The sequence below is a fragment of the Trachurus japonicus genome, chromosome 17, assembly GCF_045865225.1.
Source record: "Trachurus japonicus isolate A0001 chromosome 17, Traja_1.0".
NCBI lineage: Eukaryota > Metazoa > Chordata > Actinopteri > Carangiformes > Carangidae > Trachurus > Trachurus japonicus.
The window spans coordinates 14501048-14573136 of record NC_140923.1 but is presented as its reverse complement, the minus strand read 5'-3'; the positions used below and the strand labels follow the sequence as shown (position 1 = coordinate 14573136).

Genomic DNA, 72089 nt, shown 5'->3' with positions numbered 1-72089 from the left:
TTAAATAGCACAGCACTTTAAAGGACATTTCATGCGTCATTTAACACCAGTTTGGTTGAGGAGCTGTAAAATAAATTTTACCTTGCATGCCTTGCTTGACATTACAGATCCATTTCTTCATCCACCTGCATTTCACAAAGCAGCAATGAGATTAATCACTTAAATATTTCAACTTCAAAGTCAGGTCCAGCCAGGCATTTAAAAGCCTGGCACAGATGCTGAAATTTTACACTAATTACTTCCATGAGCCAATTTTCAGTCTGTGCAGAACTAATTCTTGTAAAGAATGAAAACATTAAATAATGAATTAATTTTTAGATTTCCAAAAATCCCAACATGCCTCTTGCTTGTTTCACACCAGCTCCCTTTCAATTATTTTGCCCTTAAAAGAAACGTTTCACTAATTAGTGTTTGTTGTCAGTTGTAGAGGCATGCCTTAAATTACACATCACATTCAAGTGAAAGCTGTATGACTGTTAAACAGAGGTTAAAATGACAAGCCTGCACACTGAGAAGGATTTGTGCTTGCACCTGCTCTGCACTACAAAAGAATAAATATACTGAATGTGCACCTGGTAAACAAGGGCACGTTATCCTTCACCACAGTAGCCAGCTGACAACCTTTCATCTGACATGTTCTGCCATCAGTGGATGATGGAAAAACCACACTGAGTTTGGTAACAATCAATGGAGTCGTCCTCTCACGTTGAGAAAACAATCTACCATGGTCCTAGTTTCATGGATATTCAGCAGGAAAACTAACAGTGCAATTAATTATATTGATCAGTGCCAGATTCAATGTAGGTGTCTAGTTTCCTGTTCCTGAGATGGCACAACCGGCTCACTGAAACAGCTTCCTGGGGCTCTTAATGGAACAGAGCCATTGTTGGACGGCTATAAGGATTTTTTTTTTTTGTCACAATAACAGCAGGTTTTATTGAAAACGTTAATGTAAGGAGATTATATAAGAAATATCAACATCACTGTGCTTTTAGCATCTCTCAATCAGTCACACACACACAGGCCTTAATTATTGTTTTCAACCTGCAGCACCTCACCTGTCTGTCCACCACCTCGTACCACTGACGTTCCCACTCATATTGATTGTCTGGTCCAGTCACCTGCTCCTCATCAGCTGTTAGTCTCAGTATTTAATGTTGAGACTGATTAAATAGAGCTCAGTTGCTGCCAGTCGCTTCTGCTGGCTCTTGTCTCAGATTTCACCCAAGTCCTATTTTGGACGTATTATGCAAACAATTTCCTGTGTTCTTTTTTCATGCACCAATTAGTGTTGTTTCTGCAAAGAAAAACGCAAAGAACTGGTGACGATTCAAAATGCAGTGAGATTCAAATGCCCAACGCTGTCAACACATCTCGCTGTTTTTCAAACAGTTGCTCCAGAGCTAATGTTGGATTAGCTTGATTGCTGCTGCTTTGGCTAGTTAGCAAGGGCGCATGACGTCTGTCCGACTACCCATTTCTCCGACTCCGACCATACATTTCTTTATTTTTGCGTCATCAGTCCGACCTCCCACTTCTCCGACTTAAGTAGCCCTAACCCTTAACCTTACCCTAAACCTAACCTCAACACTGTAGAATGGGTAGTCGGAGAAATGAGCCGTCGGACTTGTGGGCAGTCGGACTGACGTATGCTCCCCAGTTAGCAAGCCTGTATGGGTAGATGAGGCAGGGTTTCCCAGGCCCCTGTACAAGGTTAGGATACTGTACTGTATGTGGCTGACCTCTTAGACGGATGTGGGGCTTGGACTACAATGATCACTCAAGGTGGGGCAACCCTAGCCTCGTAAACCAGCCACTCCCGGAAATGCAATTCATTTTATTTCTGAGGGAGAGTCTGGCCTCATCCCCGTTGTAAGCGTTTGGCCTGAAACCCTCAGAAGGCCGAGCCAATCAGCGTCGCTGCTGTGATTGACACAGCACGTTGGCCAATCAGGGACCGACTGGTGCAAAGCCCCGTCACTACACCAACTTGCTGATTGGCTGAATGGGGTTGTCTGTCAACGCTACTACTCCCGCCCAGCTCCCGCCCACCCCTAACGCTTACAGGGGGAATGAGGCCAGACTCTCCCGAGAAATGAAATGAAATGCATTTCCGTGAGAGGCTGGTTTACGAGGCTAGGGCAACCCCAACCATAGCGGTAACCCTAACCTTGGCCTAACCCCTTACCTTGAATGTGAAATCGAGCAAACAGCACCTCTAAAAGTACAACACTTGGAAAACAAAACCTTATGGTTCACATTATTCACCCATATGTCTTACACAGCTGCTCTTTTTTAAACATCAGCAAAATCATCTCTTCTTCACCTTTTTTTCTACCAGCTGTATCTCTACCTAACAACCAGTGAAAACTGTCATTACCACATATGTTTAGCCTCATGATAAAGATGGAGCTGCCAGGTGGTGACCGAACTTGCGATATTTTTACATGTTAGTTGCTAAATTTGGTTAGCATAGCTGCTAATGAGAGCTTGGTTGTAAGCAGCTAAAACAGGAATTCAGGTGTGGTCCTATAGCACACCTCAAGCAATTCATAACACATGCAAACAACTGATTAAATGTTGTCTCACTGAATTACATCAAGAAAATGTTGAAATAATGTTAATGAGTTCATAGTGAACATCCAACAGTGACAGTTCAGAGATTTTGGATGGTTTATAGGCTGCCTTCCACCCACAACATGGTGATTGTTCCTGAATGTTTACAAAGCAGGTGACAAATAGGACTCACATCAACAACCTTGAACTTTATACACCTCCCTATTTTTCCTATATGTCTATATTTACTCGTATTTGCTGTAGAGAACTGTCAGCCAGAGGCTACACTTTCTAGGAACAGTGTATTTCCTGGTAACATTTCAAGGAGAATATAGAAAAACATGGCTATGTAAACAATGCAGTGACAAAAACAAACTCATAGAACAAAGGTCAAACTGGTGAAAGTTTCAACTTTACAAAGGAAACAAAGCCTCATTCATTCTTGACTATATAATAAAAAATTACCGGATCCAACAAAAACTTGGTGGTGGTGTTTTTGATATGTGGAAAAATATATATTTCTGAAAAAATACTGACAAATAAAATAAAAACAACAAAGTGTAATTTCCTGGCAGCAGTTTGAAAATGGAAAAATGATCCCATGCCCAGACAAGAGCAAATAATTCACATAAATCAAATAAACTTACAATACATAATGAAATAATTAAAGCCAAGGGTTGATAATCGCAATACTCATGAGGCCATCTTCAAAGTCTAACAATCACATGCAAACAACATGGATGAACTTATTTCATTAGCTAGTGTGGTTGATGCAACTGTGGACTGTCTGATGCATTGCTCATATTGTATCTTGTGTGCACCCAGCCTATTAATAATAATAGACTACTGTATATCATTAATTTGAGAGAGATTTGAGGGACTGATTGACAGGGACAGGACTAGAAAAATAATGGCATAATAATCTATAAATAACAAGAATGCTAAACTTTTCCTTTGTTTTAGTGCAAAGGAGTACATTATTAAGATGTTTACATTAAATGAACTAGGATTTTAAAAAACAAATTATGAACAGCTTGAAATTTCTTGAGACAAATGTGTGCAATTTCAACAATATTATGTCTCTTCTGTCTTCTATATAATTTTCACACTTGGTAAATTCATCCTGCAAATTCAAACCTATATTTTATTTTTGAGGAGAAATTGCATTCATGATTTAGCAGACATACGTATATAACCCTTTTTTATTTGTAAGAGCAACAAAGCGTCCCCATAACCATAGTAATTCACTCCCACACCTGTGTGTGTGCTCATGCCGTGAGACCAGAGGGAGAGACGCTGCTGCCAGAAGAGCTTCTGACTATGTTGAGCAGCATGTAGGCTCTGGGAATGAATTACAATCTAACAGATTTGTGGATACTTCCCATTCCCCCTGATCATCAGAAGAACTCTCAACTGCACGTGCTGCTGTGACCTTTTCAGCTATGAATTTGTTTGTCATGATGGACTCCAGGTGCTTGTCACGGTTGGGCCTCCAACCAACCAGGAATCTCAAGAGAAATGAGCTTAATTATCTTTATTTATTTAGCTACTTTAGTCTCCTGAGGCCCAATTCTTCTGTATACTTATGTAAACCAGTGAAACAACTGTTTAACTTCTTCCTCTTGCAATATACTGTACCAGCCCTGGGTGGAAATCAAACCTATATATAGCCTTTCAATCCAAAGTCAGTGCCACTTCCCACTGAGCTATCCAGCTGGGTGTGTTGAGCCCTCAAGTCCACCATACTATTAATGTACCTCACATCACACTTCCTGATCCAAGAAAAAAAAAATACTGATAACTTGTTGTGATTTGGGCAAGTACTTTTCATTATATAAACTCATCTTCTGCAGGTCTTGTTAACACAGGGAACATATTTGGCCGGAGAGAGATTTAAACTCCACGCCTGTCAATCCAAAGTCGATACTGTCACCCGCAGAGCTAAGAGCCAGCAGAATGTGTGAGACCTCGTCCACCATACTATTATCTTATATTACCCTTCTTCTTGACCTCAACAGTTGAGTCACTAACAGGCTGCTCAAATTTATAAATTGAGCATTCACCAATCTCCTCATCTCTTGCGTTCCAAATGTGTCACAACCAAGGCATCAGGGAGGCTTCGTAACATCCATCTCCCGCACAGGAGACAACCAAACTACAGGGAAGCTTTGTAGATTTGTCAGTGTGTGAGCGACACATACAGAATTTTTCACTAGGAGAATACATGATGATAAATGATTGTACAAAAGATAAACTATTTTTTTGTGAATTGATTTAAAAGGTTTGTGTAGTGGGGCGGGGGGCAAAAACCTTTGTGCCCATCTGCTTACTTTAACTCTTGTGAAGTTCTTGAATAAAAGACCCAATACACCAGGCCATGTGAAGGCAACTGTGCAGCGGTGCCGGTGAAATGAGGCTTTGTCTTTGTTTATTTGAAACTGATGAATGACAGTGTGTCATGTTATTAGGATTATTCTGAATGTGGTAAGGTGCGTAAGATAATACATGTATGACAATAAAAATGTTTGGAACTTGGCATTTTAAGTCAAGTTTATTTAGACAGCACAATCGTATATTCATACAATCTCTCCCAGACATCGAACTAGCATTATTATAAGGTGTATATAAGGACGCAGACTGAGGACTATGGTGTACTGTAGCCTACAACAGATTTCATGTCTAGTCGGAGTGAATATACAGGGTGGATGCTGTTATACTCCAGTTTAGTGCCAAGCTGCCTCTGTATTGCAAGCCTTGTTAACCTTGACACTTGTGAGTTAACACTTGGAAACATGCTCTAAATTTAAAATAGGCTTATTTGAGAGTTCAGAGATTACATTATACACATCTAAAACAACTGTGGTTGGAGCATATGAACACCTGCTGGCCCTGAATCACCTCCGATTTCATGTAATTGGTCTCAAGAATGGAAAAAGCCTTCCCTGAGAGTTGTTTTGCTGTTGAAGCTGCGCTGATGTTTTTGTACGAATGCACAAAAGACGTATAAATGTAGCCAATGATACTTATAATGCTGTTTTTTGTTTTCATTATTGTCTTGTTTACATTATCGTAAGACTACAGTGTGCTCAGTGACTAACAGATAAGACAACTTTAAGTTCTGTTTATGTTTTTTGTTGTTGTTGTTGTTGTTGTTTTGTTTTGTTTTGTTTTGTTTTGTTTTGTTTGATTGGTTGTTGTCGTCATTTTGTTTCCTTTGTTTTGTAGCTATGTTTTATAGCAAGAATGTTGCTCAGTGACAGATTACTTGGAAAATTGGATATTGAGTGAGGGGCAGGCAATATAAGATGTATCTTCTCCCTGCTCCCTTCCAACCAATGGAAGAAATGTTGTGATGATATTGTCAAATTGTGAAATTGCCTTGGTTGGAATAAAGAAAGAAAGAAAGAAAGAAAGAAAGAAAGAAAGAAAGAAAGAAAGACGTATAAGTAGCACAATTAAGATGGAAACTAGTAATGGCTGCTATTGCTTGAAATGACTGCCCTTTCACTCAGAAATTTAAAGAACCAAAGCGTAGCTTGGATGAATTAAATTGTTACTTGGGATAACTCTTAAGTCTTTGTTCATATTTTGTTCATTGTGTTTTTCCTTTTCATTTACCTTCACATTGCTAAGTCCTGCACTCTTTTCTCTATTTCATACTGTGTTGTTTAGTACTAGATTCCCCTGTAATCTTATAAATGCCCCAACCTCAACCTTTCTTTCCTTATTAATTACCTCAAGAGAAAAGAAAATCACAGTACACTTTAGAAATGGCATTAGACATGCTCTGATTTCTTAGAAAGATCTTGTATCCTTTATCACTTAGTAAAAGCATTCGCAAATGGAATCTTGAAACAACACTTTAAAGGCAGAGTCTAGAGGTTTGTTCGTTGCAGTTTGTGAACAAAACATTCAGACTGGGCCTCTCCTCTCGGGCTCAACTGTGCAGCCTCCTGCCCCTGAGCAGCAGCAGCAGTTGTCAGGACTGAAAAGAAAAGGAAATACAGTCCGAGTGAAGCGCTGAAGCGGCAGCTGATACCCAGCCATCATGACAACGGGAGCCTTGAGTGTTATGCTGCAACAAGTAGGAGGGCCGTTGTTGTGAGCTGGGAAACGAGTGCTAGCGGCAGAAGTTAGCATTGAGCTAGCGGGTGTTAGCAGTGGTGGATAGCATCCGCTGCTACCACTCGCTAGCATCCGGTACAGCTAGCAGGGCTAGCAGCCCTCCTAGTCATGCTGCACAGAGCTTCACATAAGCTCTGTTATTGGCTGAGGAGAAAACACGACTCTCCCCCCAGAACCATCCCCGTGCACAACAAAACAAATCAAAAGACCAAAATACAGGCAATGGGAGGGGGCTCTGCAGACACAGTCACCACCACAAAGGACTAGAAGCCCATAGGTGATGATTAAGTCTTGTGTTTATTTTTGAGCAAAAACCTCCAGATTCTACCTTTAATGTAGCCTATCATATCATATCATACATTACCTCAAGCAAGAACAAGCAAAAACTAGAGAGTTACTACCTTCAGCAAACACTTGGCGACAGTGCAAAAGGAAGACTGCAGGAACAACTCTCTAACAGGACTGGACTCAGGGTGGGCCGCCATCTGCTTCCATCAGTAGGGATGTGAAGAGAGAAATGAAAGAGAGTAGAAAGAGGGAGGAGTGAGAAGAGAGAGAGAGAGGAACAGCTGTATACTGTATATCATGGCATTCAAACACTATCAGAGTGGTTGTTGTGATGATTATAATAATACTGATACTTAGAGGTGTAGTAGGAGTCTTAACTGCAGCAGCGGTAGCAGCACAAATTATTAGCTACTAATAATGATGGTAGTAATTAAAGTTGAGTAGTTGTGACAGATCTGAGTCCATGTCTGAGGCCATGGGAACATATAGCCACTGCTTAAAGGGATACTTCACCCAAAATCAATAGGCTAATTCACCAATTTTCTACTCACTGTCATGCCAACAAAGGGTTGGGAAAACTTTCAGAGTCATCAAAACGCTTTTGGAGTTCCAGGGGGGGTCCGGCTAGCAACACACACTATGAAACATCCAAATACCTCCATACTGCTCGTCCGTACTGACCAAAGTGTCCTGAAGCCGCCACATGAAAAAGCACGTGTACGAGCTGTGATTGGCTGCTACTCCTGCCCCCTCAACCTGACTGGTGGAAAATCTCCAGGAGCGGTGGATTTTGGCAAAGAAGATCACAGGCTACTGTATAGGTGGAGCCAGAGAAGCTGGATTTTGTCCTAAATTACCCATTTCATGTCCTACTATAGTGACAGTTCCAGCAAATATGACAGAATAATTGTTATAATTGTCTTTTTTATTTTGTTCATGATTGCATTGTTTTTCTTCTAGCAGAGATTTTGCATATTTATATGTACCACCTGAGTGACATGTTGCTGAATCATTGTAGACTCTCAAATGAACTCAAACCTTCTTTATTCTGTTCGACTGTGTTTTAACTCATGAAGACTTCCAGTGAAAATTGTATGTATGTCAGTGGGCAACATATTGTCAAAGTCAAACAAGATTTTCCTAGACAGACTTCCACATTTGAATCCATATTCATGAGTCAGTCCTCTTATCATAATATTTAGCAATGTTTAAAGGAAATATGGCAAAGTCTTTTTACAGCATTGTGGCATCCGAACAACAGAAGGTGACTAGAAATGAGAATCGGTGCACTATTTGCTAGACTCTCAAAATCTTAATGGTGATTGACAGCCATAAACACCTACATACATAAAATGGAGTTCAAAGGGGTTCATTTGCATCCACAACAAGATGGTTTTTGACAATTTCCCAGCTGCTCACTGTAGGAAACTTCCTAGAGATAATGATCCTTCCTGACAGATTTGGTGCAATCAAACCTGTTTCTGCAGGATCTTTTCATTGCACATACTCCACCCTAACAAGGACATTTTCAAAGCTGGGAAGTGAGCAGGTGTATAACTAGCAGACAACTTGTGTGTGTCCAAGGGGTGGGACTGCCATGAGTTTGTCACTCACTGAAGAAGCTCCTGAAAGTGGCAGCACTGTGAAATGTTTGACTATACTGTATGTCACAAGTTACCCAGAGAAAGAAGTGTATTATGGTAAAGGATTGAAACATGTCCCATAGGTTTGAAAGACAGAAACAGACAGAGGCTGACAGATGGAATGAGAGGCACCAGTGATTCATAGCATGTCAAAGAGCCTTGTGATGTGGAAGGGAGGGGCGGGGGAGAACCTCAACCTCACCCCAAGAACAGTAGCATTGTTGTTCTCTTGATCATTATTCCAACCACATGTGGTCTGCATGTTGATGCGATTGTGGTGTTAATGTTTGAACTGTGCAACTTACGTCTCCATTTGGAAGAACAAAGGTTTGAGGCATAAAATCACACTAGATAGATTTGATTGTCAAGCAGATAACTGTAGGGGGGGGCAACTATGTTTGCTGAGTGCACGGTGAGGTTACTGTGGCATTGAGTTGCACTAATGAAATTTAAAAAAAAAATACAATGGACTGCTTCATATTTTAATTAATAACTTGTGGGGAAAAAGTAAGACAGCATTTAAACAAAAACCCAACCACTTTCAGTTGTCAGCTTTTGTCTGACAAAAGGGTGATGTATTTTTTCAAAACACATTGCATTTGTCGCTATACAGTACAGCCTAAAAATAGTCCTGCAGTGAAAAATGCAAGGAGCTGCACTAGTGTGGGAATATTGCTTCAGGCACTGTCAGACAATGAAATGCAATTTTAGGAAATTCAGTTTGAGTAACAATTTCAAGGCTTATCAGCCACAACAACATCCACTGGTTAATAACAACATAATATGGGATTCTTGAAGTCTTATATTTAATTTTATGTTGTTGTTGTTGTTGTTTTTTTATCATACAATCAACCACATGGTTAAAAAGTTACATAATAAAATATGGTTTTAATTTTTTTTAATCTACAAAGAATGATTTTGATTTCAACAATTATGCCTTGTCTGATTAGGTTGCTCTGAAAAAGGTTGAGCTGTTTTTCAACAGGGTTACCCAAACACCAGTATATATGCCTTTTTTGGATTACTTTCAGCTGCAGGCAAACTCACTTTTGTTTTGAGTGATCGCATATCACACATTCACGTTAAGTGCACTGCATGTCCATGACTGTACGCGCTCATGCATACATCATTGGCATTTTTAATAGTATGAGGGACAACTGTTTCAATGTATAGTGCACCTAATGAATGCACCTTTCAACACCTTGGATATCATGGATGCAGCGTGTTTGTTGGCAGGTATCGGAGGAAGGAAGGAAGGAAGGAACTGTTAGCATACTAACAGGTTCTGTCAGACAGAGCTTCCAGCACCATAGCTGTTATGATGCATGACTCACAGCCTAGACAAAACAACACATTGATAGATTGACACACATAAGGACCAATCAGTGTTCATTTCTATGGCACATACTTTATGCTTTTAAATTGGGTTAAGTAATAATGATTGAGACGGAACATAATAAATGTAAGCACTAAAAACAAATTATTATTTTAAATTATGACAGTTATTATGGCAGTAAATGTTCTGAAACCAGAACATTTTACTGTTTTGCAGATACCCAGTGTTTCCCAGTTCAAAACCTGGATAAACTGGGACATCCGGGCTGGTTTATACTGCTGCAGCATGACAGTTGATGGCAATGACTCAAAAATAAACTTCAGTATCATGTGTATTGTAAAGAAGGAACATGTTGTCTGGTCAGTTAACAATGTAGCACACTGCTGTGTTTTTTTTGTTGTTTTTTTTTTACACTACTTCAGCTACACAAGTACTTGTGAGTAGGATAATTTATATGTTGCCATGGCAAAAAGAAAAAAGATTATGCTCTGTCTTTGAACATGAAAGAATTATCCCACAGCCCAGTTCTGCAGAATAATGTATCATCAGAAAGACAGTGTTAGCCAACAAAGCACTTCAGAAGTGAAACTGATAACACCTCAGCCTGCACAGTGTAATATTGCTGTGTAATTACAGAATAAGTAGCCTCTTGCTCCAATCCAACTGAGTCTTCAGATCGCAATCCTTTTCCAAACACAGTCAGGCCAATCGACAGCACAATTGATTTCCTGATTAATGTCCTTGCCCACCTACTAGCATCGAGGCCTAGAGACATAATTTCCTTGTGAGAATGATCAATAGCTGCATCAACATAAATAAATGCTGGAAAAAAAGAGATTTTCTTTAGCTGCGGCACCGAAGCCAAAAACTTAAGTAATAGCTTTTTTCTACCTGTTTGCAGATGCCTAAAAATAAACATCAAGATCACAAATTGGTTTTCTTTCTTCATATTTTCATAGAACGAAGTTACCAAGTGCACACTGGGAAAAAAAAAAGTAAATGCATATAAATACGTAACAGTGATAAAGACAAAATAGATAACACAAACAATAACTCATTCAAGGGCTGTCAGATACATTAAGAGCTTCTCCTGCATAATGTTTTGTGTTAAATTAGGCAAGGTGAAATGATCTGAACAAGTCAATTCTGATAATTAATTGCACTAATGCAACAACATGATTACGACCAGGGAAACTAAGAAAAGAAACTAATTTAATCTGGGCAATCAAGTGCAACGAGCAAACAGAAGAAGTGCAAGCTCGTCCTCCTGAGTGTAACAACTGTACAGAGGAACATGGAGGTGGAGACGTCGCCTCAGTGCTGGACTGCTGACCTCTCACTAGCTTGCTTTTACATGATGAGCAGAGATAAAATATGTAGAAGGGAGTCGTCTAATTTTAGCTCCCAGCTCCTCTATCATCACTTTCAAAGTTTTGTGCTAAAAAAAAAACGGTCTCTTGGACTCATCATCATCTCCTGAGTATATTACAGGATAACGGCTGCAGTGGTGTAAGACAGATGTGTGGTTATAGACTTTGGCTTGAAAAGATTATATTTGAGGTCATAAAACATTATGAAGAACCATGAAAATAAAACATAAAACTATACTATTCTTTTCACACATCTTCCGGATCCGACTGAATTGAATTCACAAAAAAAACAGATGTGTTAATTTTCATAGAGAGGGCACATATAATGACACATACAGTACAGGGCAGATAATCCACATGCAATTTAAATCTATTTGGACTGAAACACTGTTGTTTCCTTCCCAAGGCACCATGGTTTTCTAAATCTCATTACATGCATCTAACGTAAACTTCCATGGTGGTTATCATTTATCGTCACACACTCTGGTGTCATAAGAACCAACCCTACACAAAACAAAACATACCAAAACAAAAAAAAGGATTCATTTGTAGTGTGCTCCAGAAGACCAGTATTGGTTCCAGCCACTGATGACTTTGAGAGGATAATTAAAGTGTGGGCTAAGTGTTGCTCGGGGATATTTTACATGCAGTGGAAGGGATGGGACAGCGAAGCGGCCATAGATATTGATTACTGCTGGGATTACAGCACCATGAGCATCGCTCTCAGTCCAACAATGTAATCATCAGCCCTCTACTTGTAATGCGCAGGTCGCCTCAGCCTCACCAGGGGAGGGAAGGAGAGAGACAGAGGGAGAGGTGCAAGTCGACAGAGAACAGATGGATAATGTTTCATCTGCCATTGTCCTTCAACTTATGATGAATTTAAGGTTGAAATTTGCACACGGGGGAGTTGCTTTTAAAGGAGCTGTGTTGCACAGTAATTACTTGGATATCAGTATCTAATGTGTATTTACTGTCGGAAAACATCCTTAAGAAATAATTGTTTTGTCTAACACCTGCTCTGCTAACTGAATTACATCCATTTGGCTGGAATAAGTCGGTACTCTTCCCTGGGTTTAAGCTGATTGTTTCTCCCTTGCTCAGTGACTGTCACCATGGCTGCTCTGGCACTAGATTGGATTCAGGGAATGCATTGATGTAAGTTGGCAGATACTTTAAAAAAAAAAAAAAAAAAAAGGCTCCTCTTCGAGAGTTTAATCATCAAACTGCATGACAGTGCTGATCCAGCAGTTCACCCCCACTCCCCACCCCAAACCCCTCCTCCCCCTCGCTTTTAGACAAATATTTTACACTGTTGTCTTACTCTCAAAACTATCAACTTCCTCAATCAGAGTTGCATTGCAGTCATCTCATACACTGTATATTTATACGCAGATATCTTTCAAACATTGATCTTAAAATGCGGTAAACTACAGAGTGTAACCTCCTACTTCTCCCTCTGCACCTCCGGCGCTGCATCAGTGGCTTTATTTTTCATTACTGTGATGCTTTTTTTTTTTTTTTGTGGAACTTGTTGTGTAGCAAGAGTCAGTGTGACGCTTCATCACAGACTAATTTTTCATGGCGAAAAGGAGATTGAACTAAAGAAAATAAGGCAAAAGCAGCATGAAAGACATTTATTATTGTTTAAATGTGAAGCTGGAAAATAGAAGTCTCATTAAATTGACTTACATAAATATGTACATTACATAAATGTAATGTGATCTATTGTTAATATAAAACCATTTTGAAGAAACTGCATTTACAAAGAAGGAACAATTAAACTCACTAAAACTTTAATGCTGAATTTGAGATTTTTAAGCATTTACCTCTTGAGATTTTGAGACAGATTTGTCGATACACACCTTTAAAACCCCCTAAATAAATATTTGACATTGCTGCAGATGCTGCACAGTCAGCTAAGTAATTGTTCTTTGTTTGAATGCACCTGCGCTTTGAAGAGGAAGCGCTCTGGAGGCGGTCAAGGGTACTTCTTGGAGTTCTTTGAGGCGCCGTAGCCCTGGGGCGTCCCTTGAAACAATTTCCCATCTGAGGCGGAGAAGCCATGACATCTGAAGTAAGCGGACCAGGTGACATCATGGTGTTCCTGTCTTCTCCTTGCAAGGTGTCACACTTGCCAACTGTCTTGCAAACTTTCCTGCAACTTCTTGACATGGATTCTTATATAAATGTGACTCCATTGGGTAAAGGGGGGTGGGGGGGGGGGGACTAACTAACTGAAACACTTCTTGGTATAAATTTTCACCTGTGGTTTTATCATTTCTGCTCATATTCTTCTGTTTGTGCATTTATTCCATAACCCACGCAGCAGTAAATCGTTATTGTGTACACCCACATGTATTATTAGAAATGACAGCCCTTTGTATTTCTTTACTGGGTAAAAGCAGTGGATGAAAACAGAGCACAGAGGGCAGGACTGGTGTTAAGGTTTGTATGTGTGAGGCATGCTGGGGAATATTTAGTTACTGAATGGATCTGTCAGTAGGGGGCACCTAACAGTTGGTTTATTATTGGCGAGGAGAGACAGCAGTTCATGCTGTCAATACTCAATCGAGTCATGCCTGGTGGTGGTGGTGAACTGGTGATGATGGTGGGGATCTGGACTTGATCCTGGATAATGACACCATGCAGACTCATATGAGGAAGAGTGGAGCTACTTTCCCTCGGGGGCAGTAGGAGCAAAGGTAGATAAGCGCTCCTCTGTGCAACTCCCATCTGACAGAGCAGGACGATCATGGCAAAGGGAATTGTGGGTGTTTGTTCGAAGACAAAATCCAGTGGAATATGATATTTGCGTGCATATATTCAAACTCACCTCTCATGTGGCTGTAAAATTAACATGCATATCGAGATGAGGAAATGCAAAAGTCGTGCCTCTCAACTCAAACAAAACATTTTGAGTGTGTGTGTGAATAAAAACCATAGCAAATAAAGGCTCCTCAAAGTCTAACACTATAGCTGAAGTACAGCTGCAGTGTAAGCACCAGTAATTGTACTGGGTCACCCCTTACAGATGCCAGTGAGATTACACCATTTGTTTAAATACAGCCTGGTCAAAAGGATAAACTCAAATCAAACGGAACTGAATTGCCACCTCACTTTCCACTTTTAGTTTGTGTGTTTGCACTGGCAGCAGAAAACAAGGACAACTGGCACAATATTGACAATCATCAAACACAGATGTTCAAACCCATGCAAAGGTATTGCTGCTTATTTGGTTGCGGTCCAATGTGCAGAATTAGATAAGAAAACTGGAAAAATGAGAGAAATTATTATCTGCTGTATGGTCGGGAGAAAAAGTGTGGGATTTCTGATTTTGCAAACTTCTTCGAGTGTCCTGCTTAAAAGTGATCACGGACCGGTGAAGGTGTAATCAACTCGGTGTTAACAAACAGGTTCATTTGCAAGTTCAGAATCAAATATCTTTCTTTAACACCCACAATGAACCTGTTGTTCTTGAAACAGAGAGCAAAATATCCACCCCAGTGCTTGATATGCATCACAGAAAACAAGAGAAAGCCGGAGTGTGGATTCTTTTGTTTAGGGAAAAGCGTATCTGCAGGGCTTTCTCTGAGGTGGCACTTGTCATTGAAGGAGTAGAGGGAGATAACCTGGGGGCCTGCAGATAAGTGAATCTAAAGACCTCAATAAAGCCTGAGCCAGGAGAGAAGGAAGAAGCAGGCAGGTATTAGTCCATCCATCATTTCCTTCACCCGATCGGAGACTACAAAAATATACCACTCTCATCTAATCTGCCTAGTTCTCTCTATCTTTGTCATCAGTGGCCCCAGATAACCAGCAGAGGCTAATCCCAGATCGTTGATGACTAGAGGTGGTGAGTGAAACTCTGGTGGCTTACTACTGGAGGGTCTTACTCTCCAGTGTTAAAGGAGGGAAGAGGGAAAAAAGAAAAATTGGTAGTTACAGATGAAACATAGCTATTCCTCATATGTTATATCATTCCAATTGTAAACACATATCAACTGACAATGCATGATGTGAAAAGAGAAGTATCTCACAAATCTGCATCTTGCTGAGATTTACATAGCGTTTTACAATAACATTACTGTTTGGGTTTACTCACTCTGCTCTCATGGCTTTGTTTTCAGCCCAGTAGGCTGCTGTTTTCAAAGGAAACCCCACTGTACACTACGAGCTGAGCACCAAGGGGGGGGAAAAGCACAGTTAGCAACTAGCTGAAGAAATTAGTAGAGCATTCAGCAGCTAAAGAGCTTGGAGAGTCTGTTTACAACCCCCAAGTGGTATACAGTAAATACACTAGTTATTGTGGGTTTAAATAAAGATATGTTGACATGGCAACATCACTTACTGGGTTTATTCTGTCATAAATCTCACAAAATATTATAAAGATTGTAAACGACTTTCTTTTCACTGTTTCGTACTGTCTGGTGGTCTGACATGCATCCATCCAATATGTCAGTGGCTCTGTCCCTTTAAGACAGTTTTTCCTTTTAAGTAAAAACCTCAGATCCAAACCTACTGTATGGTGGGTGGTTGAAAAGTGACGAAATGACAAAAAGAAGCAGTGGCGACAAAATACGAAACCCATGAATCATTCATTTGATGATGTTGTAGCTAAACACAACAAGTGCAACAAGCCTGACTTACATCAACATGCAAAAGCCAAGCGCCACCTCTTAATATTCAACTGTTGTGCTTCAAATTGGTGCTGGAAATATTGTAATTACAAATGGAGCACAAACAAATTAGTGAAAATTGTCTGGCATGCATTGTGATGACAGTGTTAAATAGTGGGTGACTTTTCTTTGATGTCAAAGTTGCAGAGATGACAGGAATGTTTACTACAAGTATATCTGGTCATTTTATTATGATGTTATTGTAAAATATTACAATGCAGATAAACAGAAATATTGTTGTGAGTAGTATTGCAAATAATACCAAGACAAAGTTCAAACTTATAAAGCTCTCTTAACAACTGCTTATTGTTTCCATATGTAGTTTTATTATGATGCGTTGCTGGCAGAAGCTGTGAAATCACCAATATAATGTATTGAGAGGATAAAAAAGATAAATAAATAAAGACATAAACTGTGTAGAACAATGTTGTTCCCTTTCTCCCCATTAGCATCTCTGATATTCATGAATAAATAAACCACTGTTATTTGGTCCATTTTGTTATTGAGAAGATTAAATGCAAAATTATTCCTTGATCAAATTTATTACTTGTACATGTTGATAACAGGGCTTTTTTTAAAAACAAAAAACAAAATTGCACATTTAATTTTTGATGGGATATTCAGAGTCAAACTCCATGTGTGTCTACATCCACTCCTCCCTCATCGGACATGAACAAATGCACTAATGCTATGGGATGCCATACTATTGAAAAATCCTCCCAGGTGTCCACGTTGCCACCTATCAAAGCATGAAGGGAAACGCTGCTGAGACGGCGCTGTGAGCGGATCGATAACGAGTCGACCTTTGTTACAACCTACACGACATTTAGCGTCTTACTTTAAGGTCATTGTAAGAGATCCCGCCCGTTCCTGCCCCATTTGATCTTTTATCGTGGTCTTCGATGAGGAGTATTAAAACAGGTCATTTGCTTTATCTCCCTCTCGGCCCCATCAGCAGGCAGATGATGTTGGCTTCACTAAAACTCAAGCCAGAGGTCATCATCAGTGAATTAATTGTGGAGTGCGAGAGACAGATTCCCGGACAACATATTGATCCAGGGGATGTTGAATATGCTAAACATTTGTCTGACAGAGGTGCTTTGAAAATCAGCGATGCTACCTCCCCAGAATACCAGGAGCCAATCTGTAGGCAGTGGCAGCGAGGGGACTGACTGAAATAAAGGATGCAGAATAGTCGTCATCGAGCATTTAATCATTTTGGTCGTTCGCTTTTGTCACCAGCAATTACCATGTTAAATAGGTCCATGATTAAAATTCTTAATACCTCTATTATTGATGTTTGCTTTTGTACTGAGCAGATTTCAGAGTTGTGCTTCCAGCTCAGACTTGTAATTCGATCACTCTGAGGACGCGTGTGTGCTCACATTCACCTGTTAGTGTGTAGTGTGTATATAGTCTGTTCAACCTAGAAATCCTATACTTATCTAGCCTTATTATTTTAAATTTAGAATTTAAGAGTCAAGTTACCTTTTTAGACATAAATTTCTTCTTATTAATTACCTTTACATTTGTGGCTCCCCTCTTTTGAACGATTTCTGCTTCTGGTGACATCTACTGGTGTTAATATTTAGGGGGAAATGTCCGAGAATAAAGAAGGGACTGGCTGGGAAGAGGTATAAATTATGCAATTTTGTAAAAGAAATATAATTTAAAACATAATCAAATAAGCTTTTGAGAGTGAATTTTTGTGGACAATCAGCCTTGGATTTCCACCATCAACAAACCCTGCAGGACACCTGGGCCACATTTGATGTCGAACTTCATCCCATTGATCTGAGTGTCCGTGAGCCTGCAGTCTGTCATTTGTCTGAAGTTGTCTGAGTGAAAATGTGCTTCATGTTCTCGCTGTGTGAAATAGAGTGACTGTAAAACCTATTTAATTACCTCCACTTCCATCCGAGGTCTGTCTCAGGACTTTTGTTCCACTGCAGAGTCAGACGCCCCCACACTGTGCGGCCTTCTGCGGCTGAGAAGACATGCTTTTGATAACCAATAATAGCAATGCTGTGGGAATCAGGAAATGTTGTTTTTCAGATCTTTCGGAATTTTAATTATTAACTCCCCACTGTTTGCTTCAATGTCAAATAGGAGTTGCTGATCAGTGGTGCACATTGTGGCGGAAAATTCCAGCAAATTTCCCTTTGCTCTCTCGTAATTGTAAACTTTCCACTGTCCTTTATTATGTTTTTCAACTCATAATTTGTTATCATTCGTGCATTTGTATGAAGTGGTGAAGCACTCGACACCCAGCGACTGCAATGACTGAAAACAAATGGTTGCTGCTGAAGTAGAAGTGAAGACATCCTTATGTTTTACCAATACAGGGTGTGTCGAGCTCCAAAAAGCCTGGATTCCTACAATTCCCTATCTCACATCTGTCAAGTTACACATCCCCAGTTTCTAACGCAGGCTTTCTCTCTGACATTTTTGCTGGCCAAGCCTAAACCGAGATCCTTGAGTGATGAGTAATTTGCTCTGGCTCGACTATAGACTGTATTGACAAAGCTTCTCCAGGTTAATAGAAACCATTATGCAGGGGATAAATGTTTTGACAGGGCTGTACCTCCTGTGGTAAATTGACTTGTAAAATCAGTGGAGTTCCATTTTTTGATACTCTATCAAGAAATGCTTATAATATCATTACTACAGTAAATATCCATATAAGACAAGTATGTGTTTTGTTATGGTGGACAGTAACGGAGTAAATTTACTTCAGTACTGTACCTAAGTAGCCTGACAAGCCAGACTATATCATTAAAATGTATAGTCTGGCAACGACCGGTAGACCTCGGCTCAATCCAGGGGGCGGGATGAAGGCTGTCTTTCAAACTGCCTCTGCACCAATAGGGTAGCGCTACGACCAATCAGAGCAAAGAGCAGGATGACGTTAGCCTGACAAGCCAATTAAAATGTATGTCGTCATCGCGTTAAGCCCGCCCAACGACTCTCTAAACAGATAGAGCGATGTGATTGGTGAACACAAACGGTGTTGGAGACTCAAAAAGTTCCTATGGCTCGTTTCTAGACCCACCTACGGAGCAAATATATTTGCTGCCGCTAGGGTGTGTCTAGATTTCTAGGCTAGTACCTAAGTACATATCCAGAGGATTTGTACTTTACTTGAGTATTAGATTTCTTTGGTACTTATTACTCTTACTTGAATACATTTCCAAGACAAATATTTTTACTTTTACTCTAGTTAATTTCTACGAAGGCTGAAAAGTACTCGTTACTTTCAGGTCTGCTCTTTTTAAAAAAAAATGTTTATACTATTGAGCACAAGCTGTGTTTGTCAAAGAAGGAAACCCTATAACCCCTAAAAGCAGCACATCAGTGAAGGTGGTTTCAAAGAGTTAATTCTGAGAAATAAGAGTTAAAAAAAGGTCCTTAAATTCATTTAGAAAAAAATATAGTAATTCATTGATGTGAAAAATAAGAAATTTACTCTTACTCTTACTCTTATTTTTACTTAAAGTAAATTTAAAAGCATGTGCTTTTGGATACTTAAGTACCTTTAAAAGCAAGTACTTTTTTACTCTTACTCGAGTAACATGTCGACTGAGCTACTTTTACTTGTAACGGAGTAAATTTTGACCAGTAATGTTTGTACTCTTACTCAAGTACTGGGGTCAAGTACTCTGTCCATCTCTGGTTATCTCACATTCAAATATGTAAGTGACCCTGACCCATCTTAAATGTGATTTTAGGTGACAAAACCATGCCCATTCAAATATTCACATGGAGGCCGTTAGTGTATGGGTTGTTGCACCAGACTGAAGTGTCCTGCTGCAGTCCGTCCTCTGCTGGTATCAACCCTCCATCAAACTTCTGCTAAGACGGCTCCCAATTTGCTGAAGTAATCACTGGGATTAGTAAGTGTGATGTAATTATTATATTTCAAATTGGAATCCCTTACACCACTGCCCAACCGCAAACTAATGAAGATAAAGCCCCTAATTGCTTTCACTTTGACTGTTACGTGACCTGGCTGGTGTCTGACCCTGCACCGACAAACAACCAGGTGGATAAGACTTCACAAAAGCCAATAACAAATTCCCAAATCAGCCCAGCTGCTGCTTGGAAGTTACAGACTGAACGGAGAACAAATATATAAGACTTCAATTCTCTTGCAGGGGGGATAACAGAACATTGGTGAGCACAGGTCAGATCTAATGAGAGAATAAACCTAGTGGCATTCGGCTCATTATGCTTTTCTTACAAACTGGGTCAGAATTTAAAGGTCCATTGGGGGAAAGAGTGCTAACCAGCCGGATCAGAGTGGCCAGAGCACTTTCTCTAATAGGCCTTAGAGAAGCCTCATTAGCCGCATACATTTGAACTGAGATCCGCAACACATAGCAAACTTCAAATTTTAAAATGCCCAACTTAGGATGCACACAAACAAGAAATGGATGCGAACGTGCGAGGAATTGCAATCATGCACATACACACTCAGAACTCGGCTCTGAAGAGACACACACACTCATATACACACTTATATTCAAGCCCTTACCCTCCTGCTGGCACAAAAATTCTCAAGCACACTAAGATATTAATGTTATGTTTCCAATTATGAAAAGGTATAATACAAGCAATTTCATAATAGAATATTAATACATATTGAAACTCTAATTTTCCGAGTGTCTGTGAACGTTTTTAAAATAAGTTGATTTGCTTTTTTCCCCATTGAATCATGATTGCTAGATTGCAGTGTTCTCATTCCTCCTCTCCTCTCGTATTTCATTATGCATCACGCGTTCCAACGACTATACACAATACAAACCAACCATTCCTCCAACTAACATCATTGTCATGCAGCAGCTCCAAGTTCAGTCATATTCTCCCCCTCACATCTCCAAACCAAAGCCCCCTCACAAAGCCTTATAAAAATCTGTGCCCCGGGAGGGAGCGAACTGTGGAATACCAAAGCATGCCAGGTGCTGCGTTTAAAAAAGCAGGACTCTGCTTAAACAGAGATGCATTATTTAAAAGACAACTGAGAGACATAAATAGAGTGAATTCATGACAAGGTCCTACAATCCGTACCCCCTAATAGGCCCCCAGTGATCCTGGTGTGGTCTTCTTGTGCAAGATCAGTTGACTCGGTCCCCCTCTGGCTCAGAATAACATGCTGTTTGTCTTAGTTTGACCTTGGGCAGCTATTTCCCAGTCAATCCATGCTAATTTAACCCAGTATGAGATCATAGAGCTTGAATGGCAAAACACATTCAAAGTTACTGAATTATGCTCTGGTGGCCTTGTCACAGAGGAACATGGATCTTTTTTCCTTCAGGATGTCAAGGTCAAAACAATTTTAGAAGCAATACCGTACTGTGTGAGTGTGTGTGTGCGCTTGTCTTTACTGCTTGGATGAATTATTCCCTTTGATCAGAGAAAGATGATTTACAGATTACAGAGTAAACTTCCGTCTGAAGTGTTGTGCAGAGTTCCTTCAGTGCCACCTGAGATGTGGCTATCTTTGCCACTGCCTGCCTCACCCCGACAATCTCGTCAGCGTCATGTGACAGAGAAGCTACAAAGACAGCTACGTCGCCAAGCTATACGAGCACATGGCAGAAATGAATCGGTCAGAGTCAGCCATGTGGCAGGCAAATGCTCCGCGAGCTGCTACAGAGAGAGATAACATAGGCTGAGTCACAGACACTGTGACTCACAATCCACTCTGGGCCATATCCAATCTGCGCGGCTACCTACAGAGAGCCAAATGACCATCAAACACATGCTAAAAAGAATTAGAGGTAATACCTGATTAGCATTCTGTGTGGCTCATTGTCAACAGAGAAGAAGATCCAGTGGTGCTGGGAATCAGGAGTCTTGTCCAAATCAGCCACGTCAGTGCATTAAATACAGTTGTTGATTAAGTCAGTGCTGCATTTCAGGCACTCTAAGGCTTCTCTGTTGCACTTTGCCCAGGTCTTACGCCTCTCTAGGCTCTACTGAGCAATCCTTACAGATCGCTGGAGTGCAGGTGTGCCACAGAGACTCACATCTCATTAAAATGTGCATTACCCCCTTCCTGTCTCTCCATCGACGCTCCCACCCAAGCCTGCTCTAACCATATGGACCCCATACCGACTCTCATTATACGGGATGAAGTGAATTCATTCCTGGGAAGACAAGGAAGGCCCAGAAGTGTCTGCTTGTTCAGGGTGGCATGTTTATAATCAGATCCGAACCTGGGGGTTGGAAAAGGGCTGTTACGTTGACTCGTTAGATCATGTCTGATGAGGGGAAGGTATTTCTTATTATGTCTATGAAATATTGTCTAATGTCTGGCGGTACAATAATACAGTAACTATTAACAGGTTATCTGGGGTTAATTGAAACTATTACAGTATTCTACGGTTTTTCATTTCAGCTGCTGTTTCCATATGATGTATTTTTCCTCTATTTTTTATTCTTTGGCTGAAGTTAGTTGTGAGAGTTCTTTTCTTAACACTGCAAGTTTCTAAGTATTTTTTTTCCTCTTTAAAATCTCAAATACAGGGATCAGTGTTCAACGGTGGAAAGTACAGTCAGATCTCTTTCTTGGTGTAAGTCAAAGTAAAAGATGCACATCAGTACAAGTAGCCTTTCAGTGTTGCATTCAAATCAAGTTTAAAATTGGCAATGCATTAAATTACATGACTTTAATGTTGACTTTTTAAGATGGAGCTAATTCTAATGACTTCACATACTGCTGAGTATAGCTTAGTCTTATATATCATTATGTAATTGATGAAATTAAAGGTATAATATTTCCCTCTGGAATGAAGGGAAGAAGCCAGAAGTAGCCATTCGTATCATATTATCCTGACACCAGTGGCTGGTTTCTACATTTAAATGCTTTTGAGTGTTGGTAAGCCCTGGTCCACTTGTTTGTATTACATAACTTGGTGTATGTTTTAATCACAAGAAACTGAAATTTCTGCTATAAAAATATCTTTATTTTATGTTGTTCATTTTATTTCTCTGTACTCAGTCCTCACTTGAAAATTATATCATGAACTCACTGTGACTTTCTGGGTAAATAAAAAACATAGTGTTATGTTGCTAGTTGCAACCAGTAGCCTATTGGCACAGCTACACTCACACCAAGCCAATATTGCTGAGCATCTTTTATTGAAGCCTTAAATGCTCTTGTGGCATGATCTGAATGTTCATTTTTATTGTTAAAGCTGCTTTTTGATGATTTAGTGTAATTTCTTTTTCATGGTGACAGTGTAGGCTACCACTAACCAAGCTAGTTATTACTATAACCAGCAGTGTGCAGCTCCTGTCTCTTGGAAAACATGCATATAAACGAATTGGCTACTCAGAGTTGCACATACATGTACCACTCTCTCCACACCTCATCTTTTAATCCATTACACACTCTGAGGCCACATGTTGTACGGGGCAGGGGCTGCACTGGAGCACTCTCAGCCCCCAGTCATTAACCCCCTCTCCATCTGCTGACACAACAAAGTGAGCAACCGCATAATCAGATGACAAGTGATGGAAGGAAATTAAGCAGGAGGAATGGGGAGGGTGCTGGACAAGATGTCTTAAGCTTGCCTTAAAAGAGAGCACGCAGCAGGCAGCTCATCAGGAAATTGGGGTGTCAGCTGGCTGTCAGGGTGCATTGACCTAACAGGGCTAGTTTGCCGGGCAGCTGTCGGTGACATGTCAATCTTGCTCTCGAACAATCAGTCACTGGTGGAAAGGAGGGCAGCTCTCAGAAAGAGAGGCGGAGAGGACCTGTCACTTATCCCACATGTGTTTTAAATAATGTTTATTTAAAAATGTCACTTTTTTTTCTCTCTCTCTTTTAAAGGACAAATAAGAAAAAGTTACAGAATATTAAATTTACCATTATTATCAACATCCAAACTGGCCATACTCACAAACATAATCCCTGAAATAAAAAGTTGGCTCTTTCTTCCCTTCGTTATTCGCCCATCAGAGCCTCTTGTTGTCTCTGAAGGTCAAGCGTGTGCTGAGGGAAAGTGTGTGTTGGTGCAGCGGAGTAGAACTGCTGCATGTGTTCAGGGCCGGCTCTGTTTGGGTGACCATGAAGCTGCCTATCTCTTCCCATTGCTCTGGCTCCCCTCAGCCTGGGCATGTCAGCTTTCTGGGGCACAGCGGCCTGGCTCCCCAGGGAGAGGAGACAAAGAAGGAGGGGGGGGGATTGGTAGGGCATAAATAAAATAACACTTGTGTTTCACCTTGGAGAGGCCAGTTGCCTGTTGTTGTTCTCCTCAATGCAGATTTAAAACCCAGTAAAGCTCATGAATATCCCTGGGAAATATGACATCTTCCCTTGGGTTTACATGTCTTCAGCATGGTTTGGTCATTGTTTGGGGAGTGTTGCATCGTGAGTGACAAGTTATCAACAACTTACAAGGAAACAGGCCTACTGTACTACTTGTGATATGCAGTATTTTTCACAGTGGGCATACAGTACATTACACCAGGGGCATTCTTACAGTAAAGAGCATTCATAACAAATATGGAAACCACATATTGGACACAACACATTGCAGCTTGCACACACAGAAAGGTAGAGAAAACAAACAAGCTCATAGAGAGTGAGTTAAAGCCAAAAGGTGAAGCGTAATCAAGGAATTGGTGGACATTTGAAATAAACATTGATACCACTGCCTCCATGTGAACACAGAGAGGACACCATGACCTTACCTCAGCATAACGCTTAGCATGAAACAGCTATTCTGGCACCATGTCAGATTACTCACTGGAAATCACAAGCTGCTTTCTACACACGGTATGCTTTACTTTCCTGTGTGTATTCATGCAAAATTGCAAGTGTTGAGTATATAAAAGTATGCATAAGAGTTAACAACCATTCTTGCAAGCTGTGCAGCGGCACTTAGAGCTAAATGCTAACAGCAGATCATCCCATGCTGACATTTGCTACTAAGCAGTGAACACAATGTGCAGCTGAGGCTGATGAGATGAGAAAATCATTAGATTTTGAAGGTTGATCAGGAATGATGATGTTTTTCATGCATACATATTTGGGCAAGACATACATGTGAATATACAGTATGACATTGTTCTAATTTTTAATAGAACTTTTCACATATGCTTTTATAGTGTATGTATGTGGAAATGCATAGGCCTACTGTACATTACATTTGTGTGGGTCAGATCTGGACTTACAGTAAGTATAGGGGCAGTACAAATTACTGTTAGTACAGACTTCAGTATTGGTTAATGCTGGTGAATACTTTTAACACATTGCAATCTGTGTGATAGTTTGGTACATGTTGTTAGAGAATAATTTCACTTCCCTATAGATAGTTTGTGTAGTTAATAGTCAATCCCTCTGTGTCACAGCGACTTTCTGTTAGATTACTGCTGGGGTCAGTTATCTGCCCTATTTTCTCTCTGAGGAACATGCCAAGGCCATGGTCCCTCTTTGGCGTCTTCAATCTCACTCTCTGGCTGTCTACAGACACAGAGTCACTGGATTACACTTTGTATTTCCTAGCTGGTGTGAATCCTTATCTTCATGTTTATGTACTATAGCCAATTGGATGTTGACACATCTCCCCTTTGCTGTCTCGGCCCACCTTTCTAGTATGAGAATCTGAGCTTTACTGTTTGACCCTTAGAATTGAGGTGGACTCATGCACTTATGTTGTGATGACGAATCTTCTGTTCTCCTCGATCAAGCCTAAATAAACTCCTTCAGCATAAGACATACAGGACTCTGGTACTTCTTCTTCATCGGCATCACCACAAATTCCTCCCTAACACATGTGGGATCTTGAAACAATATTTCCCTTATGAAACCGTTACTATCTCATTATCCACTATTTTAAAAATACAGATGATCTAAATTGTTATCAGTATTCTCTAAGCTCCTTTTTTATGGGTGGGAAGTATTTCATGAAATCATTAAACTCGTGAACATATGCATTCTGTACAGAATGTGGGCTGTATACAGGCAGGTGATGTAAAGTGAAGGTTCATCCGACTGAATGCTGAATATTAATGTAGAAAATTGAAGAATTGATTTAAGAAACAGGTTCATCTTCTCCAAATGAAATGAAATTAAACTGTGAGACTTCATGTTTTTATAAATTAAACTGGGAATACTGCGGCAGAGCACTGGGCTGGCTGGGTCACAAAACAGATTTTGACATACTCTGTCTAAACCAAGCCATACAAGTTTAATGTTATGTGTTGCCCAGGGCTGCCATGTATAATTAAGGTGTTTCTATGGGCTTTCCCCCCTGCAACGCCTGGTAGATAGATAGGGAATTAGGTGGGAAAAGTGTTTTTGAACCACTCACAGAGATGAAAATATGCGCTGATGTGCAGGCAGAAAGTACTATAAAAATGTATCCGGAATGAGATATGAAATAAAATCCAATTCCAACAACTACAATTTGTATACAAGCATGGACAGGTAAACAATTTATAACCTTCATCTCATCCGTTCTAGTGTCACAGACAGATAAATTCAGTGTGTGTATAGTATTCAAGAAGATTCAAGAAGTCCACTCCTCTCCACTACCGTAGTATACAGTAGAACGTCGGAGTAGCAGTGATGACCTTGATGATTCTGCCACTCGGCAAAATCCAGTGATGATGGGACCATTCCAGCACATCAATTATGAGAAGCGTTTGTAGAGGTAATGTGCTGCACGCAAAGGCAATGGGCAGGGGTGGACGGGACCTGCTGCACTATTCATGTTACCATCTGCTCCCTTTCAGAAAGTCTTGCTCCACAGGCCCGTGGGCTCTGGAACCAGGCCGCAGGCTGCATCCCTGGTTCAATTGCTCCAGCAGAGCTTGGAGCCACTGCACAAACATGTGATTTTAGACCAGCCAGTGCTGCTGCCCTCGCTGTTGTGGTCTCAGCTATACCAGCCCGCGCATGGCAAACATAGGTAGGGCACCTGTGCAATTGAAAATGGGGGGGAGAGAGTGTGAGGGAGCAAACACAAGCAGCAGGAGACTTCCACAGCAATAACAGGGATCAATAAAGAGAGCACAAGGGCGACGGCTGAAAGGGGTCATCACGTAAGATCCCAAAGCCAACGCATGAAATATAAATGCTGCTGAAATAGAGAGGATTTCTTTTTGGAACAAATTTCCAAAGACCAAACATGCATTGTGTTTCCACTCTTTTCAGTTGGTGTCAAACCCCAATTCTAAGACACTTTATCGGCAGCATGGCTGTTGACCCACTGCCCAATTAGTCTTTGAAGTGATTAAGACCTGGCAATGGCCTAATTGAAAGCCTTAGTTTGCACTTCTCTGAGTGTGTGTGTGTAAGGTAAATCCATGCTCTGATTAAATGTAATATCCACGGTGAATATCTATGAGAGGAGGCTATGTAATCTGATGGAGGCATCTTATCAGTATGCAAATTGAACAGCTCACTTTGCTCATTATATTAAATGAGCCGCGACTGAATGAGTTTGTCTCAATTATTTCAAAGTTGTGCTGGGTGCCTGTTTCACACAGTGGTATTTCAGCCTCGTATTAGAGGCAGGGTATAAGATAGAGGGCTAAGTAGGGGCTTGTCACACTCTACATCTAGGATGCTTAGAGTACAGACCACACACACACACTATATGCACACACTAAACTAAATAACTAAATATTGGCCACCCTGTGAGGTGTCAGGCATAAAAGATGACTTAGCCAGGCAATGATATCATTAAAGACTAAGTAGAGAAATGTATGAGGACACAAAAGGCCAACCTTCACGTTGCTCCATGTGCTGCTGTATAATCTGTTAGTGGGGGGTATGAATAAGCTCACTGCAAGGACAGCAAAAGTGTCGAGAAAGGGTAACTGTGACACAGACCAATGTACTTATGCATCAACGTAATTTCATGTTATTTCCTATTCTCTGTCCTTTGGGTGAAAAGGATTAGGCTATATTTTCACCATTAATGTGGCTAAATGATTGCAGGTTTAGTTTGCTAATGTAACTTGATACTGAAACAGTTTCTTTGGGAACATGTTTCTTTTACATAATATGCAGAGTAATAGGCCTATACAGATGTAGGCAAGATGCCTTCACTGTGATGGCATACATATTTTTCTTTCCTTTTCAGTATATTAGAATTTACATTCTTGTCCATTACATAAAAATGTATGTTTTCAGGATCAATGTTGTTACAACACAAATATACCTTAAGCAAAACACATTCAATTACAAGATGCATATAGAAAGTTTTCAAAGCTACTTAAAATAAATTGAACAAAATGAATTAGGAGCATCTGCCTTAATGTTCTTGAAAGCATAAGATCTCAGAGGTGCTTCTCCTTATGGTCAAGATAAGTGGTTATGGTGAGATTAACAACATCTTATGCATATCCGCTGTTTCTGCCTTATTTTAAAATACATCAGCTGCGTGGGGAAATAAAGTTGTTGTGGCACTTAATAGTCAAAGGAAATATACGTATTCTTTGTGGACAGTAAATAAAATAGCAACACCTGCGCTTAAGTTGAGTGGACACCTAGAACCTCAGCTCAGCTCATGCAGACATGTGAAATCTAAATTCACAAATGTTGAATTATCTCTGAAAGTACTGATATCTTCAACCTATTTGTAGTTGCACAAGTTGCCATAGCATGTTGCCATGGTGAAGGTGCCACTACATGCACAGATATGAAGTGACAGCTATAAGGTGACAAAGCTTGGAAGCTTGACAGGACTTGCCAGTGACCAGAAAATAGATGAAGCATCTGTGAAGAGCTTTGGATCGATAGCACTCTGCACCGAGGCCTTTTCCAGAATGATTAGTGGGAACAATTTGATGTTAATATCATACACAAACACAAACAATGGACTGCTTTCACATTAAAGAACACTAATGTGGGGTCTGTATCGGCCGGGCACCCCTTTTATACTGACATTAACAATACATATAATTCATTCTTCTTTTTATTTTTAGAATTAAATATCAGTGGTGAATTCTTTTAGCATCTCGAGTCATTCTGTATTGAATTTCAAGCAGTTATGAAATAAATTTCACAGAGAGCAAAGTGTCTCATAGATCTTTTTTAATCTTGTATTGGAAAAGCCAGCATTTCATAGTTCTTGCTTCAATACTGCCCCCATGTGATAGGAAGCTAAATATTCCCAAAGTACTGAACCAGTGAGTGAGGAATCATCATGTCTTGTGGTCATGACTGCTGCAATAGCCGTTCACAGAAAATTGCAAGTTTAAGATCCAGCAGCACCTACAGTATAGTTATCATCATTTTTTGTGTAATGCTGCATTTTAAGCAACCTTTTTCTTTTCTTTGTTCAAGCTAAGCTCAGACAACAGGTCTAACCATCCTGTAATGTATAATGTTAAATCAGTCCCTTTGTCTTTACCAGAGCTCAGCACAAGCCTGTCTGCTTAACTCTCCAGGAGCAAGTATGTGAAAGAGCTGAATAGATCCAAAACTCACTTGTTTCATCTTTAAGTTGATGACTGTCTTTCTCCTTGGGTGATGTGACAGGCAGGTCTGCTGCACCATATGAAATATGAAACAGGATGGGGACACCGTTGACAGCCATGTCACAAAGCATCAGTGAGGATGACAGCACCAAAGACCCCGGTCTGCTACACTGACATCTCTGCAGCTAATCGGAAGGTACAGGCCCTCACAGCTGCCGGACCAAAAGATGGAGAGAGGGTCAATAATTTAGCAGTTGCAATATGTTGAGGCTAGTCTAACGTTAAGGGCGCCTTCTATCCTTCTCCTGCACTCTCTGTCACTTTGACTGCCTCTTTTCTCTCTCTTGCGCTTTTTGTGAACAAAGACCCGTCACCCGCCGTGTAGTAGTATTTTAAATTAAACAGCAATTCACAACTTCAGAGATCTGCAGCACCTAAGATACTTTCAGATGTGAGCAGAACCTACAACTGGCGTGTTAACACTGCTTCTGTTATAATCTGCATAATTCGACTGACACTCCACAGCAGTTTACACTAATGTCTGTGTATTGTGACTCACATTACAAACCACATGACCTGTCAGTGTTTACAGCATCCTCCCCTCGGTAAATAAGTCATTCATTGCCACGTCTCGTTCTTTCGATGAGGCTTTAAAGAAATACCTAGGCTTTCTATCTCTTCTGGGTCACATTGCCATGACAACCGAGATGAGGTGATTGTTCTGGCAGGAATCACCTTTACTATCTCACCTCTGGTGGCCGGTGGCACTCCAGTGTCACCGGTCCAGAGCTGCTGATGGGGGCTCAGTAGGTGGGCAGAGGAAGGTGGAGGGTGACGGGACAGGAAGACGGGCAGAGAGAGAGAGAAAGAGAGAGAGGGATAAAAGAAAGGATGGAGATTTGGCTCATCGCGCCTCTGGGCCCCTACGACGCCCTAATGACGGATGCCAGGGCTGCACTCAGGTGAAACAGAAGTGGCGGCACTGTGATGGCAAAGAGTCGTCCCAGTGGAGGAGAAGAATACACAATGCAGCCAGGAAAGGACATTCGCAGGTGTCACAGGTCTTTTTAAGGACACTCACTTCCTCTACGGCTGTCTGAGAGAACAGCTTTTGGGCAGAAATAAAATTTAATTCATCAAAACTCCACACAACTACGACAATCATTATTAACCACGGATAGATGTTAAAGGGATGGTTCAAAATTTAGGCAAATTGGCCCATTGCCATAATCGCTATAGTCATAGCAGTAGGTTTGTTATCTTTACTTGTCGTTGCAAGCTATTTTTAGAACCGCCGAGCCAAGTGGTGAGCTGCTCAGAGCTACGCTACGGAGGCTAATGGGATTTCATGGTTCCCCTCATCAAACTCATCAAATACACAATCCAACAACTCCAAAACGCTCTCATGGACAAGTTGTGACCTTCACCACGCTATGAGATTATAACAAAACGTTACGAGACAGAGTGGTTTTAGAGGTAAATTCATACAAAACCGCTGATGTGCGTTCCCTTCAGGGTCAGTTTTTCATCAAGCAGTCTCTGCATTTACCTCGAAAACAACTCTGTCTCGTTCCATTCCGTTTTTATCTCATAGCGTGGTGAATGTGCAGGTCACAACTTGTCCACCAGAGCATTTTGGAGTTGTTGGATTGTGTATTTGATGAGTTTGATGAGGGAAACCAAGAAATCCCATCAGCCTCCATAGCATAGCTCTGAGCAGCTCGCGGCTCTGCTCCGCCGTTCTAAAAATAGCTTGCACCGACAAATAAAGGTAACGAACCTACAGTACTGCTATGACTATAGCAGATTGTGGCAATGAGCCAATTTGCCAAAATGTTGAACTATCCCTTTAAACTCTGGAGCTGTCGTTGACATGTGAACATGATGGGTGTGGGTGTCTGATAAAATGACAGGGAGGGAGGCTAGTTATGTTAGAAGAATTTCAGGATTTCATCAGTGGAACATCCATCTTCTGGGAGCTAAGATACATCCTCAGTTTAGAGTAACAGTAGCAGCTCTGCACTTCAGCCAAACTCACATTAGATACATTTATCACACTCACTCACTGATTATTCAGAAACCTCAGATCCATTTCTGGTGTACAAACACACCTATACTGTTACCACTGCATTGCTAATACGAGTTGATTTTCTATAGCAAGCATCTACAAAAAATATTATGTTACAGTGAATAGCATTTTAGTTACATTTTTATTTATAACTCAGTCAGACAAGTTTATCCTGCACTGCACTGTAAGAACAATACAGCTTTTGGCATCATCCACATAGCTACAGTAACTCACATGCAGTTTAGCCCTGTGGAGGTTTAGCCTAAGTGGGTAAAAAGTGCAGAATTAAGGCTGAGATACAAGTCTGTCATTCTGTAATGAATGTTAAAGCATTTTCAACCAACTCCTTAACCATTCAGAGTTAACATTAGCTAACATGGCAAGCTGCAGCTGACAAAATCATCAGGGCTCTCAAGTTTTTCACTTAGCTCCCAAAGCTTGCTACCCTACAGTATGGTCAATGAATTTGAATATCATGGAAAAGTCAAAAAGCCCCAACCAGGTATTTGGTGCATATAGATTGACATACTTTTCAAAAGGCCAACATTTCCATATTAAAAATGCTTATTTAAATAGGTATTTTGTAATATTAAAATGTTTTGAAATATAAAGGTATGAATTCTAGGTCTTCATCAAATGTAAGATATAATTATTACAAATTAAATAAATAAAGAAATGTTTATTCTGTGTGTAATGACCTAGGCTATACTGTAGCCTATGTATTAGTTTAACTTTTTGAATTGAATTACCCTAATGTGACATAGGCTAAATAAACTTTTCCATGATATTGTAATTTATTGAGATGCACCATAAGCGTATCCCAGACCGTCATCGTAAATTCTCAAATAAAAGCCATTGTCTTACAGACACCGGTCTATTGGCCGGGTCTGGCTACATGTTTAAGCACGTAAAAGCTGGTCTCAATTTGAAGCCGGGTCTGTTTTCTGCAAGGTCTTGTGAATCTGCAAAATGTCTCAAAGCCCACGATCGCCTGTTTGAGCAATTTTGAAGCTGTTTAATTCCTGCTACAGTTCTCAAAGACCCGGTCCGGTCCGATCCGCAGGTGTTGAAGCCCGGACCCGAAGCGGCTGGACTCACGAGCATTGATTCTCGGCCGGAACACAGCAAAATAAAAATAAAAAAAACGTGGTCCAATCCAACCCGGGTTATTAATAGCATTCATGCACGTTCCTAGGACGTGAGCTTGCAGCGCTGTGGAAACCCAGACTTAACCTGGCTTTTTACCTGGCTGACTCAAGCCAGCTGTATGGATGGACTAAACGGAGCAATCTGCCTTCGCATCATCCAATCATAGATTAGCTTACTAAATTTGTTTTATCAACTTCTTGGCGTGAGAAATATCATGTGTGGCGTGTGAGTGTGTGAACTGATTGAAATGCGTGTCTTGACTTGAGAGCCCAGAGTGACTCAGAACTCCATGGGAGACATGCTTGATTCCTGCGGCTCCATAGCCATAGCGGCACACCAGAGAAATTTATTATAATTTTTTTTCAGCGTGAGACATACAAGGTGTGGCGAGAGTGCGTGACAAAAGACCGAAAAGAGTGACTGTCACGCTCAATGCATGAGATTTGAGAGCCCTGTAATCATTGAGTCAATTGCAGCTTAGAAAATCTTGAAATTGCTAGGTGCTCTTGTTTGCCTCTGTGAGAGTGAAGTTACTTACTGTTCTCCTCATTATTACGGACTAACCTGCTGTAACTCTTTTTACCTTTTTTGCCCTCAGTGTTTCTGACAGCCTGTTGGCCTTTTACATATTACGTTACCCTCCCACGATATCAACAGAAAACTGTGGTCACAAGGGGTTTTAACGGGAACTGAAGTTGTTTGAACAGATGATGGTCAAACAGTATCATCATACTTCATCTTCAATTTGACCAGATTGCACTAACAGATGGACAGATTTCTGCATATTGGTGATTCATGTATGTTGCCCTTTAAGTTGGTAAATGTAGAGGGTACTGTATGTATTAGCACCACTTTTCATATGAGACAACCTGTTTCACACATGAGACTTTATTATGAATGGAAAGCTATCTGACTGCACTACAAGTCTTTAATCTTTTATGTTTGTTTTTCCATTCCCATATGAATGCATGATGGGCCTGTTAAAGGGATATTTCACCCAAAACTGATAATTCACCAATTTTCTACTCACTGTCATGCCAAGGAAGGGTTCGGAGAACTTTCGGAGTTATCAAAATTTGGAGTTCCAGTGGGGGTCCGGCTGGCAACAGATTTTCATAAATGGCGGCAGATAGTGCTCACTTTTAAATCGTCCAAAACAAACACTATGAAACATTTAAATACCTCCATACTGCTCATCCGTACTGACCCAAATGTCCTGAAGCCGCCGCATGAAAAAGTTGTTTGGTTGTTCGTTTGTCATTGTAAACCATTGGATGTATGATGTAAACACGGAAGAATATCTTGCAGCAAATCTCGCGCACATCAACATCAACAGAGCCACTGGGACCTACCACTACAACAAGGCTAAAAACAGAGGTCAAATCATTTTTTTCCGAACAACTTTTTCATGTGGCGTCTTCAGGACACTTGGGTCAGTACGGATGAGCAGTATGGAGGTATTTGGATGTTTCACAGTGTGTGTTTTGGACGATTCAAAAGTTAACTCTATCTGCCGCCATTATATGAAAATCAGTTGCCAGCCGGACCCCCCCTGGAACTCCAAAAGCGTTTTGATGACTCTGAAAGTTCTCCAAACCCTTCCTTGGCATGACCGTGAGTAGAAAATTGGTGAATTATTGATTTTGGATGAAGTATCCCTTTAAGTGCATACTTCAAAGGAAGACAAAATTACCAGACCTTTCTTTGCGTTTCTCACAGATGTGCCTACTGCAGTCAGCAGTAATACAACAGTCTGTTGAAGAGATTTCGCTGTTAAACATTATGGTTTGCATATTATCTAAAAAATTACTCCTTCATTTCAATCCTCAAGTAAAAGTCAATGGCAAAAATATTGACTGATTTTTTTTAATAAGCGTCAGTAAAAAAAAAAAAATCTAATTGATTGTTGAAGCTGAATTAGGCTTAAGTTTAGGGTTTAATGTAGAGAATGAATCACAGCTTGGATTCGGCATGAATAGCAACGAAGGGGTCCTCATCTCTGTTGCTGATCCTGAAGTGAGCTCGACCATCACCGCCCACATGGATCTGCTTCCCAGTGCACCTGCCTTCTTCCTTCTGGCCAGAAATGACGTCACAGTAGGTGCCACCAGGCATGCCAGTGTTCAGGGTCACATCCAGGTCCCTGAGGGCAAAGCCAAATTGTTTTAAAAACTGCAGAGCCACATTAAACTGCATGTTCTTTCCATCCTATTTTGCTGTGTGCAAACTGGATTGAAACTGGGAGAATGAACCACTTAAAGCCGGTAAAAACACACAAATATTTTGTAAAGTGACACTCACTTTAACATCGCAGGTGCTTTGAATGGCTGATTTTGCATTAGCGTTGTATATCATATTTTGTATTATTCAACTAGGTAAATAGTCCTCACCAGTCATCATTGTTAAAGACGATGAAACCACGATCACCACGACCAAAGGCGACCTGGTTGCTCTGATTGTCCCACCAGTTTGAGTGAGGCTGTCCATTGACCACGTTACGGAAGATGACCATGTTCCTAAAGAGGGAAGTAAAAATACAAAAGAATATCTATAAAAAAACATCCCTGATTGATCTGGGTCTTGTACATAACTGCATTTGGGAAAAGGTTCACATGTCCATATATCCTAAAAAAAAGAAATGCTGTAGTAACACTGCTGTAGTGAGATAGATTATATATTTCAGCTATTTGAAAAATTAAAGATGCAAATCAAAGATGCACAGAAAAAGAACAGATGTGAACAATACTCTCTGCATAAGGTCAACAGTGTGTTGTCTCTTGCTTTCTGAGGACTCACTTGATCTGACGCCATCTGTGCTCACAAACCCATCCATCTCCACAGGTCTGATCAGGGTTAATGGGAACAGACTTGGTGGATCCATCACTATGGCTGGGAGGGCCCATCCAGTCATTCTGATCCTACAATGATGGGTAAATGGGTTTAATAAAAGATGTTCCAAATACGCTATGCATAACATTTAATCAATGCTGCTATTAATAAGAGAACATACCTTTCCATTCACAATGTGACGGTTCCAGCGGAAGCTAGACATCACTCTGGTCACTCCGTAAGGATGGGCCAGCATGTAGCCAACAGCCATCTTGTGGAGCCTGGAGTCCCAGAAGGTAACGATGGATGCACCTCCAGCACCGTGGCCTCTCTGGTTGTCGTGGTTGTCAACGAAGACAACAGCATTACCATCAGACATGAAACCCCAACCCTCTCCCCAGTTCCTAGAGACAAGAATACAATTTTACTAATTAGGAGTATTGAAACTTGTAGTAAGGACAAGATAACCTCTTCTATTATATCACATTGATACATGATTTAAAGGTGTACAGAAATGGCCGTTTGTCCTGTTTGTCGCGCCGAGTTGTCACGAGCTGCAACACGAGTTTACCCGAGTAAGGAAAACGAATTTGATTGGTCGTTATCGAGCGGGCGGGATATTCAAAGCTTGGGGCGAGACCAAGCTCCGTGTGTGTGTGTCTCAGACGTTTGAATGACGGATGACGGATCCAATATCAGTGGCTGATGAATCGTGTACAGGCTGACGTATAATCCGTGCGCCTGCATTATCCAATGCAGAAAAAAAATACACACTTTCATCCCGGATTTACTCAAAAATAGAATGTTGCACAAAGTTTGGCCTACATTGTCTGATAGATGAGTTATTACACTAATTTTATGACCCATAGTGGGCTCAAATTCAATTTTCTTTTCTGTACACCTTTAAGAGAAAACATACCTGGTGTAACACAGCTTCTCGCCGTTCCATTTTCTGAAGACAGTTCCCAGTTTGGCACCATATTTGAACTCAGTTACCCTTCCCAGATGGACGTACTCTCTAAATGAGATGGACTCACCTCCCAGATCAATAACCTAAAGGGAGAGCAGCACATAATTTGTATCATCCACGCTCTGTGCGGTAGAATGGTTTATATTAACTGTACCCTTTGAGTGACTTGAGAATTGTCAAAAAACTGATGCAAAAAATAAAAGCTTTTGTTCTGTAGTAACAAGAAACACGTTGATGCTGTTAAACCCTCATGACTTTTTACTGAGGGCAGAGCAAAGTGTTACTTTTTAAAACCTGCAGCTTACAAACTTTAAATTATATTTTATAATCATGGGCTTGATTCATGAGCACAGCATGTGCTATTCAGGCGCTGTCAACTAATAATGACTTATTTTACTGCAACGCCTGCTCCCAGTGTGCTAGTGTTTGTGTTTTGCCATCTTGATTTCTTTGCTTGTTTTCCCATGGCTCTGCTGACTGCTGCTATGCGTTATCAGTCATGAATACCGAACACATGGGTGTTTCGTATTTCTCCAATCACAGGCTCGCAAACAGATTACAGCTGGGGTTTGGGCCAATCATGCACTTGAATGCAAATACATTTTTGTGGCGGCAGATTGTGTTTAGTGGCTGCATGTTTTCCCTAAAACCAGCTCAAACAAGTTCATCCAGCCTTTTGGTTCACAAGATACTCCTGAAAAACACACAGCTAGCATTATCAAACACAGAGACACACACCAAATATGCAATTGAAGGATATTTTATAAAATAGGTAGAGATATCAAACTGCTCCTATGTGATAAAAAAAAAACTACCTCTTGGAAGATAAAGGGTTTGGAGTCACTAGGGAACCACTTGGTGTTGAGGTTGTGCAGACGGCCATAGACATTAGCCAGGTCACCGGGCCACATGTGTTTGCAGGCATCCACTCTGAATCCAGCCACACCCATGTCAATCAGCTTGTTCATGAAGTCGGCCACCTTTCCCCTGACGTAATCCTTCTCCAGGGCCAGGTCCAACAGACTAACCAGACGACAGTCACGCACCTGGGGCAAGAAATATGCATTGTTTTATACTGTATATGTTTGACTTCAACTACTCGTGCTTGGCATGAATTTTACAATTGCAATGGTTGTTTCTTATTCATACCATATGACAACAATTAGATATGCACAACCACCAGTGTCTGACTGAAATGTGTTTTATGGATCTTTGAGTGGATGGAAAAAGTGCTGTTTAGTTTAGTGTAGTTTATTTATTTAGCACAAATTTAAATTAATGGTGCATGGAGGGAACGAAGCCGATTGGCTTGTACATAACACCCCTATAACAAATTACAACAAGAAATTTCTATGGCTAACAAATAAACATAGAAAAAAAGGAGATAAAGTGCATACATAATCAATATTATATATATTATATAAAAATTAGAAAAAATGGAGAGATAAAGAGCAAAGTGATCAGTAACAAATAGAGACAATAGAAATAAGGTACAAAAAATTAATTAATTGAAATCATAAAAAGACAGAGTAAGGATGTGGGATATGGAGAGAGCGGGAAATTCAAGAGAAGTTGAGATGTATTTTTAGCTGCTTTTTAAAAAGTGGATAAGAAGAAATGGATCTTAGTGAAGGAGGTAGTCTGTGAATTGTAAAATATGAATCGGGGCAGAATTGCATCGCTGTGACAGTTTCTCTCAGTCACATTCATTACCTGATAAGCATCAGTATAGTTTTCAATTTCACCGCTGCTTGTCTTGCACTTGTTGTCGTTGAAGTCCCATTGGGTGAACGGGACGCTGGGGAAGTCCTTTTTGGCGGCGTTGAACCAGCTTCCGCATGAAGAGTGGTTTCCCTCTCCGCCCCCGGCTCCACACATGTGGTTGATGACAGCGTCCACATAGATGTTGACCTGTTGGAAATATACATTACAGTCTGTGCAACACACCCAATCAATATTTATTTTCTGTCATTGGACTCTTTCACTCCATTTAAGGTCATTGTCAAGTCATAGAAATATGAAATATAAAGACACAGCATGAATATGTTGAATTTTCGATTCAAAAATGCCTTCTGTTTCAAAATGGCAGGTGCTTATTTTATAGTAAAGCAGCAACTGGTGTGATATGTATGTGGTAAGAGTTTGTTGTCTGGTACGAGGCTGTAGATTTACAAGATGCTGTCAACTGCAAAAGAACAATCCTACAACCTTTCATTAAATCACTGTTGCAGTGTAGTTTACCCCAACGTTGTTGCATCTGGTGATCATGTCTCTCAGCTCGTTCTCGCTGCCAGATCTGGAGCACAGGTTGTAGCTGATTGGCTGGTATCTCTGCCACCAAGGCCTCCAGGGACTGTTCAGTATAATGTGCTCATTTGGAGGCGAGATCTGAACAACATTGAGGGGAAACATTGCTGTAATAATCAGTTTTAGGAGTTTTAGGAGGAATTATCTGCAGAAAGAAGATGGTGTTTAACCGATGTAGTGAATAAACTGAACAGTTATTTACACAATATAGTTCATTTTAAACATCACAAGAAGAAGTTCAACTCATAAAGTGTTACATACTGTATACAGTAGTTGCTCTGGAAAAAATCTTGATGGTTATCCTTCCCTGCACTTGATATGTAGATATTTAGGGTGAGTGTTATAGTCAGGGTTATCCCGCACTGAGCTTGAAACTTACTTTTAAAAAAAGAAAAGAAAAGAAAAAAAACCTGCAAATTGTAGGTGCTAAAGGTGGCGGGAACATATGGTCTATAAAGGATGTTAAAGAGGTGCATGAAAAAAAAATCTAATTCTCAAATATGTCTTGGGCTTCAATTAACCATCTTATCAAAGTACCCTGTTAAGTTTTAGAAAGGTCCCTTTGTATCCACATTTTGTGCTTTCCACCAGCCTAAATAGACACTTGCTCTTTTCCTTCATTTTTAATCCCATTTTGAAATAAATGAACATTCATACTCATGCAGTGTTCAAAGCAGAAAACAACCACTGTATATATATAAAGAAAGCTGAAATCACCTGTTAAATTTATCATTCTCATGTACACAAAGATATACGGTACATAATTAAGACATATACATTTATACAGCCATTTGTGCATCATCAACATGCAGTCTGACTTACTATTAATTTATTTACAATGAAAAAGGACTAGAATATGCCACACACCTGTGTTCAGCCATACATACCTGAACTCCACCAAAACCATTTGGACCCAGGAAACGCTCACACTCTGCAGCGATGTCGGCCCAACGCCACTCAAACAGGTGGACGATGGCTGTCCTTCCATGCTTGATGTGAGGGTTGTGCTGGGCGAGGCCGAGCCCAAAGAGAGCCACCAGAATGAACAGCTTCATGCTTCCCTCGGATGAACCAGAAAAACACTCTCCTGCAGACTGGCTGTTAATATTTATACTGATTCTTTTTTTTTTCCACGGGCCAATGGGAGGCGGGCAAATATCAGCGTGGATATTAAACAGGTGCTTCTTTATCAAAATTTCCGACCGTCCTTCAAAACCAACAGAAGAAAAAACTGCTTCAACTACTCACATAAAAACTTGGAAGCAAAAGTTGTGAATAATGCCTTTCCCCAAAAATAAAAAATAAGAGGTTTAAAAAGACTAAAAATGTGCCAAATAATCAAATACTTTCCTATGTTTCTGTTGAAATGTGAGATATTTTTGGCGAGAGTTTTATCCTTTGCACAGGTCAAAACAAACCAAAGTCCAAAGAAATCACTGCTTTGTCATGTGGTGGTAAAATGGAGTTAAAGCATAGTCAATTCCAACATTAGCCCATCAAATCAGAATCTGCCTTGAGATGTTACCTTAATCCTAGCAATTCATAAATTTAAGCTCCCAATAATTCAAAAGTGAAGGCATAAAAAAATCCACTTAATTCTCTCAAAAGACAATCAGTTTTATATGCTGCAAAGATTCAGCAGCAACAGGCCCCTCCCTCGGGCTCGAAACATCACAATTACACTAATTAGTTAACTAGATTACACTGTAACACTGATTCAAATCCACTGACCATTTGGATTTGTCCTGGTTTAGAATTTGTTCACTGTGTTCAATAACCAGATTATGGTGCAACAGGCAGATTAAACCACTCAGTTCCAAAATCTTGATTTGGAACAACAACAAAAAGAAAAATCTATTTTGGGTTGAGCAAATAAAAAGCTGAGGCAGGCCAATACTGGATTAGTTATTTCTAATACATATAAACAATGTGTGAGTTTCTTGATGAGTGGTGGCTGTGGGGGGGGGGGGCATGGATACACTCAACATTTATTTTTCCAAAGCTGTGAAATTTATATCTAATCAGACCTAAGTGTTTATTAAGGAGAGACTGCCCTTGACATAAATTTGGAAATGAGCCCTAAATGTTGAATAACACTGGTAAATCTCAGAAGGCGTGACTGTTGTGTGGTCTTTTTTTAAATCAAAATAAATAGAGTGGCCTGTCACATGTAGAACTAAACCAGCCCTGACAAGATTTTCCCACCATGTAGGCCTACGTCAATCTGACTTTTATCCATGTGGGTAAAGGGCCATGCTGCCTGCCGCTGTCCCTGCTCAGGAGAGAGGCTTCTGTTTGTAACCTGCAACATACAGGACAGGTCAAAATGAGTTGAATCTGAGTCGAGTTACAGTCATAATAACAGCGACGTGTGTTTCTTTTTTTAGAGCATTATCACACCCCTCATGCTAATGTTTTTGTAACCCTGGTTTCTGGATAGGTAGCGTCACGTGCCAGGACCATGGGTGTCGCGGGTTACAAGGGGGTAAATAATTCTTCAACGAAAAAGTCACCGTTACGCCAGGACAGGACTTAATTCACTTCACTTACAGGTCAGGTTCAACGACGAGGCGACGAACAGGAGTGCAGAGCTACAGCAGAGCTCTCTCTCTCTGGAGTGTCTCCTTTTCCGGTCCCCACCAAAACAAAGGCACGTGGAACCAACGTCATCCAGCACATGCTTCCTCTATCTTCAAAACATCTATGAAAGAAAACTGAAAGTGATAATACAATATTATAGACTAAATTAATTAATTAATAAAATTAATAATACTTCATAATTTAAACACAAAATAAAACCAATGACATCATGTAGGCTAATAGGCTAAGAAAAATAATGCTAAGGGTAACAACATAAAATTCATAATTAAAAAAAATAAACACATAATAATCTACATGGTTACATTTTTATTAATATTTCATATGTAGGCTATGCGCATCCTTGGTGGTCTGCCGATCCCAGGTCTGCAGGTGCTCAGTGCAGCCACGCCCCCTCCTGTCCTGACTGTGTTCATAGCGGGGTAATGTGTTCATTAAGATACAGCAGGGGATTCAGATGAAACAAAACAACCTTCACCTTGACCCCCCACCCACCCAGTGGCAGAACAGACAGCACAACTAGCAGCAAGAGCAGAGAGCTCTGGCTGTGAACACTGGTCTGAGGTCATCAGAAGACCATGCTGACACTAGACGGACGGACAGCAGTAGTGTTGTGTTGATGCTAATAAGTTGTCCATGTAGGCTACACTTTATAACGAGTCAGAGCTATTGCTTTCTGTTGGATGTTTGAACCACATATTAACTATTAAACTTGCGAATCAGATCAAACAATTTTTGGGCATGGATCTAATTAACCAGATGATATTTGGCAGGCAAAAGTGGACAAACCTGCATTTAACAGTCAGGTCATTATTAAACTCCTAAATATCATCTGATACCAGACACTCTGATTAAGATCAGAGCCTGATTTGGCTGCTTGTGTTATTGTGTTTTCTTTGTGTGACGGGAGTTACACTTAAAAGACATAGCCCACTGTAAGGGCAAGTAAGACCAATAGTCAGTCATTTTCAAAATCATGATACACATAGATGATTTGTGTATGTTGCCCTTTAAGGGCCCTTTAAGGTTTGGCCAGTTGAGAGGGTGTTTATCACTTTCCCTACAGTCCAGCCCCTCTCACACTTACTGTGAATGGGAAAACAGCTGATTACGCAACAGTTTCCCTGTTGGTAAACAGAGCCTGTGGATACACATTCAGTTATATTAGGTTCAAACTCTCAGTGCAGTGATATTGAGGTGACATGACTGCTGGTGTGGTTTTAGGCATGTTTTTTAGTTTTTAATGCATGGACTTCATTCCTTTCAGTCTTAAAGTGTCACTAAAAAAACAAGTTCATCTCTCAAGTTAAATTTTTTAAAATGTATTTATTGTTGAGAATGTTTTTACAGCTTGGATTCAGCATGAATAGCAACGAAGGGGTCCTCATCTCTGTTGCTGATCCTGAAGTGAGCTCGGCCATCACCGCCCACATGGATCTGCTTCCCAGTGCACCTGTGTCCGTCCTTCTGGCCAGAAATGACGTCACAGTAGGTGCCGCCGGGCATGCCAGTGTTCAGGGTCACATCCAGATCCCTGAGGGTGAACACAAGACAAATTTTATAATAAAACCAAACCATACTGTAGGAGGATCCTCCTACAGTCTCCTTATTACACAGTAGCCTATTTTCTGTTGAAGCAGAACAAGTTATTTGGATCTTTCTGTACCATTGTTTGTTTTGTAACAGGAAACGTGTTTTTTTCAAACAAGTGGGGAAAATGGTGAAAAATTGCTATTTTAGATTTTAGAGTGGCTAAAGGAGATAGCCTATATGCAGTTATTGCTAACATATTAGCATTAGCATCTGTATATTTACCAGTCAAAAAGACATTTTCCAGAAGTTCAGCATCAAACATTATTCCTTTACTCAATTTCTATCTTTCTACTCTCTTTTACTAAAGTTAGCATGATAACAAGGTAATTGTGGTCTGACTGGTCCATTTCCAATAGCTAATCACTGTAGCTGAGTCTGCTCTGTAGGAGCAGCACTGCTCAAAAAAATCATAACATATTGTGTTGTAAATGCAATGATTTATAGTTGGACAAACAAATGTTAATGCTAACATCGGCTACAGTATGTAGCAATAGCCAAATTTACAACAGTAAAAAGCAACAGTGTATTACGATTACATTACTATTCCTTTAGGTGGGTGATATGTTTGTCAGTATCAGTTTGAGGATTAAGTCCTTACCAGTCGTCATTGTTAAAAACGATGAAACCACGATTGCCACGTCCAAAGGCAACCTGGTTGCTCTTGTTGTCCCACCAGTTGGAGTGAGGCTGTCCATTGACCACGTTACGGAAAGAGACCATGTTCCTAGAGGAGAGATCCACAAGAAGTAAAATCAGAATGTAGTTGTAGTGTGAAATAGTTTTTACACACTTGTGACTAAAGAGACATGAACGATGCTCAGTGCATCAGGTCAACGGTGTGTTGTCTCTTGCTTTCTGAGGACTCACTTGATCTGACGCCATCTGTGCTCACAAACCCATCCATCTCCACAGGTCTGGTCAGCGTTAATGGGAACAGACTTGGTGGATCCATCACCATGGCTGGGAGGGCCCATCCAGTCATTCTGATCCTACAATGATGGGTAAATGGATTAATTTTTTCAAATACACACCTTACATAACATTTTATCAATGCTGCTATTAATAAGAGAACATACCTTTCCATGCACAATGTGACGGTTCCAGCGGAAGCTAGACATCACTCTGGTCACTCCGTAAGGATGGGCCAACATGTAGCTAACGGCCATCTTGTAGAGCCTGGAGTCCCAGAAGGTAACGATGGATGCACCTCCAGCACCGTGGCCTCTCTGGTTGTCGTGGTTGTCAACGAAGACAAAAGCATTGCCATTGGGCATGAAACCCCAACCCTCTCCCCAGTTCCTGGAAACAAGAATACAATTTTACTAATGGGTTCTCTTCAAAAACATCAAAGTCTGGACAAAAAAATTACCTAAAGTCTATGATTCAGCAACTCTGAAATGTACCAGTTCTATGAAACAGTTTCTCCCAGATCCACTGGCGAGTAAGAACCTATTTGTCGAATCCAGCAATTTATACAGCAAATGGGGTTGTCACTACGCCATGGTTATATAACCTCTTCTAATATATCAGATTGATATACAATTTAGGCACACCAGCAGAAACACACATACCTGGTGTAAGACAGCTTCTCGCCGTTCCATTTTCTGAAGATAGTTCCCAGTCTGGCACCATATTTGAACTCAGTTACCCTTCCCAGATGGAAGTACTCTCTAGATGTGATGGGCTCACCTCCCAGATCAATAACCTAGAGGGAAAACAATGCATTATTCTTCTCATCCATGCAATCTGAAGTGGGAATGGTTTGTATTAACTGTACCATATCAGTGACTTGTGAACTGACAAAAAAAACAAAAAAACAATACAACAAATAATCCTTTTTGATCCAGCACTAATTCAAACCATATTTCTGTTGTTAAACCCTCAAGTCTTCAGTGGAAACAAAGTACTCTTATTGTTTTAGATCTTAGGCTACTTTTGCAGATTACATAAATTGGTTTTTGAGTTGAGAACCTTAAGCCTCAACGTTTTATATTACAGCATTGCCTGTACACTCTATACAGGCGAGTGGGTGTGGATTTGTTTATCAACTAGTGTTGGCCAGATATATATATATAGTGAATTTTATGTGTATCAGGTTTATAATGGTATGATCTGCCTGCCTAATATTAAAATACTCAGATTCTAAAACTAGAGCTGACAAAATCCTATCATATTAATTTGTGGAAATTATTCCTGATTCCCGTAACTTGTGGATTTAAAGATTTGCTGATGCAAATCTCATTTCCGGGTCATTTCTTATTTTGGCTTCTGTCATGAGACAACTCAATAGTTTTGTTTAATGTAATTAATAATGAATAGCTTATTTGTTTTAAATTAGTTTGTGTGCGTTCCAGCAAAAACTACCTCCTGGAAGATGAAGGGTCTGGAGCCACCGGAGAACCACTTGGTGTTGAGGTTGTGCAGACGGCCGTAGACAGCTGAAAGATCGCCGGGCCACATGTGCTTGCAGGCATCCACTCTGAATCCAGCCACACCCATGTCAATCAGCTTGTTCATGAAGTCGGCCACCTTTCCCCTGACGTAATCCTTCTCCAGGGCCAGGTCCAACAGACCAACCAGACGACAGTCACGTACCTAAAAATGACCATTTACATCACAGTTCATATCATTGTTAGTGCTTCATACTGATGTGAATTAAGTTTAATGACATAAATAGTGACTTGCTAATTCGCCATACCACTGAAAGCCTGGACCATAACAACAGTAACTGATTTTAGCACCCAGTTCAAGCTAATTGCATATAAATCAGCACTGGCGTATGTAACAGTTGGAGTCAGGGGCTTGAGCTATTTCATATCCAGTGCCACTATTGTGTTAGGTGTCCACCAGGGAGCGCTTTGACTCCACTGTTGGCAACATAGTTAGTCCACCAATCACATCACGGCTCAGCTGACTGCTGCTGAACAGAAGTTGGTGGTGAGTCTTCACAGGACAATTCTTGAATGACAATAAATCATATCACCTCATTTCTCCTTTTATATAGCCTACATGTAAATAAGCCTGTCAGCAGTCATGTCATCCATGTCTGGAAGCCACAACAAGTCTTCTGGTTTTGCAAAACCAGTCAACAGCTGTGGTAGAAGGATTAAGACTAGCCTGTTGACAAACTTGATTTTGTGTTTATTTGTGGAACAGTAAGTATGACATGATCAATGGTCCTGGTTAAGCTTTCAGTTTATCTGCCGCTAAATAATTGAGCCACAAAGCTAATTCCACGGCTTTTCAGCGGTAGAAGTTAGCATGCACACACACGTGCACACACTGAATTACGTAATGGTAAATATGTCTCCCATTTGCATATCATTACAGTTGGTGCATTGGAAACATCTGATTTTCACTTGAGATATTAAACCATTTGCTAGTCTCCAAAGTTGAAAGCTAAGATACAGTGTCTAACCCCCTTAGCTAATGTCCAACACATTTATCATATTTCAAAACAGCTGACTAAAGATGAAAATATCAGAAGGATTACTGGACCACTGGATGAAATACTGTCCAGACTTGCTCATTGAAAGTGAAAGCTGATTTGGGTAAATTAATCTCAAGAACTAGAATACGTGTTAAGGATCTTCATTTATATGGATCCTCTGCTGGTTTGATTCCAGTTCAGATTTGTGCAACTCCCAAATATATCAAATAGATTGCAGACTCAGAGTGAGTATATCATTGGATTGAGACGTCACAACAATTATCCATCTCAACCATTTGTTCTGAGCGGTATTCATTACCTGATTGGAATCTCCATAGTTCTCAATGTTGCCACTTCCAGTCCTACATTTGTGGTCGTTGAAGTCCGAATGGCTGAAGGGGACACTGGGGAAGTCCTTTCTGCCGGCGCTGAACCAGCTTCCACATGAGGAGTGGGTTCCCTCTCCGCCCCCGGCTCCACACATGTGGTTGATGACAGCGTCCACATAGATGTTGACCTGTGAGAAGAATGGTGGATGCAACACAACCAATCAACACCCCCCTTCTATCCCTTGTCATTTTCACTCCTTATGTTCACACATTGAGGTCATTCTTGGGTCAGAGGGATATGTCACAGTAGTACTGCTTGTGGTTTACTGCAATGTTGATGATCCCCAAACTCAAATATATGGCAAAGAACAGCAGCAGCTACAGTAAATACTTTAAGTAAAAGTGAAAATGGTGGCTCCTCAAGACAGAGACTTTAATTCGCATCAACTGTTGCAGTGTAGTTTACCCCAACGTTGTTGCATCTGGTGATCATGTCTCTCAGCTCGTTCTCGCTGCCAGATCTGGAGCACAGCTTGTAGCTGATTGGCTGGTATCTCTGCCACCAAGGCCTCCAGGGACTGTTCAGCACAATGTGCTCATTTGGAGGAGAGATCTGAGCAACACAGAGGGAAAGCATTACGATAATTACCAATCCCAAAACAGAAGTTGTCTGTGTACAGAAGACCAACGCTAAACAGTGGTCAAGGAAGTGGGCTATACCACTAGCACCAAGTTTAAATTAATTAGCGGCCGGATGTTATGTGAGTGCATTATAGAAAATGCTGGATATATTGCTTGATTTTGAACAGTTTTTTCAATCTTTATCCGTTCACTAGGTCAAATTTACTGAACTCTGCTAAAGAGATGTGAATTCTGATTATGCAGCACCTCGTATTCTGATTTTGTGTTGTAATCTATCTTCAAAATTAGAGTGGAGCCTTACCCTTCTTCAAATGTCTTTATTTATGTAGATGAATTTTACATTCACCTGGACAAACAAGCATCACTTGCTGGCTTCTTTTCTTTCTTTCTTTTTCAAATTAAAGTAATTTTTTGTCTGAGATAGACCATTTTTCTCATTTTAAAATTCAAAGCAAGGTGCAACCTCTCTATGAAAGGAAAGCTGTTACCTGATGATGTTTTACCTCTGTTCTTTTTAATTAAATCTAAGTCATCACAAGCTGCCAGGCAATTGTGCAAAGTCTGCTGAGCGTATCATCAGCACGCAGTGTTATTATAGGCACCTTGTTTTAAAATAGAAAGGGATGTGAGTTTCCTCCTTCTTCCAATACCTTAAGATTTACAGGCTACACACCTGTGTTCAGCCATACATACCTGTACTCCACCATAGCCATTGGGACCCAGGAAGCGCTCACACTCTGCAGCGATGTCGGCCCAGCGCCACTCAAACAGGTGGACGATGGCTGTCCTTCCATGCTTGGTGTGAGGGTTGTGCTGGGCGAGCCCGAGCCCAAAGAGAGCCACCAGAATGAACAACTTCATGCTGAGCCGGAAAAACACACTGTCTTACTGCTGCTTTACCTGTAGTATTTATACACAGATTCTCTCTCAGCAGGACCAATGAGATGCTGGAAACTATCACCTCGGAGGTTGAACAGGTGCCTTTTTCTCATGGTTTCCTCCCTTGTTTCAAAATATCAGGAGAAAAAATAGCTTAAAAACATACAGATAACAATAAGCATATACATATACAAGAAAACAAGAAGTCTTAATAATGTCTTTGTCCTATTAAAAATCAACTCATATTTTCTGCAGTGTCAATAACATGACTGTTGCACTAAATTTTATCCTCTGTTGGAATCACATTTTCCTCAATATGTATCGTTAAGGTGAATTTCCAAGTTTCCGCAGTAATATTACCCCAGAAAACATAATTTCTTGGCTTTGAACATCATAATAACACTACATTAAGACTGTAAATTAATTGCACAGACAGTTTGGATTTCTCCTAGTTTAATAAAAACCAGTGGATGCTGCAACAGGGAGCTTAAATGCACCCGTTATACATTAGTTTATTTTGTCTTTTTTTCTTGTCTTGAACTTGATACTTATAAATTTCAAATAATTTCTCAATTCACCACAAGTTAATCTCTGTTCAGAAGTAAAATAATACACACTTGTCTTAAAACATGTAGTATATGCGTATTGTTTATCCTTAATTTGTACTTTTGAAAGCTGAAGGTGTACCAAGACGCCCTTCCGAGATATAAAAATATATTATGTCTGATAATATTTTTAAAGATGAATATCTTTATTCAAGTATTAGTAATAAACAAACAATAACTATGCTAACAAATTGTCATGATACTGTGTCTTACTATATTATCTTATGGCAGTGGTCTGCTTTACATTATCACAGGAAAAATACGTATGTTGGAGGTGCAGCAGTTACAAAACATGCCTTGTATAACCTCACAGTGTTGTTATCCACTTTGCATCAAGGAAAACCAATACAGATAAGCTACACTCGAGTGAGAAAGGTGAGAGGTCAAATAGTTATGTAAAACAAGTTAACTAAACCAGCCCTGACAAAACACAGGCATTTTCCCATGAGGGGCTTCAATCTGACCCACTGCTGGTTACTGTATTTAGGTTAAGGTTCATGTTAGCTCAGGAGAGATGTTTGTGGTATACTGCATGTGAGGTATTGATGCTAAGGTCTGTTCACGTAGTCCATTGCTACTTTTCTTTGACTGTGTTGCAGCTGCAGTACTTTCTACAGATCCCTGGATCCTGGCCTCTCCTTCACCCTTCATAAGTATTGAGTATTGAACGCTGAATTATACATGGTGAGCTGGATCAATTGCCTATGAATGCTGCTGCATTTAGGGCTCTGGTATATTTGTAAAATTCATAAGGTGTTGGCATTTCAACATCACAGTGCCTAAAAGACAATGTCCTGAGTGTTTATAATTGTTGTTCTCTAAACCTAAAGCTCTGTTTTTAACATCCACAAATAAAAATAAAAAATTCTTATGAATGTTTTATCACCATTTTCTTTCTTACACTGCAGCTCTGTCTAATACTAAATTTGTCTATTTGGGTTCATTTATGAGAGGTCTAAGAAGGAGGTTGATGACATTTGTACAATAAAACTATTGTGTGTTTTATTATAATGTTTTACAATCATTTCTATATTTTGTCTAACTTTTCTACAAATTGTATTTTAATAAGGTCAGAAAAACATATTAAAATATAGATTTTGCATTCAAATATCAGAATGGCACATCCTAATTCTGTGCAAATAGGGAATCATATTAATTCCTGAATGTGTTGCACAACCCCGCAGCGGTGATACACTGACTGTCAGTCTAATGTCAGTTATAGCCCTGGGCAGCATGTCATAAGGGCTGTGGTGGGATGTGCTTTCATATAACAATAGCTCCTCCAATGGTTCTTGGGAGAAACTGCTCCACTTGAGAAAAAAATATACAGCCTATACCTGCAACATCATGTCCTACAACAACATTTTCCCCTGCAATAAAATGCATATTGAGGCAAGTAGACATGATTATTTTTGCTCTTCATATATGAATTCAATTAATCTGCTTTTAATATGATCACATACTGCAAGTTTTAAAAAAAAAAATCTGTATTTTTGATAGTATGCCATACCATTGCTCAACAGGTTTAATGTCTCAGCAGCAGAGCCATATGGGCTCAGTGCTCAACATTAACTACATAAAGATGTATGTCCTATAGTGACACAAGGGATGCTTTGCATAAAAAGGGCAGTGAATGCCACACTGACTGTAGTTTTGTGTGTGTTGAAGCTTTTGTAAACAAGGCCTGGTGTGCCTCATCATGCTTCATCCCCACCTGCTTACTGTCTGGCCCGGCTCCCGCCCCTCCCCACCCCCCACCCCCCTGCCGAGAACGTGTCAAACGGACGGCTGACCTGCCTCACTTGGGTTTCGTTCCGGGTCATCGCTCGCAGTGAGTCTGTGGGTCACAGGCACGTTCACGGTGGAAACACTCACTAATAACTCATCTCTGTGCAGACCATAGCCGTTGACACATAAGGACTAAAGGGATAAAGATCTAATTTTACAGTGCAGGTTTTTGCAATGCACTGTTCTCTAGTGTTGTGTAAGTGTCAAAACAAGAGGGGACAAAAGAAACAAACAAAAGAACGCTTCTGCAAATCTTCGTATTTGAATACTCAAGTTAAGGCCATACAGCTTTGGTTCATGATGAAGTATGAAACTGTAATATAATAGTAAGGCGGGAACTGACACAGACTTTTTGTGTTGTAGGCTTCAACATAATATATAGTACATAAACAAAACCCTAACTGAAATAGGCTGTTGTACAAATGGTGCTAGAAGTAGGCCAGATTTAATTATAATATTTACGCACAATTATGTAAATGTTGTTTCCAGTAATTCACTCTGTTGTACACAATGAAAGTGAGAAGATTTTTTATATTTAAAGCTGTTCATGTGCTGTTTATCATGTGACTTTCACACCCTCAAAATGGATTACTCAAAGTCAGATGGCGTTTTTTTTTTTTTTTTTTTTCGTTCGATGCCAAAAAAGGAACAATACTTTAACACTGAATCATGTAAGACTCCTTTTTGAATCACACTCATGATGCAGCATTGCTTTGTGGGAAGAGATGTCAAAGTGGGAGTTAAGGCCCGAACTTGCTCACATTTTCCCATGGGCCCCGAAAATTCCAGTCAGACCAAAGTCCTTTCCTGTATGGACAACACAGGACATACCTCCGGAGGCGATGAAGGGTTTGGGGGGACAAAGCTTTCTTTCACAGCCCATGCTCAGAGACCCAGGTGAAGGGAGAGAAGCTGGTCATTTGATTCCCGCCCCTGGTTCTGTCATGGGAAAGTGGAAGAGTCATAACGAAGGAGGGAGGGGGGGGGGGTTGGGAGGGCTGCCTGAAGACAGTGAGGATGGAAGAGAGAGAGAAAGATAAAAGGAAGAAGGGAAGGAATGGGGTCAGCAGGTTAGGAGAGAGAAGGAAGAAGAGAGAAAAGAATGAGAGGTGAGTGAGTGTGTAGTGTTAGCTGAAGACAAATGAGGAAAATAAGGGAAGAGGGGGAGCGTGAGATGGCGGAGGGGGTGCTGCTGTAGTTCAGGGTAAATCAGGAAAAACACCGAGGGGGTGAGTGGAAAAATCGAAGGGGGGGGAGTGAAAACCATTAAGAAGAAAAGAGGAGTTGGGGGAAGGATAAGAAACTGTACTGTATGTGCCTCGTCTTCTTACACCTCAAAGAGCCATAGGTGAACAGATAGCACATGGCATGTTGCTGGATAAAAACACAGACTGGTCTGAACTGGTGGAAATGATACAAAGGAGGAAAAGTTCACGTCCAGCACAGAGTTCAGTGGACACAGCTGCATCACTCACTGCCTTTGAAACTATAAAAAAATCAGCACTATATTGAATGAAAATGTATCAAATGAAAACTATATCCACAGCCTGGTGAAAGTCTGATGAAAAGCATTTGTTGCTTCACTGGGTATTGCAAAAATTTACTGCCCTTAACTTTGCCTGGCATTTTAATGATCCCAGTAATGCCATCAAGTGTACTAACAAGTGTTTCTTCCTCCGACAAGACGTGTGTCACCACATTTCTCCCTTTACGGTTTTAAAATTTTCAACAGATGAATCTCTCTTTGGGAACTTTTCAGGTTTCCTTGAGTAAAAGCAAGCATATACCAGCAAGGAGGAGAAAGTCCTATAAAGTGAAATGCACAAGCTCTTCCAATGGAAAGTTTCAGCCCACTATCCCCCTTTTTTTTTTTTTTTTTTTGCCATGATGATATGTTGTGCAGATGTTGGGAAAAGCTTTCCATCTCACTGCAAAGAATAACAGCAGCAGCGGAAGTCCCCCAGGAGAGGTTCACGCTCTGAAACAAACTAATACACACACACAGTCAGACACATTTGCACACACAAATCAAATGGTGAGCACACGCACGCGCAAACGCACTCACGCGCACACATATGCATTTGCAGACGTGAACTCAAGCGCCTTGATGTTTTCAGACAAATCATCGAATCAGACGCTGCACATGCTCTTCATCCAGCCTGAGAAGACACTTTTTACAGGTTCTTGTTGAGACACATGCTCATCACATTGAGACATTAAAGGAACATGTGTAGACTGTAATCCTGACCATATACAATATTATAGTGTTTTCAAAAATGAAAGTGAGTCTTAAATCTTTTTATTAGGCCAACAGTAGCTGGGTGTAAGAAGGATTACTAGTCCAATAAGAAATAATTGTCTTTATTAGTCAGTCTTTTTGTATATTTGTATCACCTGATCATCTTTTACAATGTTGCAAAGTAAAGTTTCTATAGTCTGAGGTGCCGTTCTCAAATCTCTAACTTTTTTGTCTGAACAACCAGGAACAAGACTTGGGTCACGTTCAGACTGCCTTGAGCCCTGTGTGGGAAAAAAAGCAGCCCCCTCACTCATATGAATGAGGCCAATCCGGCGACACAGCGGGGGTGTCAACACTGTGTCAGGAAAAAAGGAAAAAAAGTTGAACCAGATTCAACTTTTGGGCGCAGCACAAGTGATGCAACAAGACACTGCCATATGTTAACATGCTCACAGTGACGATGCTGAGCAGATTTGATGTTGTTTAGTGGTGAACTGACCGATTACCACTATTACCACCCATGGATAACTTCAAATAATATTGTTAAATTATTTAAAGGTCCCATACTTCATCATTCTCTGGTGCTGTATTTGAGGTTTTGATATTCCTAATAGGTTATGGTATTTGTGGTTTGAAGAGCCAAATACCATATCTCCATCTCCTCTCCAAATCTCAATTTCCTCCCTCAGGCTTCTCTCTGTGGAGCTTAACAGCAGCGAGCCAATCAGAGGAGGAGTCTCTGAGACACTCCTCTGATTGGCAGAACTATTTTCTCAGAGATCAAATAAAAACATAGCAGGGAAACACTCTGAGAGACCAAATGCTGCCAGGTTGGATGGTGGGTCCAGGTGGGCGGGGCTTGGGGCCTGGCTGAGAGCGGCGACTGCTTTGTTGTGACATCACAAAGTTACAGAAGTCCTGACAGCACATTTCAAGGCTCATTTTCTAAATTCAGGCATTTCTCTGTGGACTGAAGGTTTGATACTTTCACAGTAAAAACCTATATCTGTTTTATAATCAAAAAAGACATGTATATCTCACTTTGGACAATGTGGGACTTGCACTGTCATAATGTATGTACGTAAAGTATGCACAACCTTCAGTTTGAAACACAGCCTTTTCACTTATAAGTTTGTCTCTAAGTCGAACCCCTGATGACATCATCAACATCAGAGTTAGAAATGCTCAAGCAGGTCTTTTAAAGAGATGTGATCCACAAGAATTAATATTAATATAACCAAATCAAACAAAAATGTATGAAGACGTGCTTTGCACTACATACCTTCAAGTAATTTTTTAATAGGACTTAATAGGAGGAATGCCGTTGAGCTGCTTGTGACTGGAAAGTTCACCATAAAATTACAGATGGAGTCAATTTTATGATCCTCTTTCACAGTAGTCAGCGGGAAATGAGAGCTTTGCTTTCATGGTCATAAGCTGAGCAACAGTTTTACTGTGAGGAAAAATTCCCGAGCTCCCCTGTACTGAGTGCTTCTGAGATGTTTGTAGTTTCTCCTCCTCAGACATTTGTTGCCTTTTATTCTACAATAACAGGGAATTGAATGGTGGAGGGTTTCAGTTGTGGCGTCTTTGGGAGAGACTTGAATCCACCTTTGCCTCATTTTCTGTGATCTTTTTTTTCCCTTCCTCTAGTATTTCACAATATTTCTAAGAAATGCAATCACCAAAAACAAAAAATAAAAGTTGTGAGGAAACTGCAGTATTGATTTTATGAAGTCTTTATATAACATTTAAGAGGGGAATGTGCAGAATGAATTCCATATGAATGCAAGCGCACGTTAAATCAGCTCTTGTTTAAAAAATCTGTGAATTTTTAGAGAGCAGCAGTAATCCCTTTGAGTCTCTCCCACACCTGACTGACTGTCAGCCTTTTCCATGATATCACCGCTGGCTTTGTGATATCGAGACTTTCCTTTGTTTTGCGCTGCTCTGCTCCTCAAGAGCAAGGAGGGAGGAAGATGAGAGGAGGCTTGCTGAAGGGGTAGAGCAGGCAGGCATCTTTCAAAATAACACAAAATCAGCCTCGCTTTTATCAAGCACATCCTGGAGTCAGTAATCCCTCACATCGGCCCCAAATAACGTCTGTGAATATGATTTCACTACTTTAGTTGGTTATCTCTAAGACTGGATATAAAGTGAGTGTGAGGCACCACTGCTGTTATAGTATCAAATATTTTGGTCTGTGGAAACACGTAGCTTTTAATTGGCAACCGCGCAGCACCTCAAAACGCTCACCAGATGATGAACATCCTCACTAAACTGCAACAATGTGCAGGACAGATGTCTGTCTGTGGCACAGGAGGTAGTATTACAGCTCTGAAATCAACTCTTAAAACACTCCTTATCCTCTCCCTCGAGAAAAAATAGCAACAAGTCTTTAAAAGCAAAGACGCAGCGCTGTAGGTCTGTAGGCTTATACTTAAAGAGGAATAATCACAGGTTGTAAAGTTGGCACAGAGAGGGAAGAGCTTGGCTGTAAACCTGGACCTGATCTCACACTTAATGAGCTTTTGTATAAATGTACCGAGCACCCAGGGTTTGTTCTTTCGCAGATTTTATTTGTTTTTTTTTATCTTGTAAACTGCGTTGTCCAAGATTTGCCAGATCTGTCCAAGTTCCTGTCTTCAGCTTGGCTGCCTCTCCGCGCTCGCTGCCATAACAGTAGCCAAGCACTACCTCTGTGCAAGACACTGGCACACACACTCATACACACATATGCGGTGGACGGAGAGAAGGTCAATACATAAAGTTAATCTTGTTTTATAAAATAGAGCTTAACTTTCATAATATAGATAGAAAGCTATCAGTCTGAAAATGATTAAATATAATATGTATTATTTGAATTTTCACTTTCATTTTCTATCACTTCAAGTCAGACTGATTCATACAGGTCCTTACTTTACCTCTTAAATCAGTTTCAGCCCATAATCTTTGTCACAAAAACTTAGAGAGTGACCATTACGCACACCAGGAAGGTCTTGACATATAAGTACTTGTAACTCCTAATTGATGTCCCATGTCTTTCAAGCAATGCACCTCCTTTAGTCCTGTGAGCTCCAAACACATGTCGTATTAATTAAGAAACAATGCCTTCTTTCTCAGTGAGACAGAGACAGCGAGAGGAAGAGGGAGGGAGGGGGAGGAGGAGGAGGAGGGAGACAAGGAGGTGGAGTAATAAAGCTCAACACTGCTCCATGGTCTGATACATTTAACCCAGTTCTTCAAGAGAAAAAGTAAGACTCAAAGTGAGACAGTGATTCTGCAAAAAAGGAGTTATGATTATTTCAGATGTTTGGGAGAATGAGAGAGAAAAAAAAGACATGAATCATACAGTAGACTGTGGCCTTCATGGTCACCAGCTCTTAACCCAGCTGAACACCTGTGGGAGCAAGATGTTAGACAGCGCTCCGCTCCGCACCACCTTCAAAACACCAGATGAGGGGAAAATCTTTCAGAAATTCATACCGCAAGTTTCGAATTTCAAAGAACTGTTCTGCACTACCTTATGCAGCTTTTTCCTTATGCTGATTTATGTGCGTTTGTCCTTTAATTTGTCTGTCTGTATATTCAAAGAGGGATCTTCTAGATTTAGATTTAGTTTCATTAGAGGGGGGTTGGGGTCTCTTGAAGACCTGTCTCAAATATCTAATTGTAGCTTCTTTAACTTGATTGAATTTGCTTGTGGAGCAGTTTTCAGACACAGTAAATTAATTCAAAATATACTCGATATCCCACATTTCCTGTCACTCAGTGTGACCCCACACATACTGTGTTTCCTCACCGCCTAAAGAAAACTATGTATCTCCAGATATGGTGACATCTAATCCCTCAGAATATTTCCCGCTCACCAGTTCCTCTCCTGTTATACGACACATCCAGAAACCTTGTGGATGATCTGAAAAATCACAAATCTGAGAGCTCAGTTGTTGCTCTTCTCCTCGCTGTTTCCTCTCCATCCAAACACCCCCTGCTTGTTTTCCTATTCCTATAGAGATTTCTGTATTTCACCACCATGATGTTGGCCATGGTACCATTTAGGTATGAGAATGGATGTTGACACAGAGGCTCTGTAGAATTTCCAGGAAGTTAATTTTGGAGGACGTCCACGAGGCACTCTGGAAAGATCCTCTTCAAGCCAAATCAAATTAGAACATCCCCAGTTGTGAGAGTTTGCAGCTGAATGAGGTTCACCCTGTACAACCTGTCCCGGGTGTCTATTTTCTGTCTATTATCTGCTTTTCCCAAACCACACCATCATCACAGAGGACCATTGCACATCATAAACACGCTGCATGCGCTCTGAGGATTGAGAGTGCAGTTGTGTGTTCCCAACACTAGGGGTCTCTCTAAGGATTTACTGAGTGGAGGGCAAGGTTGCTGAGGAAACAAAGTGACAATTAGAGAAACCACTGGTACCAAATTAAGCTCATCTAGTCAAGCAGGGGGGTGAGTGTGAGTAGGTCATCTTGTGCCCAGTGACTCCATCAGCGCAGCCTTGAAGTGGGCACTTGGTTTATTGACTCTTCAAACTCACCAAGGGCGCAGGTTTGTGCAGAGATCTCTCCCCCTTTTCTCATTCTCGGTTTCAATTTGAGGTTCAATTTCAGTTTTCTTCACTGGCATGAAATCTGAAATATGTTGCCAAAGCATATAGGACCGGGAATGTAACAGAGAAAGAAAGAAAAAAAAAGAGCAGTATAGTGATTATAGTGCAACTCTTTCATCTTCCTCTGTGTATCACCAGTTTGTAGTGTTCAACAAATCTTTTGAGTGATGTGTTTTGCCAGTTTTCTGTCTTCCACACACACATTCCCCAGTGGTGGAAAGTGCCTGAGAACATTTCCTCAACTTCAATGAGCAATATTTGAGTATTTCCACTTTCTTCTATTCTGCACTTGTAGTCCACAGTATTTCAGATTGAAATATCATACTTTTCTGCTTTATATACTTACAGATATAATGTATTTTTGTTCAACAACAACAACAACAACAACAAAAATACAAATGAATTCAATTGCAGTGTTGCAGCCAAGATTTTAATAACCCCCCTGACACCACAGACCAAAAGAAATGTTTGATTAGCCACCAAAAAGAAAACTTTAATTTTATTACAGTAATTGGCATTGCTCTGGTCAGTTTCCCTTTATCATATCCAAAAAGTGAAAGTATAAGACTCAACAGCTGTGTAATTAGCTGGTGTTTATCACAGCCTCGTGACCTCTGTTTCCTTAATGTCAGCTCTTTCCAACGGTGTTTAAAGGGGTTTTTTTTTTTTTTTAAGGAGTATGAGCTGCTTTTGTGTTAATGAATGTGTTACTGGTCAAATGATGCACAGACAACGTGAGCGAGAGACATCCTACATACTGTAGAAAAGACCCCATGTCAATGTCAGTGGTTGTGAGGTACATATCCTGCCCCCTTCCCCAGTAATCCAGGAAACATATCAAGCCACATGTGTTATTGGACTGACAATATGTTAGCAAGTCAACAAAGTACAGTCAGTCTCTATGATGATTGCATGCTGCTGATAACAACACTGCTGCCATGCTCCAGATGATGCTGACAGTGTTATTACCTCAGCAACAGTGGGTCCAGGCCAGAAACACAAAGTAACATTAGTGAAACGTTTCATCATGAGTCATGTCGTTGCAGGGATGTCATGTACAAAAGCTCTCAGATTCTCCATCACAAATGAGATTTCACTCTATAACGCTTGTGCTGTTCGATTGCAATGTAATAAAAGTGGTCTGTCAGTCACTCGTATTTGTTCTTTATTGAGTGCGATCGAGCTTCAGCCAAACGTCTGGAGCTCAAACCTGAATCCAGACCATTATTAAGTGTACGTGTGTTTGTGTGTGTGCGTGTGTGTGTGTGCCTGGAGCTTGTCTGACAAAACCACCCAGCGCTGGGACATATGGGTAGCAGCGGCTTCTGTAACATAGCTGCAGCAGCTATAAGGCATTGATGTGACATTGTGTCTTCAATTACACTGAGATGATGGCGGACTGACGGGGCCACTTGTCACATTTGTCAAAGAGCTTTCTATGAAGCCCTGGGTTTTTTTATTTTATTTTATTCTCCCTGAAAAATAGAAAATAGTTTCTCCAGGATGAATTATGCCATATATTAAATATAAAATGTGAAGATTCCCTCAGACATATATCACCTCTAACTCTTCGGTTGCGTGTACAAAGGACCTTTTCCTTATTCCTCCCAATCTTTTTGGAAAACCTTCAATCTTAAGTCTTATTTTAGGCTCCTCTTCTCACTGAACTACTGCAACTTTTCTTAGAGACTGAACAATGTGCCCACATTTCTCACCCACTTACACCTAAACAGGAACTTTAAAAGTATAGCCTTGAACTTGGGAGTGCATGTGTGTGTGTGCATCTCCGTCCAGCGAGTGTAGTCGTACATGGGTGTGCGTTTGCTTCACAGTTTATGCGTGTATGTGATTTTCTATGTTATATTTGTTCCAGGGTATCAATTTGGTGAGCAGGGCTTGACTTGGTGGCCAGTAATAAACTTCTATTCCAGTGCTGCCTGTGCAGAGCCCTTCACCACAGGCAACTATGTGGCTGGCCGCCCGTGCCACCACAAGGGGAGCCATACATTTGACTGGTATGAGTCACTGGCCCTTGACTGCAGCAGCTCTTGGACGCAGGGCCGCAAAGAGATGGATCAAGTTGTCAGGCTTCAAAGTGGCTTTGAGCTTCAAGAGAAAGTATTTTGGGGCTTTTAAATTAAGTTTAGATAAAAAAAAAGGGAAAGAAAAGTCAGTTCATATAATGTTAATTTCACATGAAAGGGCAATATTGGATTCACCGAGGACAAGCTAATTCACTGTTTTGATGTACCATCAGTTATATTTGAATTTTAGGCAGTAATTTAGATGATTGTACAAAAAGTTTCAGTGTGCAGTGTTATACTGGTCCAAACAATATAATTAACTGCTGCTGAATTATATGTTTTCATGTGTCAAAAAAAAGTCAGTTCCTTTGTGTAGTTTACTTAAAGGTTTATGAGTGTTGAATACATACAAAATGATGATTATGACAAGTGTAAAGCAACATGTATTTAAAATTTGCTGCATATTGGTATTTTAAATGCACACGTTTGCTGTATTGTTATAATTCATTATTGAAATGAATTGATCTGACAAACAAATATTGTCTGTGCAACTAGTTGTAGTTTACTCCTCGATCTGAGCCATATAATGCTCCCATCTAAAAACTATTAATAACATCAGAGAGCACCATTGTTTACATCTTTATATATTAGTGTCACCACCTACACACTGTGCTTCATTCTGAGTCACACACACGCACACAAAACCCTGCTGTTGTAAATCCTTTGCTGTTAATAGTCCCCAGGAAATGTTTCAATTCAGTCAGCTGCTCACCAGCTGTTTTAGGCAATTATTCAGATTTTTTTTTCTATAAGAGAATTGAAAATAAAGATGAAACTAAATATTTGTGACCTGTTTTTAAAGGTTTGCATATTCGTCAGGGACCAGAGGGGTTTTTTGTGCTGAGTCTCACAGACTGGGTGGGGAGGTTTGAGAGAGAAACTGACTGACAGGTTTTTGGTTTTGGTGTTTTCACAGGATTTGTTTGCAATAAAAATTCATGAAATAGCACCATCCTCATTCTTTAAAGAATCCCTACAGGATCTGAATTTATCTATATCTGCCTTGTTGATTCATTGCAGTGCTGCTTGTCTGTTTCTTGTGTCCCCTGCTTTGTATGCTCTTCACAGCGAGTCTCATCAAATATCCAGCCACAACCTACAAATCCATAACATTATTATGTTTATCTTCCGCAGTCTCCCCAAAGTGGGCCATCAATCAGAATTCTCAGATCACAGTCATGACTTCCTCCTGGATCTCATCCCGGTATTTTTCAAAGACCTCTATAGCTGAAAGGAAAAATGAAATATATAGGAAAAAATGCTACCTGAATCATGGTGAAAGCAAAGCTGTCTTTGGAAACAATGACACTCCTATTGGGAGGAATGATTCCACATGCGGGAATGTGTTCTCACTCTGTTTAAATGATTCCAGACACGCTGCTCTCCCTATCGGCTTTACGCGAGTGCATGGGCAGCAAGCACGCACGTGCATGAGAGCATATGCACAGAAATACACACATAGCTACATATGTAGGCTACACACTCCCACCCCCTTCATCCACCACAATCACACACCCAGAGCTTGGATATTTTAGCAGTAAGGGCTCCAGTGATCTGCAGCACCCATGAGGTTTTCGCAGCAATATCACCTGTCATTGACTTGTTATGGCATTTGGCATCAAAGACCAGGAGACAGTTGTTACTGCAGATGTAAACCCAGCTGCTCTACCACCTCTGTGTTTGAGTCTTACTCAAAGAAGTGCAGCCTAAGTACCACCACTGGAAAAGGCAATGGATCACCGTCACTCAAAAATGTTCATAATGGTCTTTTATGTTATTGCAGTCCACCCAACAGCTTCCTTTCCTTCAAGCCAGGATTTGGCATTCGTTGACAGCCAGATGCTGGAGCTAGAGAAAAAAGAAAAGAAAAAAGACTTCTGGGTGGTGCCAACCTTTCTTATTAAGAGCAGAATTTAGGAGCTACAACGGCTGAGATTGGTTGAAAGAAAGGTATGAATAAGTTGCTTTAACAAGTCACTATTTTTATATCATAGCTAGTAAATTAGGCCTCCATGCCCGAAAGGGGTCGATCATAATGACAAACCCATAAAGATTTATCATCCAATTCTGCATTTCGCCTCAGGTCTACAAAGCATTTCAATATATTTAAGCTCATTGTTTTTGGTTAACTATCATTGCAGTTAAAATCAAAAGAAGAACTATCATTGCAGTTGATGGCAACTAGCAGGGAAACATGGTGGAGGTGGGGGAAGCCTCCTCAAGGAGGCGCTGTGGTACTGAAATGACAAGAAGAGGTCACTAGAGGCCGGAAGTGTGCTACAGAAAGATACAGGTGAATGCAGGTGATGTAAAACAAACAACAACAACAACAAAACCAATGGGATATTAGCTACTGTAGTTTGACCCACGCATCAACGCGGCCAGCGGTTGGAGCATCATCTACGGATGTGACAGCTCTCGCGGACAATTAAGGTATTTTTAAAGCCGAGTGTGTGATTTATGCAATTTGTGGCAATTTCCGGTTCTTTCTTTCAGCATTAATTCAGTCAAATCTGAAGACACAGACATGAAACCATAGACTGTAAAAAGAATGGACGTAGCATCCGTGACGTCACCCATTGGTTTTGGGGAGTCGTTTTTGTGACTCAAATATGGCGGCCTGAGCAGCGCTATGTTGGATTTACTGTCCGAGAACCCGCCCACTGGCCTCGAAGCAGCCTGTCTCCGGACCGCTCCGGACCTGTCGCTCAACGTTTCCGCGCCCTAATTGGCCAGAGTTTTAACCTAATAACAGTAAAACGGTAGAGTTAAAAAAAAAATCCACCCCCCTCAGAGTGTGTGCGGGGGTAGAAACTATTGATTGAGACCAAAAAACGTTCTGACACCAGGCTTTGATCATGTTTATTGAGGATGTAAAGTCGGCGATTTTAACATGGGGGTCTATGGAGAATGCTCCCTTCTGACACCAGCCCCCAGAGGAAGCCGAGAGGATTGCAGTTTTTTGAACGCGGAAGTGAGCTTCACTTCTTAGACCGACAACTGCCCCCTTGCATGAAACTCATATTTTTAAACTCAGTGTGATATGTACTTCCCGAGGATATCGTTAGCTCCGCACACATGTCCATACCTGCGCCTATAAATTAGTAAACAAAAAAGCGTCTCTTACTGCGTCAGAACTTCCCTGAGAATAACCACGTTTTTAACTTTTCTTCAATGTCACAATAATCCAGCTACATAATGTCGAAATATCTATGGGTGCGTTGGAAAAATTAACTATTAATGGTGAATTCGGCATACATTTAATGGCACTAATTTGGTAAAAATGTGAACAAATGCCTGGCTAAAACAAAATTGGCTTGTAGCCCAGCTGATTACACCTGTGGCCCCTAAACCCCAAATAGCTGGTGGTGGGTGAAAACACCACTCAAAAGCAATGCTATTTTTGTAACTGAATGTGTAAGAAGGTGATTGTTTATCCATTTTAAAGGTGATAGTGTTATGAGTTCCCCAGTATGATGCCATGAACACTATTAGCAGCTGTGTCTGTCACATAGCTACAGTCTATGGTCTGTCAGGAAAGGAAGTGCTCCCTGTTCAAAGAAAGAAACTAATCTTGTTGTGCTGCATACTAATGTAAAAATCATATGGTTTTCCATTCCACTGCTCTTCTAACCCAGTATGGTCTTTGAGAATGATGGCTTTTGATTGGCTCATTGCAGAAGCTTGTGGGGGGACGCATAGGCACCGCAGCTTACAGGCAACGTGGAAACAACGCTCCATCCAGCTCCTGGTTACTGTAACCCAAAACCACCACGTTGGAAAGCACCCAATCCATACACTGTGGGAGGTGATGAACATGGAAAATGGGGAGCTACTGTGCTGCTACAGCTTTTACCTTTTCCACTGTGACTGTCAGTTTAAATACCGTTAACAGTTAAGGATTGAGGGGAATATAGCGGACCACGAAGATGAAACGGTTCCATGTGGGATATTTTCCAAAATTACTCATCGGCCAAATTTTATGGTTCTTTATTCAAGCGTTGCATTGTTGCAGTGCCATCAATGGAAGATATAGTCAGAGCCTCGTTGCAAGTGGAACAAAATGGCCCATTCATATTCTCAGTGTTGTGGGTGATACGAGTGCAGTGCTCAGTAATTTATTTCATCTGTTTTTCCATATCTCCAGCCACAGTTGTCTCTCTGGTCCTCTGTGGAAGCACACACAGGCCTAATCAAGGAATTAAGGCCAATGTGGTTTGCATTTTGGACACTTTTTGCTTTGAGGTACGACAGCATTTTCTCTTAGCCCAAAATGTCTTGCAGTGCAACAAATTAGAAACTTTTGGCCTCGATTGCACCAGATTTGATCATTTCTACCAGTACATTTGATAGTCTTTATTAGCCATATCCATGTCGGACACACAGCATTTGAGGCGGCTAAGATGAAATGAACACTAGTCAACTGATTACAACCACAGTAAGATGAGTGGAACAGCTTTGAGCCAGGATTGTGAAAAAAAGTGCAAGTATTATTTCAGCAATTTGATCCCTGATCTGCAACATTTTCCTTACACAGATGGAGTTGGACGGCCTTTCTAGATGTGACTAAGCAGAAAACCATGTGATCCAGGGTGTGTAATTTGGAGGCAAAGTCATGATTTGAATTCCTGATACTTGGACTTACTTAGATGCCAGCCCAAGGCCTTGGCCTGCGCTGTGCCTCATATTGTTTTCTAATTTATTTTATTCCTCTTCAACATCGCTTCAGTGTGTAGGCTGTAGTTACAGGGATGATGGTACAAATCAAAACCTTAGGAATGATACATCATGAATGTCCAAATCAGATCTCAAAGTAATCCGTCAACCTCATGGTGACACTAGTTTAAAATCCCGGAGATCACCAAAGCTATTCTGAATCGTCGTGTGAGAGCTACGACTGTCATAGGAAATGTGCCAATCCATTTGGAGATGTTGATGTTGAGATTTTACATGGGGATAAATGAAAACTTTAATTTGCTAGTGGTATTAGATGAAGAATCAAGGGAATAACAGTCATGAGGATCCATCGATGTCATCGTCAGATTAAATGGCTATCCAAACAATGTCTTGGAAGTCATTTCCCTGACGTAAAGTCAAAATGAATCACCCAAGTCGGATTTGTCCTCTAAAAACCATGAATTTCTGTCTGAAATGTGGTAGTCTGGCAATAGTTGTTGAGTTATAACAGTGTGGACACAGTTGTCAACCATGGACCCACATCACTGGCATGGCTACAATTCTTTGGTTGAAAGTAGATTTAAATGGTCAGGTTTTCAGCGCCAGTAGGACCTGTAAGTACATGATTGAACACAGAGGTTCTCGTTAATCTTTTTCTCAGTTACTGGTCATATAGTGTCGATCATCGACTTACTTTTCGCTCTATTAATTTTCTCTACGTTTGAAGCAAAGTAAATCACAAGCTAATTTGCTGTATCAAATCCTCCCATTTGTCTGACAAGTAGTCCACATTGTGCCAATTTAGCTGATGATTCATATGTTGATAGATAGACTGGAGTTCGTACTCTGGATTTGAACCATTTGCATCATACTTTCCTCTTATTTATTCACATAATAAAAAGCACGGCCACCCATTCATGAGAAGAAACATAACAAGCCAAGGCAGGTTTTCAGTCTGTTTTGAGAAGACACCTGGAACTCAAATTGTTACTGGTTTCATTCCCTGTACTGAGTCCAGTAATGTCAGAGTCACCTTTAAGAGCTCATTGGAGTATGTATCCAAACAGCTTCAAGAGTTGCTTAACACTAGGTGAAATTAGCCAAATGCCAAATTGCAGCTCAGAACACAGCTGGATTCAATAAATATGCCAATATATATTTGGGTGGAACTGTTATCTTAAAAGGGTGATGGCTGGTTGGAAAAGGGGTCTCTCGAGTGACTGCTTTTACGAGTGGAAACCCCTGGTTGCCTACCCACTCATTAACATGTCAGAAGGAATATACCTGTTGCAATAAAAAGTTAGCCAACAGACATTTGCTCAGTCACTAAACTGTGCGTAGTGGCCTTTAACTCCAGCATAAACTCTCTGTCGGGGCATGGAAAGAAAAACCCTGAGTCACAGTGTTTAAAACATCCCCACTGACCTTGAACAACCTAACAAGTCAGTTTCATATTTTTTATAAGTTTATCTTAAAACCACCATGACTATCAGCAGTGTTAAGAGGCAGTGGTTCTGCTGTTTTTCTTTTTATTCCACTTGCGGGTGCTAATGCATCCAAAAAAAAACAAAACATAGGGAAGTGACAGAAAAAGCTGGACACAAGAGTTCTAGCTTCAAGGATGTAAACACAGCAGGTGTCAAACTGGCTCGCAAATGTTTTATGAGAGGGGAAGCGTATTAAGTCAAAGGTTACACATTCATACCCTTACATGAACACAGAAGAGTCTAAATGAGCTTCCTGGGAGACAGACTCTAACACAAAGAGAGAATTCTCATTGCGCCTTTTAGGAAATATTCTCTTGATTTGGCCGAGACTGACACTGTCAGATCCTCATATTAGGTTTGGCTGAACTGCGGATTGGATTTATGCACACAACAATTCTGGTTGCCAGCTACATTTTTAGGGCCCTTGTAGCAGGGGAAGCAAAAACTGCCAAATCAACCTGACATGAAACACCTTCATCATCCAAGTGGTGTCACGTCCCTGGCCAGTCACAAAGTGTGAGTCACAGGTATTTTCTTTTTCTTTGCTGTCAATTCCTTAGAGAAATATATTTTGGGAGCCTTTCACTTGACCTGAGAGCTGCTCATTGTCATCAGGTGTAGTTGCCAACAGTTGCTGTCTGTGTTACGTTCAGTGTACAGTGGCTTGCTGTAAATATGTCCATCCTTTGGCTGTTCCACTAATCCGTGCAGGGTCACGGTGGAGTCAATCCCAGACCTATAGTGACAAAACTCACACACTCATATTCATAATTGTTGCTGAAACTATCAGATTGACCTCAGAAAGCAAAACTATAGGATAAGAAAGGATGAAAGAATACAAAAACCCTCATAGCTGTTTTTTAATCTATATCACATGTAGTCATTTATTCAGCTGCGAGGAATACCTATTGATAAATCCAACTTTATTGAACACTGAGCTGCATTCATTGAACAGATTTAGTGATTTACTGCTCACCCCCCAAACTTAACTAAATCCCCAGATCCCGTCCCTCTCCCAACGATCGATCTTCCTCTGCACATGCAAGAGCATAACTTGTGTGAGAAATGTTCTCGTTCAATACAACTGCCATTGTACAAATGTCAGCCTGAAACTGAGTTCTGTAAATAAAAGTTTTTTATGCGGCGCATCAAAGATGACACAGAGATTTATGCTTATCCACAACAAACAAAAATAATGAGGAACATCCATGGCCTGTGAAAACAGAGAATCCCAAAGTGCTCTAAATCCAATAAGGTTCACGAGTTCAAGCATCTTCAGTGTGCAAGCCATGTGGCTTCATCTGCCAAGCTCTCCACTTTCTCTTTGTGCTCTTCTTGTTTTGTTTTTTTGGTTTTCAGCAGTAATTTCTCATCGTCGCTCATCTTGTGCAGTCGCTTTTTGACTTTATCTCTTCTAATTGTCATTCCAGTTTGAAGCTCAGCACCCAAAGTCAGTAGTTCTTAAGTAAACTCCTTTGTTTGACATTCTTAATTTGTTTCCTCGAGTATGATAACAGGACATGACTGAGTGAGTTTTGTCTGTGCCTGGCTGTTTGTCAGCCCCCCACACTCAGTGTCAGCCAGTCCCTCTCTGCTATCAGTTTTTACTGCTGACGGCTGGAAACAGGGCTCAGGGAGACTTTGGCTTATGAAATACGAGATGCTTGGGGCATGTTTAGATTATAACAGACCTCTCCACTTAACTGGCCATAACACTGTTCACTACTGAGAGCAAAGGCATTCATCACACAGAGTTGACAAGAAACATGAAAATAGGATGGCTTCTCTTCATCTCTGTCACTCCTCTAGTAGAGTCGGAGGTTGAGCACTGCTGATAAGTGATCTCTGCGTTCCTAACTATACAGACCTGCCTCTGCACTGCTGCCCAAAATGTGCACCTTTACCATCCAGTGTTGCTCTGATTATATATATTATCCTGGACATGTTAACACTTAGTTTACAATTTTAGCTCACGTCTACAGTGTTGGTTCTCTCATGAGTTGCTTGTAACTCTCTACACCTCTTAATCTATGGACATGTTTGATTATGTTCAGCTTGCAGGGTGGCTTTCTAGGGATGACGATGTCAGCTCACTACTTCACTACTGACTGGAATACTGTATGTCAACGACTAGCCTACTGCATGGATAACCATGCACAGATATCCACAGTTCAAAGAGGATGAATCCTAATAGACAAGGCAAGGCATCTTTACTTATAAAGTGCATTTCATACCAAGTCAACTCAATGTGCTTTACATAAAGACAAAACATTTAAAACGAACAGCATAAAACAGCATAAAAGCAAACAATTTTTTATGAATTAAAGAGATATGCCAACATTTTTTTTTCGTGTTTTGCCTCACTCCAGAGTCCATGACAAGCAGATAGACACCATCCTTTCGACTGTGCGTGCAGTAACAAGGGAGATACGGGCAGAGCTGGCGCACCGCTAATTAGCTTAGCTCAAACGCTGGAAGTGAATAGGTAGTGTTAGCCTGCCTCCTACCCGAGCCGAAATCAGCAGTCAGAAGCTGATTTCATTTTAGCTTTAAACTCAAACTAAACTGTAAATATATCACTTTATCGACATTTCAAACATTTTTAGGCGAGAAAGTAGCCGTTTAGATCAGCAGTGTGTCGTTAATTTGTCTAAATACCAGCTGACGAATTCGGCGCTACTCAAGCTAGCCGTTGTGACCAACGCACTTCAGTTACTTTCACAAAATAAAACACCTGTTGCCCTTTACATACAGAAAATCATGCCGATAGAATTTGTGCTTTTACTTTGAAATAGGAAGCTAACCTACCCTCGATGTAGCTAGCTTGAACCAAAATAAACCGTCTTTGCTTGAACCCTCCATTTTGACCGATCTCGTCCCGTTACCGGCATTTGACCGCTCAAGATGCCTTGCTGAAGAGTTTCTCTGATGACTTTAGGTGGAGGCAGGCTAGCACTACCTATTCACTTCCAGCGTTTGAGCTAAGCTAATTAGTGGTGCGCCAGCTCTCCCTGAATCTCCCTTGTTACTGCACGCACAGTTGAAAGGATGGTGTCTATCTGCTTGTCATGGACTCGGGAGTGAGGCAAGACACGAAAAAAAAAAAGTTGGTGTATCCCTTTAAAAGCAAGAGCAAAGAAGAATAAACAAATAGAGAGAGAAAAGAAAATAGATAACGTTTAAAGTTCTTAAAAATAGCTCAGCCATAAGCACATGGAAAGAGAAATGTTTTTAACCTGGATTTAAAAGTGCTTACAGTTGGGGGCTGATTTCATAATAACATTGGTCATCCCTGTCCTCTCTCTGGCATATCATATGTCCTGTATTTGTCAAATAAGGTCTTAATTTTGGATTATTGATTGTGAAATAGAAAATGTGGCATGCACTCCGAGTGTTTTGTGCAGATGCTGCTGTGTTGGTGTTGTGTCAGCTGTTGTTCTTGTGTTGTACAGTAAGTGATGACTTTGCACTATAAAAAACCAGGTGACCTTACTAAAAGTGAAACCAATCCAATCTCCCACTAGGTGAGGCTGTCTGGGCACCACATGCACCTATAATAAACATGCTCAGACAAACATACATTCCACTCGGTGGTTATGCGGTCTGCTGTGTCTAGCATGCATCCCTCTGCACCCCACCCCACCCCCACCCCCACCCCGAGCAGCCACCCGCTGCCTTCTAGCTGTGTAATTCATAGTGAGGAGGAGCTCTTGAGGTTAGGTCCTACTTATGATTTAGCAGAGGACGTTTGAGTTCAGAGGAGCTCCTTCCTTGTAACTTTGGTCTTATTGCGGCTTGTGTGGCTCATTGATGAAGGGAGCCGTCATTCAACCAGAGGACCTGGGTTCAAGGGAACTCTGTCACCCAAATGCACTTTGAGAACCGTCTGAATTTCTACCTGCCGCAGGGTGGCTGTCTGCTATGTTGAGGAAGCAAGTGAAAAAAGTTTTTTCCACAGTCATCAAGAGATATCATCCTGAGTGTCAGGAGGAAAATACTGTTCTACATTTAGTCAGGATAGCAATTAATTACATTTCAGACATACCAAAAATGGTTAATAGAACATAAAGCAGTATTTCTAGTGAAGTCCTGAAACAGTAGTTTCCCTGTTATGCTCAATATCATGTACAAGTGAAATTGCTGAACTCAGACGCCTGTAAATCTGCAGAGGCGTGTTGCAGTCTACTGTTTCTGGAAAGCAGCAAGAGGAATTTTATTCTGAAACTTGAAAGCACTCAGATTAAAAGCTGCTTCCAATACAAAAATCAAGCCACAGGGCAACGTTTTCAAGACATTTTTGTTTTTATAGCTGCACTGGGCAGAAGCCTACATAGAGTAGAGACTTATTATAGAATAATTATACAATGTCATCTTGGTAAACATTGGCGGTAAATGCATCAGTTGTAATCATATGCTTCCAACTACAAAGAGGGCAGCTCTGGAGTCCAACCTAGCTGAAAATTGTAGACTGCCCCTGAAACAAGAATCTATAAGGAGCTGCTGGACGTCTGTCAGTACATTTTGTCGACCGTCTGAGTCTGCTCGAAAGAAAAACCCAAGACTTAAGCCATGGTTGTTCAGGTTTCCTCTCTGCCAGAGCAGGAGGGCTCGTCAAATTGAACCAAACATATTGGGCCGCGGTCCCAACAAGTAACATGAACAAGAGGTTCTGGCTTGTTCTGCCAAACAACTGACCAAAAAAAAAAAAAACAACTACCAGAGAGCCAATCTGCACAGCCAGGCTGCTTTCTCCTGCTGAGTGTGCATTGAAGCCTATCGAATCAGGCCAGAGAGCAATCATAAAACAATACAGACGGTCTAATATCACAAAATTAGCCCCAGAACTCATTCAATCCCTCTTAGTCACCCCTTCTGCTCATATTTGTCTTGATCGCAGTGTTTTAGCCGTGCTGTGTCGGCCGGTCAGTCGTCGGTCACCGCTTTAGTCCAGACTGATTGCCATGAAATTTTCCCATGAGGGTGAAGCCTACCGACTTTGGTGATTCCTTCCCTTATCCGGTCAAATATCTCAACTTCTCCTGGACGGCTCAGGTGATCCCCTGACTTCCCCCCACCCAGTGCCACCATGAGGTTTACATTTGTCCTTTTTAAGTGAAAAGTTTCCGCAACTATTGGATGGGATTGCCACGAAATTTGGCACAGACGATAACATACCTTGTAGGATTAACTGTAATAAAGTTGGTGATCTCCTGAATTTCCATCTACCAATGACCTCGGGTCACCCCCCCGTCCCCCCAGCTCTTTGGTTTGTGACCATGCAAAACTAATGGTATTCTCATCAGCTTGAGTTGCATATAAGCATTGTTGCTGTGGAATTATCAATAATGTGCCTATAAATACAGGCTACACAGAGATTTAAGTCATTTCCATTTCACATCCCTAGTCAGGTTAAAAGTTTCCCTCAACACAGCAGCTGCCGCCAAAGTGCTCATGAGCAAGAGATGCAAAGCGGTGGATTTTAAAGCTCCTACCAGATGTGAATATACAGATTCTCAGCAAATGTGCCAGAGAGAGTAAATGTTTAAAAACTGCGTGGCCCTAATAAATCAAGACGACTCGGCCTGCACACCCTGCAGTCTATAACAACTAATCAAACCCACACTTGCACACACGGGAACAGCATTTGGCTGTCCAGTCCAGGCATATAGCCACTCATCAGCATTTATTTTTTAATACTTAATCCTTATTACAATATACAAGATCCAATCTGTTATTATGAATCCAGCCACAACTGTACAGCGCTGTGCTAAATCTTCACTGCAGCACACTGACCGAGCATCAGCTGAGAACTGCGGCTCTAATGTCTACCTTATGATAAAACACTGTAAACACTGACAAATGTTCCGAAATGTAGTTTGGGGTTTGTGTGACAATGGCTGCCATCACAATGTTAAGTCTGCCTTTCATCGGTGCACATGGAAAACAAAAAAATCAAGGAGGAGGACTCTATAGCTACCACCTGTGCTTTCAATCATTTGTTCCAGTCATCTTTAACCATTAATTATTTTCAGGCCTCAGGAGCCCTGCTGTCCAAAAGACGAAAAAAAAAAAAAAAAAAAAAAAGGCTCCTTGAGGAAACTCCCAGAGTCTGGAAAACATTTCCTTTTGGCCACTGAAGCTTTTATATTAGCCATCGGTCTATGTAGGAGCTATTCAGGCTTTCTTTTCTCATTCTTAGGCTTTCAGGAAACTTCTAAAATAACAGCTCCACCCCACCACTTAATTTGCATTTCGCGTGTTGCGTTCAGTTTTAGCACCTTCTCCTCCTGTAACTCCAGCTCCACGCCTGTTCTTAAAAGCTCTTTTTTGGCAAAGTTGGGAAATCAGTGC

At 40.7% G+C, this 72089-nt stretch overlaps 2 protein-coding genes across 2 annotated transcripts; both read right to left on the bottom strand.

Moving 5' to 3' along the window:
* Positions 1–34508: 34508 nt before the first annotated feature.
* LOC146970320 (alpha-amylase-like) lies at positions 34509–39947 on the bottom strand. The gene is made up of 9 exons (XM_085804642.1): positions 39648–39947; positions 38695–38841; positions 38167–38364; positions 37269–37499; positions 36403–36536; positions 35665–35887; positions 35451–35572; positions 35045–35170; positions 34509–34797 (listed from the first exon to the last, which is right to left on the bottom strand). Exons 1-9 carry the CDS (start codon positions 39813–39815, stop codon positions 34608–34610), a joined length of 1539 nt encoding a protein of 512 aa, XP_085660768.1. The 5' UTR covers positions 39816–39947; the 3' UTR covers positions 34509–34607.
* Positions 39948–42669: 2722 nt separating this feature from the next.
* On the bottom strand, positions 42670–48228 carry LOC146970319 (alpha-amylase). Its single transcript, XM_085804643.1, has 9 exons — positions 48046–48228; positions 47177–47323; positions 46701–46898; positions 45316–45546; positions 44523–44656; positions 44028–44250; positions 43819–43940; positions 43550–43675; positions 42670–42892 (listed from the first exon to the last, which is right to left on the bottom strand). The coding sequence occupies exons 1-9, from the start codon at positions 48211–48213 to the stop codon at positions 42703–42705; spliced, it is 1539 nt and encodes a 512-aa protein (XP_085660769.1). The 5' UTR covers positions 48214–48228; the 3' UTR covers positions 42670–42702.
* Between the last annotated feature and the right edge of the window lie 23861 nt (positions 48229–72089).

Bases quoted from the DNA above. Each gene is read 5' to 3' on its own strand.
- LOC146970320 (XM_085804642.1), bottom strand. From the start codon at position 39,815: ATGAAGCTGTTCATTCTGGTGGCTCTCTTTGGGCTCGGCCTCGCCCAG. The intron at 38,365-38,694 runs GTAAACTACACT...TATTTCCAACAG, and splicing joins CCAGATGCAACAACGTTGGG to GTCAACATCTATGTGGACGC. The intron at 37,500-38,166 runs GTAATGAATGTG...TTCTTGCCCCAG, and splicing joins ACTATACTGATGCTTATCAG to GTGCGTGACTGTCGTCTGGT.
- LOC146970319 (XM_085804643.1), bottom strand. From the start codon at position 48,213: ATGAAGTTGTTCATTCTGGTGGCTCTCTTTGGGCTCGGGCTCGCCCAG. The intron at 47,324-48,045 runs GTATGTATGGCT...TGTGTTGCTCAG, and splicing joins ATGGCTATGGTGGAGTACAG to ATCTCTCCTCCAAATGAGCA. The intron at 46,899-47,176 runs GTAAACTACACT...TTCTTCTCACAG, and splicing joins CCAGATGCAACAACGTTGGG to GTCAACATCTATGTGGACGC.